Below are 70,580 nucleotides of genomic sequence, written 5' to 3'. Positions count from 1 at the left end.
TAGCTTTGAGGCCCCCTAAAAGGACTGGCCTTTTCAAGCAACCATTTAGTAGTGTAATTGTCACCTTCTTCTGTACTCTAGACCATAGTGAGTTCAACCTGTTTGCTCTTCCTTGGACCACAGCTTAGGGTTTTTTTTACACCTACACATACCTCTCCTGCACAGACAAATTGACCAAAGAGCTAATGACGCTTAGGCCTCAGGGCTCAGTCTGGCATAGGCCATTTCTAAGGCCTCCCACCAAATTTTGTGTCAGTTTTCTTAAGGAGGGTCCCCAAGATTTTATAAGGTTCAGGCCCCACAAAATTAGTACCTCCTCCAGCCCCTTTGTTGTTTTACCCAATGTGGACATCTACTCAGTCCAGAACCTTCTTGGGACTTGCACATATGCCTGTTCATTCTCTCCTTCTCTCTGAACTACATATTGTACTTGTGTGTATTGTCACTTTTAGGAGTTTGAGGATTTCCCCCTGCAATTGTGTTATCTCTCCCATTAGATGACATAATGATTCCACAGGAGGGACTGTCTCATTTTTATATTCTGTACAGAATCGAAGTCTTGGTTTCACATTTTAAGCATACCAAACAAACATTTTGACCAATTGCTTCTGAGGAAGTTTTAAACAGTTTGTTTGTAAGTATCTATATTAAAGATTATTAGAGGCGAAAACTGTAATTTCTCAATACCAAGGTATTTCTCAGGTCAAAATCAAAATAAGCAAACATTCATGGAGCATATTCACTGTTGTATCTTTAAACCCAGCATGGATAGGTAATAAATACTTCTTGAATTCATCATATGTAAGTCAGTACTGGAGGTAGAGGGTAGAGATTGTTACCCACTGACTTATATCACTAAAGAAACCAGGGCAATTTAACAGGCTTCTGGCATGGGGCTGGATCTAGAAATCACTCTTCCTCCATTGGTTCTACGTCTGTGTTGGATTCACTCCAAGCAGGTCTAATCCACACACTGACATGACTTTTAGTACCCCTAAGCATACATCCCCAGAGTGGGAGAGGAAAAAAAAAAGCTCCTTTTCCCCAAACTTTCCAACAAAAGTTGCAAAGTCAAGTCTCATTAGGCCAACTCGAGGCACAACTTGTCCCTCCTGACTTGTGCCTGGAAAAAGGACCAGAGCTGGCTGTGTGTCCTCTGGAGAGTGGGAAGGAGGTTAACCCCCATGGAAGCCACAGGGATTGGGAAAACAGTGGGAAGTAGCACCTAGCAGAAAATTGAGGAGGCCACTCCCACTTCTTTATAGAAAAATGTGAAGAATAATTAGAAAGCAAGAGAAGTCTCTTTTTTATTTCTTTTATCTTTTTAATTTTTCTTTTTATTTAAATCTAAGTTAGTTATGTAGAGTGTAATTATGATTTCACCCAGTGCTCATCCCAATAAGCATCGTCCTTAATGCCCCTTGCCTATTTAGCCCATCCGCCGACTCCAAATGCCCTCCAGCAACCTTAAGTTTGTTCTCTGTATTTAAGAGTCTCTTATGGTTTGTCTCCCTCTCTGTTTCTATCTTACTTTTGTTTCCCTTCCCGTGTTCATCTGCTGTTTCTTAAATTCCAAATAGAGTGAAATTATATGATATTTGTCTTTCTCTGACTGACTGATTTCCCTTAACATAATACACTCTAGTTCCATCCATGTTGTTGTAACTGGCAAGGTTTCATTCTTTTTGATCACCGAGTAATATTCCATTGTATATACAGACCACATCTTATTTATCCATTCATCAGTCGACGGACATTTGGGCTCTTTCCATACTTTGGCTATTGTCGATAGTGCTGCTATAAACATTGGGGTGCATGTGCCCCTTTGAATCAATATTTTTGTCCTTTGGATAAATACCTAGAAGTGCAATTGCTGGGTCATAGGGTAGTTCTGTGTTTCATTTTCTGAGGAACCTCCATACTGTTTTCCAGAGTGGCTGCACCAATTTGCATTCCCACTAGCAGTGTAAAAGTGTTCCTCTTTCTCCAAGTCCTCGCCAATGTCTGTCGTTGCCTGTGTTGTTAATTTTAGCCATTCTGACAGGTGTGAGGTAATATCTCATTGTGGTTTTGATTCGATTCTCTCTGATGATGAGTGATGTTGAGCATCTTTTCATGTGTCTGTTGGCCATCTGGATATCTTCTTTGGAAAAGTGTCTATTCATGTCTTTAAAGCAAGGGAAATCTTTATGATCTGCTGGTTGGAATATGATTTGGTAGAACCACTGTAAAAATAGTTTGGGGTCATGTTGTGAAATTAACATGTGTGTTGTCTGTGACCTGCAGTCTCACTGCTCAAGTGTGTCCCAGAAAACTGCTTTTAAAATAAAAAGTTTATTTATTTATTTTTGAGAGAGAGCAAGAGAGGGGGAGGGATCGAGGAAGGGGGTGAGAGAGAATCCCAAGGGTGCTCCATGCTGTCAGCACAGAGCCCAACTCAGTGCTCCATCACCTGGTTGGTGAGATCATGACTTGAGCCAAAATCAAGAGGTGGATGCTTAATTGACTGAGCCACCCAGGCTCCCCACAGAGAACTGCTTTCACACAGGCACAGTGACGTCCACGGCAGCATTGCACAGAGTTACCGATTTGGAGGTGGAAAATGGTGATCATCTATCATGCCAACTCTCTGTTTACGAGCTGGAATACGTGTATAAAGAGAAATCTTTCCTTATCTACTAATACAGTTCATATAGGGAAGACAGGGTAAATACTTTGTCACCTTTTTGCTTTATCAATTTTCAAAATCATGATTTAGCTTCCTTCAATGGCAATCAAGTTTTTGGTATTTCATGTGTTTAACCATGTTTGATGCATTTCAGTCCGTTGAGGTTAACAGTCTTCTTGATGCTCATGTCGGTCCATCTTTGGCCATGGAGAAGCTTTTCATGTTGGTTCTCAAGTCTGTTAGAAATCTTTGTTTTTCTCTTTCTGGTTCAACAAGATGCTCTGGCATCATCTTCTACATTCCCTGTGTCAAACCCAGGGCAGCAGATGCTCCAAGGAGTCCTAGTTCCTTTGAGTGAAACATGGCATACGGAGAAGGCCTGGAAGTGTTCATGGCTACTGGGCTCACCACCGGTTCTTGGTTTTTCCAATGGACAGCACTAGGAATGTATATATATTAAAGATACATGATATCAAGAGTTCATAGTGATATTTCTAATTTAAATTCAGGGCTACAGGGTTTTACTTAACCTCTTCTATACTACATTGTATCTCTCTTTTCCCATGTTGAGAATGCTACTTCTCAAAGCACTTAATACTTGATTTAAAAAAAAAAAAGCAACTTCTTTTGAATAGTTGATCATTTTTACTAATTGATCAACGTAATTGGCAATAATGTTTCAATTTTTCTTATGGTTCTAATTAAGCTCACTCAAAGAAAATTATCTCAAAGATATCATTTTTTTCCTAGAGAAAATTTTAAATTGAAGTATTTTACCTTTACATAGTTCCAACATTATTGGGGTATCCATTTCTCTTGTACTAATGCTAGTAAAATATGCAATATTGGCAATGTTAGTATTTTCCAGTTTTGGGTCTGAAGTCCACAAATTATGACTTTTGAGTAGTCCAATTTAGTCAGATAAGTGTTCTGTTCACAGGTAAGACATGAGCTGCTTTGTCCAAGTAAAACCCATGCTACTAAATCAGACCAGTGATTATGTAGTCTTGCACCAAAGAATGTCTATGAGAGAGCCTGGTGATGGCTTACAATGACATCAGCGTATAAAAAGATAGGCCCAAACTTTCAGGTCCTCATTAGCACAGTAAAGATGTTATCAACTCTACCAAGCAGGTTAGTGGAGAAGTAGGATAAAATGCCAGTCTAGGATTAAATGCCCAGAGGGTACCTTCCTTCTCCCTTGGGAAAAGTATAAGAATTTGAATACAACTTGTCCAAAGTTACATCATTAAGTGATACAGCTGGAGTGATCCTTGAACAAGAAGAGCCCAATATCCATACATGTTCTTTCCACCAAAATAAACTGTTGTGATTGTAAAATATGTGTACTAGGGGCGCCTGGGTGGCTCAGGTGGTTGAGCGTCTGACTCTTGATTTCGGCTCAGGTCATGATCTCACTGTTCATGGGATTGAGCCCCACGTCGGGCTCTGTGCTGAGTGCTGACTATGGAGCCTGTTTGGGATTCTCTCTCTCCCTCTCTTTTTGCCCCTCCCCCCAAAATAAATAAATACACTTTAAATAAATAAATAAAATATGTGACCTATACACATGCCTAGCTCTCTACATACTCATCCTTTACCATATTTGTATATATACTGTACATGTACACACCTGTGTGTATGGGCATAAACTCATATATACACACATATATGCATATGTACACACACACACACATACATTCGTATATAAATAAGATAAAAGAAAGTAGGTAGAGAGTTAGGCATGTTTATAATTCACAGATATATCCAATACATACATATGGCTGACATGGCTTCTTTGGGTGATGAGTCTTACATATTTATGACATGTTTTAACAACTTGCCTTTGAAGTATATGCCTAATACAGATCATAAGCCAAGGACCGAGTTTCCCTGCCATCTTGCACTTTATTTAATTCTCAGTTTGTACTCAAGAAATATTAACATCGTGACCATAACATTATAACAAACAAACAGAACAATTCAAAATCAGAAGTCACAAGAAGGGAGAAATTAAACTGGTCATTTATGGAAAACTAAGCCATAGTCATTCCGATCTCATCTCTTCTAACCAAGATAATACTCGGAAAAAAAGAACAAGTAGATTACACACTATAGGAAGTATACTTATGACTGTAATCCTTCTTTATATAGACATGTAATAGAGCAAAATCTCGCTTCTGTAGTATATGTTCCTGAGGCAGGGTTGGGCACCTTAATTTTAGCATTTCAACTGTAACTTTAAATTTCTTACAATTCAAGTATCTACTGAATTCACTTTTAGGCACACACCTATTAGCATTTAAAATAAGTTAGACCTCACATCTAGTAAGTATGAAGACTCATTTGTTGCAGTGTGGCTAAAGCAAATGCCAATAAATTTTGTATTTCTTGGTAGATGTGAGGAGAGTGAACGAAACTGTTCACTTTCAACACACCATCCCACAAATGTGGAATCCAATGGGTGAATTCAAAATAAAATGAAATGAGACATATCTGAAAAGTAGCTGCTGTACTTATGTGCTAATCACACCTCAAAGCATAACATTGCTTGTTGTTTTTTTTTTTAAATAGGAGCAATAAAATCCTATTATGGATTAATCTTGTGCCAAATTTTGTTTTTTAATCAAATCTATTTTGAGCTAAAGAAAATACAAAATGCAAATGAGGGGCCTGATCCTCCAGATCTTGTGAACATGTAAGGGCTGATACACTTCAAAGATTTGTTTAAAAACTCATCAATTAAAATCCACACACAACACAGCAAAACATGCTTATTTGTAAACCTTTTAATTTTATATTCCATGTAAAGTTCCAACCTAATAAAAGTCTTTGGGGGAGAAGGTTTTAAAATTCCTAAAACTAGACGTTCATAAATAAATACTGGCCCAATTTAATTTCTTACATATGTACCAGACTCTCAGGCTGCAAGTTAGAATTTCATGCTGTAAACAAAACCAAACAACAACAAGAAAACCATGTTGAAAAGAGTCGGTGCTCTCAAATATGCAGCCCATTCTCTCCAGTATACACACCACTTGAACACAAAGGGTGGGTGAGTTCATGGAAGGGTTGTTTGTGCGGCATTTCCCCTGTGTGCTTTCTCCATCTGGGATGAAATATTCATTAGCAGACCTAAACAAACTCTTCAGAACATTTTTATCTCAAAGTGAGAAAATGCTATTCAAACAGGCTGCTAATGAAGCCATCCACCATCTTGTTTGATGTTCTTGTAGTTAAAGAGTGCTCTGAAAGGCTTCAGGCAGTCCCTACTCTCAGTTGGCAACTGTTTCAACCGCTGTGGGGCCATTGTGTAGCTGCAACACAGACTCCTGTAAAATGCCAACCCACATGCTGTAAATGTAAAATACAACAATATTCATGGACATCAACTATATAACATTAGGTATCACATAAACTACATTTTACTACATGAGATCACACTCATAATAACATATCATTATAAGGATGCTGCTTCTGAGAATTCAAAGCGTAAGAAGGAATGTGTTTCAGTTTCTGTCCTGAAGCCAGAGAACACAGAAAATATTGGGACATAAATGTACACTGTTGATGAAATATGTAAAACAAGTAGTTTGTGCATATATATACTTCATAGGCATATCTCACACTACGTAAGAGGCAAATATGGGAAATGTATATTATTCCAAGGTATGTGTGGATATGTGTATATATGCAAAACTATAAGTAAAATTAAAGTCTGTAAAATGAAAACTTTATACTAGTATTGTGATGATTCAAAGAAATTAAAAAAATTTTTTTAAACATTTATTTACTTTTCAAGGAAGAGAGACTGAGCGTGGGAGGGACAGAGAGAGAGGGGGACACAGAATCCAACGTGGGCTCCAGGCTCTGAGCTGTCAGCACAGAGCCCGATGCGGAGCTTGAACTCGTGAGCCATGAGACCATGACCTGAGCCAAAGTTGGATGTTTAACCGACTAAGCCACCCAGGTGCCCCAAAGAAATTTTACGATGCTTTTATCATACAGGCTATTACCACTTTGGTTCAACTGGATGGGTACAGTTATTCAGAAGATGATTTTGCAGCATTTGTGCTGAAGTGGAATGTGTGCCAAAGCCCATAGGTACTGTGTAGAAAGTCACTAAATATAACAGTCTACACCCAGATGACACACAGGTATTTCAAATTCAATATGTTAAAAGCTAAACACAACATTTAATCTCAATAAAATTGTCCCTCTTCACATATTTTCTATTTCAATTCATGGCAACCTCTAGGCAAAATTCTAAGAGGTCTAATGGCAACACCCATCCATTGGTGTTGGGTGCTGGATAAGGCCTGTGAATCCAGTGGGATCATATTCATGGGGTCACTCCCGTGGTTATGGTACACTATGTGGCAAAGGTGAAGGGATTTTGCAGATGTAATTAAAGTCCCTAAATGGTTGACTTTGAGTTATCAAAAAGGAGATGAACCTCGGCAGGCCTGATATATTCAGGTGAGCCCTTTAAAAGAGGGTATAGAAGGTTGAGAGATTCTCCTTCTGGCTCTGAGGCAATAAACTACCATGTCCGGAAAGGACTGTCAGAGGGCCACATAGCAAGGAACTACAGATGGCCTGTAGGAGTTAATAGCAGTCCCCAGCTGACAGGTAGCAAGAGAACGGGACCTCAGTCTTACAAGTGCAAGGGACTGAAATCTGCCCACAACCCATGAGCTTGGAAGAAAACCTTGGGCTCCAGAAAGGAACATGGCTCAGCTGCCACCTTGATACAGCCTTATAAGACCTGGGCAGAAGACCAGCTAAGCCATGCCTGAACACTCGACCCATGGAAACTGACATAAGTGTGTGTGGTTTAAAGCTACTAAGTTTGTAGTAATTTGTTAAACAGCAATAGAAAACTAATAAATACATCAACCTCCCCAGTTTCCCAAGGCAAGGCAGAAATCTTGGGCGTCATCCTTACCATTCATTGATTATGACTGTTCACAATCGATCTTATTTCCAAAATACATTTTTTATTCCTCTTTGGTCAGGTCTGCAGTATTTCTCACCCTTGTATTCTTAGCCTGATAGTCAAAATGCTTCCTGATCGGGCTACTACCCCCATCGCTAGCCTCATCTTCTGGCACTCTCCAACTTAGACTTTGCTCTCTGGTCTTACCAAATGACTGTATTTCTCCATGCACTCTCATTCAAGCCTCTGCGCTTTGCACAGACCCATTCACTTTGCCTGAAACATCCTTCCTTTCATGGGCTACCTGGAAAACCTCCCCCAGTCTTCAAGATCCTGAAATCTTCCCCTTATCCTTCATTTCCTCAATGAAGCCCTCTCTACCCCCTATCCCTAGACCTGGAGTTGCTTTCCTCTACAGTCTTTCTATCAGATTTTGTGCATAATTACTTCACTTTTACCTTGGCATAACATCATTATTGGATTCCATGCCTACCCTTTTCTGTTGTTGTTTTTTATTTTATTTATTTTGGTTTTTGTTTTTTCATTGTTTTTTATTTTTTAAGTAATCTCTACTTTCAAACTCACAACCCTGAGATCAAGACTCGCATGTTTTTCCGACCGAGCCTGCCAGACACCCTTCCATGCCTATCCTTTATCTGTAAAATTTCTTGAGGACAGAGCCTCTGTCTCCTTTGCCATTGCTTCCTATCTCTACCTCTAACACACTGCTTGGTACACAACAGGCGGTAAGTAAAAATTCACAAATGCAAAAAGAGTAGAACCCACTATCATAATAAAATATTTTTTGTGAAACTTCCGCCTGCATTTGGCATTGTGCAATGTGCCATGTAAAGTTTAAAAGGTGCAATGAGTTAAGACCACTAATGAATATTGCTGTAAGACAAATCATAGAAACACTGCAGGCAGGAAGATAATAAAAGCAAACTAAAGACTGAAAAGCAGGAATATTGTTAAATTTGTGCTATGCATTGGAAAGGAAGACAATTAATTTGGGCATTAAAATACGCAGATCCGGATAAGAAGCATAGAACTTCACCCACAAATGGGAAAGACCATTATCATAGAAACTCATTCTCTCCCTCTTGTATGTCATCATGTAAACTGAGTGCCTGCCCTGTGCCAGACAGGGCGCTAATAAAACAGGTGCGACCCAGTATAGCAGAACATTTGGTGAAGATGCATTTTCTTTATTCCACATTCTCCGGAAAGGGCTGCTTGCCTTTACAAATCCTGAAGGAATAATTTAGCATTTTCATAACAATGGAAAACTGAAGAAAATCCAATTGTTTCAACCAAATGTCCAGAAATTGGCTAAATAAGTGGTGGCATGTTTATACAATGGAATAATGTTCAAGTATTGTAACTGATGCTAAAAATTAGTATATCCTAAACACGATGAAATAATATTATGGTAGTATCCCACTTTGTATGTGTGTGGTGTGGTATTTAGATTATGTTTGACAATAGAGGGGAAAATCTTTTGAGAATACATACAAATGTATTAACGGTGGTATGGACATAGAGTTTTATTTTGTGTTTGGAATATTCTTTTCTTGATTATACTTAACATTTTTCTTCCATTAAACTCATCTAATTTTCCTATGTATTTAGTTTTGAAATGGAATATATTAAAAGAGGAATTTCTGATTAAAAAAATAACATGGATCCTTTTCTCCATATGTGCACATGGCCAGTAGGAAGGAGGTCATTGTTCTTGCTGACAAACTTTAGATAAATGGTCATTACTCAACAGATACTTACTGAAAACCCACTCCCCTGGTTGGTCATATTCAACGGCAATCCAACATGATTTTGCTTGTATACCTTGTGTCTACTGACTTATGCCCCCATCTTATGTGAAATAACTTTGTTCGCTACCTTCATAGCTATGAATACAATGCAATCTTTTAAAAATACTCTTTAGGTGAAATTTACATACAGTAAAATGTGTGTACATTTAAGTGTGCAACTTGGTGAATTATGATAAATGTGTTTATCTATGTCACAACATCCCAGTCAAGATAAGATGATTTCTAGCAACCAGGAAGTTCTCTTATGTCCGCTTCTAATCAATTCTCGCTGACCATGTTTCCATGGCCATAGATCAGTTTTACCCATTCTAAAACTTGATATGAATGTGAGGATACTCCATGTATGGCTTCTTTTGCTTAACATAGTATTTTTGTGATTCATCTATGTTGCTATGTCTATCAATAGTTTGTTGCTTTTCATTGCTGAGTAATATTCCATTATATGAATATCCCACAATTTATTTATTCATTCCCCTATTCATGTTTTTCCCCCCAGCTTTTGGCTATTATGAATGAAGCTGCTATGAACATTCTTATTCAAGTCAAATGTCTTAATGACATATGGGCTTTTTCTCTAAGATAAAGGCCTACGAGTGGAATTGCTGGATCTCAGGATCAATGGTTTAACTGTATAAGACACTGCCAATGAACTTTCCAAAGTGGTTGGGTCAGTCTGCACTCCCCACAACAATGTATGTGAGTCGGAGCTGTGGCACGTTCTCTCCACCTGGGAGCTGTCAGTCTTACTAATTTCCGTCATTCTGCTGGATGTGAAGTGGTGTTTGGTGGGATTTGTATCTCCCTGAGAGCTAATGCTGTGGAGCATTTTCCCATGTGTTTATTCATCATTCATATAGCTTTTTGCTGTCACATCAGTTCAAGATTTGTGCCCACTTTTAGAAATCAGGTTGTGTTTTTTTATTTATTTGTAGGGCTCCTTGATTTACTCTGGAGAAAGTCCTTTTAGGGACAGATGTACTGTGAATATTTTCAGTCTGCGGCTTGCCATTTGTTTTCTTCATGGTGTCTTTTGGAAAGCGTAAGTTTTGATTTTGAGCCCATTTTATCAACTGTTTTTGACGCTTGGTGCTTTTTGTGTCTTAAGAAATGTTTTTGCCTACCCAAAGGTCACAAAGTTTTCTTGCAGAAGTTTTGTAGTTTTAGCTTTTCTATTTTGGGCCTATTATTCCTCTCAAATTAACTTTTTGGGTGTGGTATGAGATAGGAGTCAAGGTTCATTAGTTCATTGTTTTTTCACATATTTGTGCAGTTGTTTTAGTAGAATTTGTTGCAAAGATTTTTCTTTCCTCATTTAACTGCCTTGGTATTTTGTTATAAAGCAATTGACTACATAAGTGTGGGCCAATTTCTGGACTCTATCCGGCATCCAATGATCTATCTTTATATCAAAACCATATCATCTCGATTAAGGTGGCTTTCTAGAAGGTCTTAAAATCAAGTCCTCTGAGTCCAACTTTGTTCCTCTTTTTCAAGATTATTCTTTCTATATCTTTAAAGTTATATGCTGTTTAACACTAATAAATATAATTTTTTTAAAAAAGTCAATTTTATTAAGTGAACAATTCCAAAATAGTTCTTTTGGCCAACAAAACAATAACCAATGCAATCCTTATTTATCCTGAGGGTCTTGCCAAGTCTGTTTAAATAGATTAGCAGCCTTATATCCCACATTGACATTTGTACACAGAATCATTCAAGGATGTGTGTGAACAGAACAAACATTGACTCAAAGTTTAGAGTTTTTAATTTTTTTTTATTTTTAAGTTTATTTATTTATTTTTGAGAGAGAGAGAGAGAAAGGGAGATATCAGGGGAGAGGCCTTAGAGAGAAAAGAAAGAGAGAATCCCAAGCAGAACACACACCATGTGCACAGAGCCCGACGCAGAGCTTGAACCCATGAACTGTGAGACCATGACCCGAGCTGAAATCAAGAGTTGGGCGCTTACCAACTGAGCCACCCAGGTGCCCCAATTTTAGAATTTTTAGAATTAAAAGATACCAAAAAAAAAAAAAAAAAAAAAAGAAAGAAAGAAACTGTGATGAGAGAGCCACATGGCATTGTTAACATACTATTGCTAAAGGGAGCATTTTATAGCTCTGACACAGGACATCTTTATGGAATACAAGGCTATATATTTGTAAAGAGATTTTTAAAATGCTGAAAAGCTACACTTGTTAATAATGGGATGAATAAATATGAAACCTAAAAACACAATAACAAAAGGTAAGAAAAGAATCTAATTTTTTAAACGTATCTCAAGGAAAGGATAATATTTAATAAAAATGAATGATAATCTGGTTGATGAGAATAGTCAATGCTATGAATAAAAATCAGACATATAGTGACCTAGGAAAATTGAATGCCTTTTCCTCCCCTTCCCCACAAGCACAGTACAAAATCATCAGTGAAAGATCCCTCTCACCAAGTGTGTCCCCTCCTACTTCTCTCCCAAAGGGGCTTTGAAATTTTTGGCAAGTCTGTCGAACTATCTCTTGCAAACATGAGAGGCCCGGGATGTTTGTCTTCTTCTTCTTTTTAACGTTTATTCATTTTTGAGAGACAGAGAGAGACAGAGCACAAGCAGGGGAGGAGCAGAGAGAGGGAGACACAGATTCCAAAGCAGGCTCCAGGCTCTGAGCTGTCAGAACAGAGCCTGACACGGGGCTTGAACTCATGAACTGCGAGATCATGACCTGAGCTGAAGTAGGACACTTAACCGACTAAGCGCCCCAGGTGACCCAGGATGTTTGTCTTCTATGTAGTACAGAATACCTCACTTGAAGTTAGTTCTATTTTATTTTATTTTTAAAAAGATTTTACTTTTAAGTAATCTCTACACCCAACGTGGGGCTCAAATTCACAACCTTGAGATCAAGAGTTGCATGCCCCATTGACTGTACCAGCCAGGCGCCCCGAAGTTTTTTTAATCATAAGAAGGGAGTAGATTGTAGCAGCTAATAAGCTTTAGGGCCTGACACACTCTCAATTCTGTCACTTACCTGTGTAACACTGGGAAATTACTTAATCTATTTGAACTCATTTCCTCTCAAGGTTGTTGAGAGGATTACATTAAATAACATGGACTTGGTCTCTCCTTGGACTCTAAGTGGTGAATAAGTCGTCAATGCTAGTTTCTTTTCAGATTTTTCCCAAAGAAGGTGAGGCAAACATCCAAAAACACATAAGCCAAAATGACCACACAGTTTATAAATTCAGTCCTCTTAAAATTACTTAATAACTCTAATCTTCCTCATGTCCCTGAATGTCAGGAATATGAAATAGCAGAAAGGGCACGAGACTGGGATCCAGGGGTCTGGCTTCCATCTGGGCTCTGCTGCTCTGTGATCACGTGATCTGCAGCAAATTATCTACCCCCAGAGGCTCTCGGTTCCTTTTCCACAAACTGAAGGGATTGTTTTAAGAGAATCTCTATGACTCCTTTTCAAATATAGGATTTTCAGATGTGACTAAACAATATAATTGCCACTGTACTCAGTTCTAACAAATCAAGCATTCAGGATAAAATATCTCATATATCCTCCCTCCACTCGAGCATTTGGGGAAGGTGCCAGACCTATGGCAAAGTAGTTGCTGACATCATTTAACCAATCTCAGTGCTTTGGCAGAAGAACTCTTGCTGGCTACGTTACATTTAATATGACAAAAACAAATGTCTCCAAACAGGTAATTCGAATGTTACTCAGATTGGTAGGAAGACATGGCCTCTGATAAGTCACGTATAAAGTTCATCCCCCACCATAGTACTTTTATCAATTGGACTAAATTATCGTATAAAGCCTTTCTTCACTAATCTCAATTATAATATCTACAGCTTTACTATAGTGTGTAGAACAATCTGGGTATTAAATCCAAATCCTGCATGTATTGGACAAGAAAATTTCCTCCTCTTTCTGTATTCTCATTTAAAAGAATAACATCTGGGCGTCTGGGTGGCTCAGTGGGTTAAGGGTCTGACTCATGATTTCGGCTCAGGTCATGATCTCCCAGTTTGTGGGATCGAGCCCTGTGTCAGGCTCCACATTGCAGCATGAGCCTGCTTGGGATCCTCTCTCTCCCTCTCTTTCTTCCCCTTCCCTGTTTTGCTCTTTCTTCCTCTCTCAAAATAAATAAACTTTACAAAAAAAATAACACCTATATTTCATTGATACTAAGATGAATATATTTTTCAAGTTTTACGATCTTGAAATTGGACGCGTTAATAGTGTGTTTGAAAAACATTGTACCATAATGTGACTAGCCACACTTTTTCTTTCTTAGTTAAATTAATGGTGAGTCTTCAAAGCAATGGAATCTTAGATTCAGTTAAATACAGTAAAATCCTGCCAACCAAATACAGGAATTATTGTAAGGCTCTGATGAAATAAATGATCTTCAAAAAGTCTTGTCAATTATAAACAGGAACATGGACTGACCATTGTCTAAAGTTCTTAGTCTTTAATGTCTTTAGAAATCCAATATGAATTTACGATCTTATTACTAAAATGAATTCCCTATGCAAAGTAAGGACATGGGCTAACACAAGCTAAGATAAAACCATACTGGCTGTTATGATTCTCTCATTGACCAAAGCAATAAAAAACTGAAGTATATAGATTCTTTTTATCAATTTTCCCCAAACAGTATTTTATTCTCAGAGATAAGGCAAATAAAATATTTAATAAAGTCAGTTAAAATTCAAATCAGTATATGTATATAAAATAGATAAATATCTATCTATTTATAAAAACATAAGCGGCAAACTTAGCAAACCAGTGCGTATGTCTTCATCTAATAAGACACCTTTGCAAACGATAGACTTGCTCTAATGATTCTATCACATTTATAAGGATACTTTTCTATGCACTATTTAAAAAATAATGACTAAAAATTAAACTTTTTAAAAAAATTAAGGTTCCTTTGCAACTAATTTTTTTCTCATATTAAAGGATAATACATGCTTCTTATAGAGAATTTGGGAATTGCAGAAAAAGATAAATAAGAAAATTTAAGTCTCACACCTCTTAGATGATTACCATTGAGATGTGAATGTATTATTTAGTCTTTTACATAGTACTATATACATTAGTGTAAACTTGGAATCAGGGTATTGGCATGTGTGTGCTTCCAAAACATCTTTGAGCGGTGGATTGGAACAATTTGAGCAAACGGAACATTGGATGCATACATGACTCTTTACACAGCGATTCCTGACTCTGGTTGCACCTCACAAATCACATGCAGAAATTCTAAAACAATGCAATGGCCAGACTCTCTCCTCAGAGATTCTAAATGAGTTTTTCTGTAACGGGATCTAAGCGTGAGGTTTTTTTTTTTTCTTTTTCTCATGTAATTCTACGGCATAGCCATGGATGAGAACTATGGTTTTCCACCAAGATAAATTTCAAATAGATTCAAAAGTTGACTGTAAAAAACCTGTGGAATTAGTGAATAAAAATATAACTGTATATGTAATCTTAGGGTACTAAAGGGAGAAATATCAAAGGAAAATATTCACATATTTAGCTACATAAGAATCTTTAAATTTCTGAATGCCAAAAAAAAAAAACAAACCACAAAACCACAAACAAAACCAAGGCAAGCAAATCGCAAAGTAGGAAAAATACAGGTAGAGCTATTAGAAAGTATAAAGGAAAAGATAAAGAATAGAAAAGGTTAGGTATAGGTAAATCACTCACGAAAAAAAGTCACGACATATATATATATATATGTGTGTATATATATATATATGTGTGTGTGTGTATATATATATATATATATATATATATATATATATATATATGGAGATAAAAAGTATTTCCTTTTTAAATGGCAAGCTGATCACTTCAGAATATATTCCTCTCTTCCTGACTCTTCCCCTGCCGCTCATAACTCAGGGGCTATATAGTAGCATTTACATTTATACCCTGAAGCTTTACCTCATTAAAAAAAAAATCAAACTCTAAGCAAATATATTAAAACTAAAATATGAATACATAAAGAGGAAAGTCACACTGACACATAAAGGTCTCATAAAATCAGATGCAAAGGAACATAGCACCACTTTATTACTGCCTGAGTCCAACTCTGCACAGGCTCAACTTGCAATAAAAGGAAGTCTTTTCAATCTTCTGTAGTGACTTTACCCTTATTAGAATGCATACTCATTATTTTCTCATTACTCCTCTACATAAAACATACCATTTTGCACCTTGGTTCCCACACCCCTTGTACTGTATTCATATTTTATCTCTAAAGATTGTAATATATCACTTCAAACACAATAACCCATTTAAGAATGGATTTTACAGGCAAAAAGGCACACCTTTCGTGATGTGATTGCAATCATCAGCCGCTCCAATCCTCAAGCACATATTACATGGCGCGCACACAAACGATGCAGAAGCACAGAAGCTACTGCAGGCTGCACGAGCCAACGCAACCCAACGTACTTCCTGGTTTCGGGAGGTAACCATAGGAACCCTTTGAAATGTTTTGTTTTATTAATTTGGCTCCTCTCTATTTTTCGCGAGTGCCAACACTTTCAAGATCATGCGGTTTAGACATGTCACAGCTGTTGAAACTCACAGCAGAAGCTTGAGCTGACAGTGGTGTATCCTCAAGAACCAGAAACACCAAAACAACATTATGATAAAGAGCAGAAGTATGAAAACGAAGAAGAAGACAAAGGGCAGGAAATATTGCCTTACCGATTTAAAGCAGAGCCCTGGGGGGAAACATCTGGTTCAGAGCAAACTGTGGTTCTTTCAGCACAGCAAGGGGGTCCTACTGGAGAGAGTGAGGAGTGGCCACAGGTGAGACCCGGAGACCCGGAGGCTGAAGAGCAGGCGGCGGCAAAATGTTGTTCTCTGTAAGGGAATTTCACTATTTAAAGAGGTGAGAGATCTAGGACTTTGAAATCCAGATAGGAGCCATAATTTACGATTTTTTGCTACTGGGTTGAAAACCTGACCTATGACAGAAGCGCTTCCTCTCTTGAGTTCTCAGGTTAAGTGTACGAACCATTTTACACACTCTGAGGAACAAAGGTAGACTTTACAGGGGTTTAAAAGTATTGTTAGTTTGGAAATACTAAACTTGAACAAGTATCGAGTATCACTTATTTCTACAAAACCTGTTGTCCTTACAAGGGGAAAGAAAGAATCTTCCAGTTTACTAATTTGATGAGGAACTCCAGTCATAGCAATTGGTGTATCTGAGGAAAAAAGCCACTTTTCATTTCAAAAATTCACCCCCCCCCCCCTCCCAGTAAACCTTTTACAAACACTCTTAACTTCTAGGTGAGTCTTTAACATTTATCTTCTGAAAGATCTGTAAGGCTCACAGGCTAGGCAAAAGATTTAAAAGTTTATTTTGTGTGGGTGTAAGTTGGAATGTAGTCGTGTGTAAATTAGATAGAATCTTGAACGTATTCCAATCACGCCTACTTTCTGTTCTAACCACATATGTACGATTATTTAAAGCAAACACTTTCATCTCCTGGACATTTAAATATTATCTCCATGAATGAACAGATTAGGAAGAATCTCAGGTTCACTGAAAGTTTTGCACACAACTTTCAGGACTGTAAATAAAGAGCACTGTACTGAGTAAGCATGAGCGCCACACATAATCTTTACAATCCCGAGTTAGTAATATTAAAACCCATCTCTCACATCTGGCCACTTCTCATTCTAGTCGGAGGACCCCTTCTCCGTGCTAAAGGAATCACTGTTAGTTCCAAAACCAGGTAACGAATGAGAAAATCATTGAAAAATGGCAGAGTCTGGATGTGAAATCAGTCCGTCGCGCCAAAACGTCCCTGCTCTTTCCAGTAGATCATAATACCTCCTAGATATAAAAGAATTCAGCACCTTATTTATACCTAACCAGCTATACTCCAAAGCATCTAGTGGCAATAAACCTGAAATATAAGTGACACTTAAGGCAAACATTCACAATAATAATACAACTGACTTTAAATGCACTTTTCAGAACAAACACGAGTCTTGTCTTTCCAAGACAACCTCAAGAAATGAATCTGAATATTTTCATTTCCAAACTGCCTGAAGTTTCTATCCTATGAGATACCTCAGATTTTAAAAAATCTTATCAGACTGGGGTGGTAAAACTTCCAAAAATATATTGAATGATGATTCTACATAAGGAAATTTGTTAATACTATTCACTACGTTAATAGAAAAAAAGAAAAATGATATTATCATTTTTTTTTTTTCGGAAGTAAGCTCCACACCCAGCATGGAGCCCAACTCAGGGCCTGAACTCACAACCCTGAAATCAAGACCCAAGCTGAGATCAAGAGTTGGATGCCCAACCGACCCAGGCACCCATGTATTATCATATTCCTAGATGAGGAAAGGATTAGATAACATGCAACATCCGTTTTTAAAAATTTTTTATTCTTTAAATTATGACACAGAAAATTGTCTTTTTTTGGTGTACAGTTCTTTGAATTTTAATATGTGTATAGATTCAATGAAGCCACAACCACACTCAGTATACAGAAAAGTTCCATTACCCTCAAAACCTCCTTGGTGTTACCCCTTTGTAGTCAAACCTTCCTCCCACTGGTAACTCTGGACAATGACTGATTATTTTTTCTATCACTACAGTTTTCTCAATTTGAAAATTTCACTTAAATGGAATCATACAATAAATGACCTTTTAAGATTGGCTTTTTTTTTTTTTTTTAGTTTATTTATTTTGAGACAGAGAGAGAGAGAGAGAGAGAGAGAGAGAGAGAGAGAGAGAACAAACTGGGGAGAGGCAAAGAGAGAGGGAGAGAGAGAATCCCAAGCAGGCTCTGCACTGTCAGTGTGGAGCCCTGTGCCGGGCTGAAACTTACAAACGATGAGATCATGGACCTGAGCTGAAACCGAGAGTCAGACTCAACCAACTGAGCCACCCAGGTGCCCCAAGACTGGCTTTTTAAATTCATCATGTCTTTGAGACTCATTGAAGTTGTGTGAACCAATAGTTTGTTTCTATTACTGACAGTATTTTTTGTATGGATATATTATATTCTGTCAATTTAGGACATTTGGATTTCCAGTTTTTCATGATTGTGTATAGAGGTGCTATAAACATTAGCATACAGACATTTGTGTGAATATACTTTTTTACTTCTCGAGGGTTAATACACAGAAGTGGGGTTTCTGGGTCATATGGTAATTTATTTAACTTATAGGCAACTACAGGACTGTCTTCCAGAATGGCTATACCATTTTGCATTCCCACCAGCAATGTAGGAGAGTTCTAGTTGCTACACATCCTTGGCAAGACTTGGCATTTTCAGTATTTTTATTTTAGCCATTCTAATAGGTGCATAGTGGGTATCTCGCTATGATTCTAATTTATAGTTCCCTAATGGATTTTACTTCTGTTGAACACCTTTTCATGTGCCAATCTGTCATCTGTATATTCTCTTTGGTAAAGTGCCTGGTGAAGACTTTGGTCCATCTTTTTTTTTTTTTTTAAACTGGGTTATCTGCTCACTAAAGGGTTTTAAGAGTTCTCTATATATTCTTTATGTGGACTTCTTTATTGGGCATGTATTTCCCAAATATTTTCTCCTAGACTGTAGCTTGTCTATTCATCTTCTTAGCATTATCTTTTGTGAGCAAAAGTTTTAAATTCTAATGAAGTCAAATTTATCAATATTTTCTCCTTGGGTTTATGTTTATGTATTTTTTTAAATGTTTACTTATTTTTGGGAGACACAGACAGCATGAGCAGGGGAGAGGCAGAGACAGAAGAGAGGATCCAAAACAGGCTCTGTGCTGACAGCAGAAAGGGAAATGCAAGGTTTGAACTCACGAACCATGAGATCATGACCTGACCCAAAGTCGGACACTTAACTGACTGAGCCACCCAGGCATGCCGTGGGGTTTGTGCTTTTGGTGTCTAAGAACTCTTTGACTAAGCTTTCATCCTAAGTGTCCTGAAAGTTTTATGGTTTTATGCTTTACATTTAAATCTGATTTATTTTGAGTTAATTTTTGTGTAAGATGTGAGGTTTCAGTTGAGGTTCATTTATTTTGCAAATGGATGCCCAACAGTTCCAACGCTGTTTGTGGAAAAGACATTCACTTTTCCACTGAATTGGCTTTACATTTTCTCTCCCTTCTATTTTTCTGGAAGAGATTATGTAGAATTGGTGCTATTTCTTCTTTAAATGTTTCATAGAATTCACCAGTGAAACCATCTGGGCCTGGAGATTTTCATTTCTGAAGGCTTTGAAACAAGAATTCCTTAGTTGTTACAGGACTATTTGGGATATTTAGTTCATCTTGAGTGGGTTTTGGTAGTTTGGTGTTTGTGGCAGTATGCTATGGGCCCTATGCATCCCTGCATACCTTGCTGGTTATGCCAAGAATGTAAAGCTCTAACGACTCTTCATTTCGACCCTTTCTCAGGACTGTGAGCAGAATGAAGTAACATTTTCCTCTCAACCCAGCACCAGTTATAAAAGAGATAAATTTCTCAACTTCGGTGTTTCTTGGGGGCTACATGAATCCCACTGCCATGGACTACATCTATTGCCACGATGGACTATATCTATTGCCTCCATGGATGTAGGAATTATGTGTAACCCATGCAAACCAACAGGAAGCTCGTGATATTTGCCAAGCTATGAGTAACAAAGTCCTTCATCTCTGACCTAGGAGTCTCATGTGCTCTGCAGCCTTTATGAAAGAGTAACAGGTTAATAGTTAGCTTCTTAATAAAATCTCACACTCTTCATAGTTCTTGACATACACTTTCCAGAGTTGATTATTTAACCTAAATTGTCCTATTTATGTAGATTTTTGCAGTATTTCCTATTGTCCTATTAATATTTGCCAAGTCTAATACCTCTTCTTTCATGACTGCTAATTCATATTACCCCTTTTCTTCCTTTGTCAATTTTACTAGAGGCTTATTAATTTTACTGATCTTTTCCAAGAACCAGTTTTGGTTTCATTAATTTTCTCCATGGTTTTCTGTGATCAAGTTAATTGAATGCTACTCTTTATTATTTTCTTTCTCCTACTGCTTTGAGGTTATTTTTTATTTATTTTTTATTTTCTTAAGTTAAAAGTTTTGGATTATTGATTCAAGACTTCCCTTCTTTATAAGCATTGTTTTTTTGTTTCTTAAAGATTTTATTTTCAAGTAATCTGTGTATTCAACGTGGGGCTCAAACTTACAAGCCTGAGATCAAGAGTTGCATGCTCTACCAACTAAGTCAACCAGGCACTCCTCTGTATAATAGGTATTGAATGCTATAAATTTATTCCTAAGAAATATTTTAGCTTCCTCTCATGCATTTTGATATGCTGTATTTTCATTTTGTCAGTTCAAATTATTTTTACTAAGCCACGGTTAATTTGTTTGTTTTTCAAGTATTTGTAGATTTTCCAGTTATCTTTGTGTTACTGATTAGGCTCAGAGAGACTATTTGATAACTTCAATTTTTTTTTTTTTAGATTTGTTATAATTTATGACCCAGGTTATAGTCTATCTTGATGAATGGTGCATGCATACCTGAAAAGACTATATTCTGCTGCTCTTGGGTTGAGTGTTCTACAAATGTCATGTAGATCCCATTGACAGTGTTGTTCAGTTCTATATTCTATTCAGTTCTATATATGATGACTGAAAAAGGAGTGTTGAAGTCTCCAACTACAATTAAAGGTTTGTCTATTTCTCTTTTCAGTTCTGTTAGTTTTTGCTGTATGTAGTTTGAAGATCTGCTGTTTGGTGTATATATTTAAGACTGAGGTGTTCTTGATGAATCAACTCTTATCTTTTTATCCTTTGTTTATCCCTGGTAATTTTCATTACTCTGAAGTGTATCTTGACATTAATATAGTCATACTGTTTGCATGGGTATATCTTTCCTGTCATTTTAACTTACCTATATCACTATATTTAAGTGAATTTTTGTATACAGCATAGTTGGGATACAAAAAAAAAATATTCTGACAATCTCTCAATTGGTATATGTAGAACATTTACATTTAGTGTGATTATTGATAAGTCTGGATTTGGGTCTATCAGTTTGTTATTTGTTTTCTGCTTATTTTTCTGTTTTTAATTCCCATTTCCCTTTTCCTCTCTTCTTTTGGGTTATTTGAACACTATTTTAGCATTCCATTTAAACTTTCATATTTTAATTTTGCCAAAATATTTGGGTGTAGGGGTGGTGGTGGTGGTGGTGGTGGTGGTGGTGGTGGTGGTGTGTGTATTTTAGTTATTGCTCTAGGGATCACAATAATATGTACTTAACTTTCCAAAGTCTGCTTGGAATTATGTCATGGGGATGTAGAAATCTTACTGCCATGTTACCAAAACCAATTAACCCTGTTTTGAAGATACTAGCAATAAGGGGGTAAAAATGAGAGGTAAAAAAGGGAAAGGAGAGAAAAAATATGATCATTATATGCAAATGACACAACTGTTTGCCTAGAAAATACAAGAGAACCAACTAGAAAATTATTACAATTATTATAATTCAGTTAGAATTGGGAGCAAAATTAAAATACAGAAATTAACACACTTCATGTGTAAAACAACAGCCATTTGCAAGACAGAATGAAAGAAAACACTCAAGTATCCAAGGGGTATAATGAAATGTACAAGATCTATATAAAGAAGTCCTTTAAAAGTGATTGGCAAACACATGTTCACATTAAACAAATAGAAAAGTATTTCATACCACTTTCTTGGATCACTATGAGAGCAATCACAGGTTCACACAGTTAATGAAATGCTTGGCTAAGGAGCCAAAAAGATGAGCAACCATCTGTGGGATTAATATCCAACATGTTAATAAAGTCGTTTCTCCCTAATTTGATATAGGAATTTAGTTCATCCCACTAGAAATAGTAAACAAGATTTTTCTTTTAAAAATCAGAAAAATTGATTCTAAAGTTCATTATGAAAGAAGTGGTAGGTATAATCATAAAAATTATAACAAAGAAGAGCACTAACAGGTAAATCTCCCCACCAGACAATATGGCATATTTTAAAGCTACAATAATTAAAATAGTGCAGTTTTAGATCACGCATCAAACAGTTCACTGAAATAGCCTTAAGCCCAGAAATAGACTAGCAACAAATCAGTAAAGAGAAGGTAGATTACACAATATATGATGTTGTAAAAGAGGGCAACCATCTGAAAAAAATTAAGTTGGATCCCTAGCTTATATTCTATAGCAAAATAAATTCTAGGTGAATCAAAACTTTAAATAGATAAAAATGTAAATCTACTAGAAAATATGGACAACTGAAACATAATTTCAAAGAGGTAATGCTTTCCTATCTGTGACATAAGAAGAACACAGAAGCCATAAAAAAATTGAGAATTCCACTGTATTAAACAAAATAAAAACCAAAAAAGCTCACCTGAGCTTGGTGTCGGGTTTTTGTTGGGCTTTATTACATAGGCATAGCCAACTGAATCATTGGCCACAAGGCTGAATTTAATCTCCAGTCCTTCCCACCCCAGGGGTCAGGCTGTTATCACTGTGCCCCAAAGCCCCAACTCTCTAATCACATGGTTGGTATTTTGGGTGTGGCTACCCTTCATCCTGAGTCATCTCATTAGCATGAACTATCAGGTTCCACCATGAATAACAAAGACACTTCATTCACTCTGGAACTTCCAAGGATTTAGATCCTGGAAAGGGGAGGGGGGCTGTAGTGCTGGGAAGAGGGGAAGAGGCATATTTTTTATCCATTTTATTTTATTCCAAGTGTTTAGAAGCTACTTGTAATAGCAAAAGAGTGGAAACTAACACTGTCCAGTGGCAGAGGACTGATTTAAAAAAATTAAAATATACCCATATAATGGGGTTCTATGCAACGAATGAAGAAAATGGGGCAATTCTGTAGGTAAGGACACAGAATAAACTGCTGAATATGCAAAACATTGTGTACGGTATACTATAGTACCATTTGTGTTTCATATATGTGTGCGTGTTTATATACACATGAGGCCATCCACAAAAATAAACAAGAAACTGATAGCAGAGTGTGGATCAATGGAAGGGAAATGGCTGACTTAATTTTTTACCCTTTCAACCTTCTGATTTTTGCACAATTATGCACATAATACCTACTTAACAAGAATAAAACATCACCATGTATTTGCACATTTCTCTGAGGATACTGAACATTACATGTAATTTAATCTTTGATTACTAAGAGCCATTGTCGGAAGTTATACTGAACAACAAAGCCCTAAGGGTCTATTCAGGCCACAGGGCTGTTTTCACCCACACTGCATGACCCCAGGCTTCTGTGATTTGAGTTAGTGCCATTTTTAGTTTTTCCGATTTCTCCCAGCTACTTCTCACTGCCATCAACCTTATTCCTCTAGTTGACTCAAACTTCTTTTAAATTGGTGCTTTTAGTTGTAGTGGTCTGAGAAACAAGGCACAGAGTTCCAATACTATATAAAATAGAGAGAAACTGCCTCTTTGACAACTTGAGGAAGCCTCTCATAACTGATGAGTTTTAGAGATTAAACTTCAGAACAACTACTTGGCTATGCAAGATTTGTACACATTCTTGGTTCCATGTAATTAAATGAGGAACAGGCAAGGAAGGCATTAAGTCATTATGGGAGGTTCTATGATTTAATTCATGCCATACTGCTAAGTGCATGTCTGAAACTTTTTCAAAATTGCTTTCATTAATTCAAGAAACATTTTTGAGCATCTCGTGTGCACCAGGGAATGCTCTAGGTGCTAGGGATACAGCAGTGAACAATCCAGACGATGGCCAAACTCCCTTAGAATTTACATTCTAATTGGGGTGAGAGGCAACAGGCAAAGATAAAGTGGGAAGTTTAACAAGAAAAGGGGAAATGTGACAGAGCAATCCGGATGGGGTAGCATCTGTTCGGATGACCTCTCAGTTAGCATCTGATCAGAGAAGAACCACTAGGGTATCACTCACACACCATTTTTAATATATAAAAGAAAGGATTTGGAATAGGGATTATAGGAGGCTGTTCTTTTGTGACAGGGAGGCCCCAAAAAGGGAAGGGGGGATGGATGTGAAGCGGGGGAAGCGAGAACATACTGGGACCTGCCAGGAGAGGACAGCAGAACCCACGGGGACTCAGTGGAACCCATGCCAGTCTCCCAATGCCTCCAAGCCTCCAACCTCAATGACAGGGTTGTGCTGCAGAACCTGGCACCCTCTGTCACAGAATGAAACACACACCTGGCCGAGGAGTCAGAGAAAGTAAAGGAGGTGATCCAGCAGGAGCTGGCGTTTCTGCATGCCTGGTTGTTGGCCCACAGACCAAAAAGATAAGCCAGCAGATACGCAATAATGTGGGTAAGCCACAACAATGCGTGCCCTGCTTGGACCTTTCAATTATAGAAATCTGGATCTGGCTACTTAACTTCTGCCTTCTGAATCTCACACCACACATCTCTTGTGACCCACACGATCCTAAAATTATGCAGGGAGAATTAAGAGGAACATATCTCCAGCTTAGCTATACTGGCACCACATAAAGCCACTACCGATGGTCAGAGGTCTCTGAAAGATATTTGAGCTGAGAACCTGGAGGGCAAGGAGGATTCAGCCACACAGCCAATGCCAAGATTTGGAAGAGAGTATTCCAGGCAGAAATAGTTACTGCAAAGGCCCTGAGGCAGCGATACAAACACGGTATTTTTTGATGAAGGGGTTGGAGTATGGTGAGAGGGAGAGTGGTATGAAATGAGGTCAGAGAGGCAGGGATCAGGTCACATGGGTCCTTGTAGAATACGGTAATGAGCATGGATCACTTTTTTCTAAGTGCAAAGGAAAGCAAATGGAGAGTTTTTGACAAGGCAGTAGTAGTTTGGTCTGATTTATCATTTTAAACTCTGTTTTAAAATAATTTCGAACTTAAAAAAAGGCCTAAGATTAGCACAAAGAATTCTATCATCCAACTGATTTCCCTTCACTGTGCAGAGAATGGGCTTTGGCGGGCAGGGCCACTTCTCTCTAGGACTCCTCCAGATCTCCTGGTTTTCTATGTAAGCCACACTCCTAGAGGACGCTGTGCACGATGCCCTGGGGAGACGTGCAGAAAGGCTGCCGGAGTGTGGAAGCAGCAATATTCCTTCAAGAACTATTCAAGAGTTCAGGCCAGTGTGCTTCCACACTGCTTTTCAGATTTCACAGGAAAACCAATTTTGTCATTTTAGTCTCAACTCAAGAATTCATGTTGGTACCAAAAATGGTATTACCTTTTTAGATCTGGTCTCAAATTGACTGGTTATATTACTTCTCAAAACAAACAAAAATCTTGAAGATCTGACACCACTGAAGCTATTTAAATAGAATGTTACACAAATAATTCTGGATTTCGTAAGAATTTCCCAAGAATCGGCACTGCCTCCTCAGGGAAACGTGCTGAAGGGGCCAGGGCTCATGTTGATGCATGTGTTCTAGTCTCACTACATCACAGCTGGCCTTGGACTTGCCAATCTTCTAGTTTCAGTAGACTTAGCCTACAAGTTGAGACCACAGACAGCCTTCCTAAAACAAACTCTTTTGCCTCTAGCTGAAAGCCAAGGTTCAAATACTGAAGTGTGCTCAGTGCACACTTACACGTGAAACCTCACTTCTGACCTCAGTACAATTTCAGGTTTAATGTTAAAATCAACAGCCAAAATTAACTATGGATAGCCACGCATTCTCACTGAAAACATACACACCTAATAGGTGCTCATTAAATCATGAGGATGAAGTAGAAAAATGAAAGAGAAGTCAGGTGCCTTTAGAGAACTCATTTATTCTCTCTCACACGCAGTTGAAGGGGAGCTCTGCCAGCACGGTAGGGCTCAGTGACGAAGATAAGGGGCTTGACGCACAGCAGAATTCAGTTAAGTAGGAGCTAGTATTGTTACACGTGTCAACAGAAGTAAATATTTTCTTTACCCTCCTAAAGGAAGAAATAAAATGGAAAAAAAAAAGGAAAAAAAAAAGCTCTGGACATACTCATCTTCTTTAAGAAAAAAATGTAAACACAGATTTAGGAAAGCATGATCTGTCAGAAAGAAAAGTAGAGCAGTTTTGATCTTAAGGAGAGTTTGCAGTCTATCCTTCCATGCTCGGCGCTGACAGGTCTCCTGCAAACATCCAGCAAGAGAAGAGCGATGCTGTGCCACGACTTACGGACTATAAATTCTGAGCTCTGATTACTAGATTTATTAACAGTGTCTTAGGTGTTATATGTTAATTATTAACAACTGTTTTCCTTCATTTAACAATGGCTCCTGAATAACAAAATAAATTATCAACAATTCAACCATAAATTAAAAGATAATTAAAGTAAAAAAAGACCTGTTAAAGTTTCATATATGCAAGCACAACAACATATTTCATATATTCGGATTACAGTTTCTGTGATCTTTGCGTAAGCAACAGAAAAGTTACTCCCTTTCCACTGTTGCAAGTTCACAACACTTAGGAAAAGACTTTACCTTTTTGTCCTGCTTAATTAACTGCACCTCAGTTGAACGCGACAGACAGAAACCGGGGTTATGAGAGAGACGGGCTAAAAGAAAAGGCTGTGACCCCACAGCAGATCACGTAAACCTAAAATATACTTCGGACTTTCTAGTGGTAACCTGCAGCCCTCGTTTATTAGATAATTTACAGAGAACTGTTAGGAAAATGATTTAATGAGCAGGCTGACCTCTGCCATTCTGCCAGTTTGCTGCTCAAGAACCTATGCATCTTGCCTTTAAAATGAAACAGAATACTGTTCATTTCCAATGAGACTAGGTGTCAGGTAAAAACAAAGACGAAGCCATAGATATATTAAAGTTACGCTACGTTAACTACTTAATTAAAAACTTTAATTACCAGATCAGTGCACCATTTCTTGCTTAAAAATGTAATACCTTTGACAGTTGATAAAGAATATTTTTTTTAAAGCCAGATGTGAAAATGAAAAGGTCTGAATGACATGACACACAGAAACAGAATCCTTTCCAATCAGTGACTACTAATGGGAATACTCATTTTATACAGCAGGTATTGACAACCATTTAGCAATTCTTTAAACAGGCACTTGATAGAGTGTTTTGCAGCTAGCATACTCAATACTGGGGCATCACATACACAAAAAAAATATGGCTTTATTACAAAGGATTCAAGATGGCAACTACTTAGAATCCAGTGCCAACACGGATTATAACAAATCCAGTGAGTATTTTGTTTTTCAATTATTCATAGAAAATTTAATCCTGATTAAGTATCCTTGGGCAGGAATTCATGGGTAGTTGATGACTGAAACCAACATTTATGTGAAATGCTTCTGTTAATTTAATCTGTGTATACGGCTTAATTATGATTGGGGATTCAATGTAAGAGAAATGAATTATATCAGGATTAAAATTTTAGTACCTATCACATAGTACTTTTTCCTTCTTTCTTTTTAAACATAGAACCCTGTTTGTCTCTTCACCTAAGTGCTTACATTTGAGAACTCTTTGTAACGAATAACCTATGTAATGTATCTAAGTGTTATTTTTCATAAATTATCTGTCAGAAACCCTTTGCTAATCAAGCTAGAACCTGAACGAGAGCCTGAAGTGATAGAAGAAAATGGAGAAGAACCCCACACACAAATAAACAAAAGCTTATTCATTTAGCTATAAATATACTTTATATTCACATTCTGAAGTAATTTCATTTTCAATTCCTTTAAACTCCAATACGAAATGCATTTTCCTCAAAGCATAAAAAGAAGCAGTTTTAAATCAGTGTATTACACTGACTTTGTAACTGGAGTTAGATATGTATAAGCAAGTAATCATTTAACTGATTACTTTTCACAAGACTATCAAACCTGAGTTAACTATTGATATGAGACGAGGCATTGTAAGTGGTGAATCTCTTACCAAAATATCATATAATTCTTTTTCATCTTAATTTCCACAGAGAAATTGCATAAATCACCTTATAACAACACTCTTTCTTCAAAGTTTATTAAGCATATTTCAAAACATTTATTACCTTTTTTCAGTTTGATACTGCTTCAATGCAGTTGTATAAATAACATGCTCGGCCTTCTTTGTTCAATTTTCCATACCACAAGTATGAAAGAAAAGTCACTGCATTTGGATCCTTATTGCACTCTCAAATCAATTCACTTTTCCTTTAAAGAAAATCAAGTATCAGAAGTGAGGCCGACTTTTGTGCCCAGATGATATGGTCAGTGGTAGTGTTACTGAAGAAAGTGAAGAGACTTCCCAGTATAGACTGTGGGACAGAAAGAGTCTGTAGAGAATAACCATGGAAACGGACTGGCAAAGGATAACACCTATTGTAATAACCTGAAAAGAAAAGAAAGGGAATGCATTTACTGCATGCAGCAACAGACAAATTATATTCAAGTTATCATGAACCCATGTACTTTATATTTACATACATCCATATATATATACACACACATAAACTACTCCTCCATCTTTAACATGGGTACATTTTATCAAAGAAATTTTCAGTAGGAAAATATGACCAATGTTCAGAACTGTAACTGTTCAAGGCAAAACTTATTTAACAGTTTATAAACACACTCAATTTGCTAACCCATTCTCTCCTCAGGGTGCACACACCACAGGAAGAGATCCGAAAAATCAGCTTCCTGGATAATCTAGTAATGAGAATAAAGCATGATTCAGGTAGGGACCTGAATCTTGAAGAGTACTCTAAAAGCCCTTTCAGAAATTCTCAAGTTGCTTCTTTATTTTTGTAGACTACCTTCCTATCTATTTACCCCTTGTAAACACCTCAGGTTTAAGAAACATCCATGTGTTCAAGCACAGACTGCATTGCTTGTAAAAGGTACCCGGCAGAACACTTTGAAATGATGGAGTCGTTTACCTTCTAAGAAGGTGGGTTTCAGCACAATGAAAATGGTGGCACACTTGAGCGTGGCATTGCAGTCTGCAGTCTGTTAAAGCAACTAGACTGATTTTTTAAATCTATTTTGATTTTTCCACTATGCTGTAAAACATCTTAATCAATTTTTCCTAACAACGACGGATTATGAATCGCCTCATTTATAAAATAGTATTATGAAATAGATTAAAATTAACAAAAGCTATTTTTATCACTTTTTATTAACTAAATTAAACATTTTTCTTTTACACTTAAAGTTCTAATTTATATACTCGCCAGTTCAATATTTTGTTTCAAAGCTTTATTTTAAAGAGCTCAATGTGGCGCCTGGGTGGCTCAGTGGGTTAAGCGTCCAACTTCGGCTCCGGTCATGAGCTTGTGGTTCATGGGTTTGAGCCCCACACGGGACTCTGTGCTGAGAGTCCCATCCGGCTCAGAGCCTGGAACCTGCTTTGGATTCTGTGTCTCCCTCTCTCTCTGCCTCTCCCCTGCTTGCACTCTGTCTCTCTCAAAAATAAAATAGAGCTTAAAAAAATTAAAAATAAAATAAAATACATAAAAAGCTCAAAAAAACCTCTAAATGGAAAAAAATAGGCCTTTTCACCTTTAATAATTTCCCAATAAACACTATAAAAAACCACTGTGATCATGTGTTTTACTTACCTTATCTCTTTGGTAGTCACTAAAAACGACAGAAATACATGCGAGACCTGGATGGCATAAAAACCACAAGATACAGCCCTGAAACAAATGAGAAGTAAGTCAAATGCAGGCAGCTGTATCTTTATTTTCAGAGTAACATTACTAGCATATTTAGGAGATCCTGATTGACCTCAATTGATCTTCAGAGTAGAGCTTGCTACTCTAAATATAAAAAATAAATTTGATGCTGCTAGGATAACATTTTGTTTCTAATCACGTGGGTATTTAAAATTTTGTATTTGTACATCTCTTATATGTACACATTTTAATATACTTAATAGTGTACACTATGTTATATATTTAACCATGAAAATTCATGAATATAAGCAACATCAAGCATTGAGAAAAGCAAAGTACAAACGTGTACTATTTCTGGAAAAGGAAAAAAGTAAGACCATGCATTCGTATTCACATGTAGATACAGGAAGAGATTCTGTAAGAATGCCAAAGCACTGACAGTGCTTGCCCATTTGTGAGCTAGTACGCAGGACAGCGGAACTGGGCAAGGAAGGATGGGAAACTTTTTAACATTATACTTTTCAAGCATCTTTTTCTATCTTCCCTAGAACCACGGCAATGTATTCTATCTTCCAAAATTAAATGTTAAGTGAAATAATAAGTTAATAATAGGAGCTGTTGAGACACCTGGTATACTGAAGAGAAGGGAAAAAACAAGATGTAAAAAAAGGTGTTTAGTATACTACTGTTTGTGTAAATACGAAGGGAAATACACAGGAATACATACATGTTTAAAGTTCTCTAGGAGGGTAAGTCAGGAATTGATAGCAGTGATTATAGGAGGAGATAATAACTGGATAGACAGACGAGAGGTAAAAAAAAAAACTGCTCTTTAAACACTTTCAGATGTTTGAACCCATTCAAAAAGTTAAATTAAAACATATAAAATATTTTTAAGAAAAAGTTTGTCACTATCTTCAATATAGAATGAAAGAGGAAATTTAGTTTTAAACCCCCTTAAACATATATTAACTTTTCAAACAATACGCAAACCCATCCATCCCTGTGACAAATTCAAAAGCAAAGTGACGTGTTTTTTTGCCCGTTTGGCACTCAGAAAGCTGACGTGGGTTCCTGCGGCTGCAACAGCAGCTTTAAGATGCTGAACACTGGGAATGAGGAATTTGGCCCTACTTCCACAGCCACCTCGGAATGGACGCTGAGCCCTGTGGACTCGGGCGGGCAGACTAAATGGCTTATCCGAATACGTTCTGGGTTGCCAAGAGGAAGGTGTATGGATTCTGTCAATCTGACCGAAAAACAGAACTCTCTAGGAGGTAGACTCCTACAGCATTGCTGCCCCAACTTCTCTCATCTTTTCCTTTGTTAAACGGGTAGAGAAAAAAAAAATCAAATTTGCTTTTAGATCCCACGAGGGTAAGGCACACAGAAGAAGTAATAAAGTAAACATGACCTCCTTGGGAGGCAGTGAAATGGCTGAAACATACTATGTCCCCAGGCTCCTGCTTCATCTGCTTTTGCTGAGAGCTCCTTACGGCTTGTTAGAAAAGACTGCATAACTCTGCATGTGAACAGTTCATAATAACTGTTTTTTGAGAAATGTAAGCTGTATTCTAATGTAATTTTTAAAAAACTCTGATACGGAAAAAGAGTGTAGAATTCCTATTGACAAAGAAATTATGACATAGGCAAACTGACCTAAGATTACATGGAAACTACTATCGCAAGGATTCTGTAAAATGGGATAATACCTACATCTCACAGGTTGTGAAGATTAGATGAGCTGGGGCACATAAAGGGCGTATCTCAGTGCTTTGGCACAGAATACAAGCTTAACCAATATTAACATGGGGTTGCTTAACTTCCCCCAAAAAGTAGAACAAAGCTGATAATCACAAGAAGCCATTTTCTACCCAAACCCATACCTTGGCAAATGTGATGTAAAACTCCCTTTTCAGCGTGCTTCTCTCCACTGTGATGATCTGGTAGAGTCCACAGCCTAATGACAATGCTAGGCAAATTCTTAAAATGATTAGCAAGATCCCTGCTAAGTTGTGATGTGAATGGTAGCTGTGAGGACTGGTATCTTCAAACTGTTCCCAAAGTAGCAAAATACTCTGCAAAATACAATATTACATTTAGAGAGAGAAAAAAAATCATGTCTACTTATAAGTAGAGTACTTGCTTTTTAAACACCTCCTTAAAGCATATATAAATATTCCTAAGAGGTTCTAAGACTTATCACACCATAAAGGTTGTTAATAAAACACAGACACCCAGCACAGACTTTACCCCCCTGATACCCTACCCTACAGCAGAGAAAAGGGATTTTTATTGAATGAGACCAACATACAGAAAATAAAAAATGTGAATGTTACCCCAATACAAGATATCTTTAAGGATGAAAATAAGTTGAGAAGGTTAAGAGTAGAAATCTGAACTTTCTTCTAAATCTTTCTTCCTTCCACACTATATGAAGAATCAAACTGCCCTGTATTCAAGCGCCATTGTATCAGGGTGACTTTGAAACATGTCAGTATCTTCTGTAATCCAGAAGTGAATGAGTCGGAGCTGTTGATTTCAGATGTAACCTCTCAGGGTAAAGGAGGGTACATTTTTTATATTCACTAGAAGCAGCCAGGCTATACTCAGATGACCAGCATCGTTACTTATCCATTTGTTTGTTGACTTTTTTCCTCCCGTATGGTTACTGTTACAGTAAAAAAAAGCTCACCAAGTTCCTCATTAGCTGTTCTGTGTTTTGCTCTTTTGTAGAAATCACTTTCCCTCCATCTTTTCTAAACACTGATCACAAGCTATTATAATATTTTTGCCATCACACATGTCAGGGGTCCCCCGTGTTTCTTTGATTTGCCAGCTCGGCCCTTAGAGTGGTCTTCAGTGGCTTGCAAAGAATTTAGATCAAAATTCAGTTATTAAATCCAATTCTTAGACTTTATGGGGTTTGTCAGAAACCCCTTCCTCTTCTCATTCTGAAATATTCCTGCTTCCACGCTTGACAGCTGAATTTCTCTGTCATCCCCCACACCTACATTTCCTTCTTAGGGTGAAGATGTGCTCTCCATGACTGAAGTGTTATTTCTTCACTCCACCAAATTACTATACCCATATGATTCCCTAACCTGCATTTCTAAACTTAACTTGTACAAAAAGAAGTCCTATTGTAAACTACTATCTCCTGGTATCTATGTGAGGTGATGGATATGTTAACTAGCCTGATTTTGGTGATCATTTCAAAATGCATACATATATCAAAACATCAAGTTGTATGTCTTAAAAATGTACAATTTCTATTTGTTAATTAACCCCAAAGAAAACCAACAAAAAAGAACTATTATTTCCCATGATTCACATTTTTACATCCTCAAACCCCACAGTTTCAGATATGTATACTAGCGTGTGACTTGTGGAATATACATGTGTATTTGTACTTATGTAGTCTCATTCACCTTCCTTGTCTGGCTGGTTGAGGACCAGGGTCATGTGTCATGTATTCATCATAAACGCTGACATAAACTCTAGAGAAGTGTCATAATCTCAGTTCTCAATTCCTATTTGTCTATGATAATGGATTAACATTATAAGGAAATCATGAAAATTCAGTTTTTAAAAAAGCTATTTATTGAGAAATGAGAATTTAGCCTGATATGAACACTAGTCTCCATAAGCGCTAGATCAACAACATTAACTTGGTAGAATCTTGCCCTTATACTTATCATTTCTAATTCAGTTGTCATTAGCCTTTCCATCTAATGCCTGAGAAAGGCATTATTTCCTTTATAAATATTACCACCTGTCATATGGTCTCTTTCTAAATCAATCATGAAATTCAATACACGTATTTCACTCAACACCTATACTAAAAAAATACTATGAGTATAAAGATGAATAAAGCACAGGTCTTATCCTTCATTAATGAAATTTTCAATTTATTTAATGCATTAAAACTTAGACTATAATGTCCTCTGCAGAGCCCAGGTGTAAATTTCATTTTCATCTATAGCTAGTGGTGGTCACGAACTCAGTATAAATTTTTGTTTATACCTTTCTTTGTAATTTTTATAAACTCCATTGCATATAAGCATATTGAGATCTGAGAATAAGAGAAAACAAACAAAAAAAGGGCTAAGAGGACTGTATTTGTTTTTGCATTTGTTCTCAAAAACTAGATCCCATTCTTTCTCATTCTGTAAATTGCTTTTTCATTAATCTCAGATATTCACTTGAATTGTTTCATGTATAAAGTAGCAGAACTGGACCTAAAGATCCATGCCTATGGATGAATCTCAGATTCATTGATTCACTCATTTAAAATGTTGAATACTTACTATGTGTGTTAGAAAATATAAAAGAAAGCTATTAAGTAGGAAATGAGAATCTAACCTAATAGTAAGCATTCTGCACTTGAATAAGCTGAGAGAAATCTCAAATTCAGATAAATTACAATTACATTCTGCAATCTATACTAGCACTCAGAAGATGAAAAGACTTTAAAGTGACAAATTGCTCATGGGTCCCAAGTTTTACCTTTGAAATGAGACATATTCACGTTTGCATTTCTGCATATTGCAAAGGACAAACACTGAGGATCAATCCTCACCTGTGTTATGACAATGAATACAGCAATGCCAGTGGATGCAGGAGTAGAATCCCACTGGAGAGGTCTGCTTTGAGACTTCTTCATCCTCACTATTGTCCAACCCATACACAAACTCAGAAGCAGGTATAACATTTGAATTTGGGAAGCAATGTCAAAAACTAAATGAGAAATGAAAACCAAAGTCAACCAAGTTTTCATAACACGAAGGATCTGGTCTTTTTTGTATTGAGAATATAAAGCAATTATTTTTTAAACACAAAAAGATAGGCATTTTCAAAGAGAAGTTGATAAAATTCAATAATTAGAGATATCCACGTCGAACTCTTAACAATTAAAATTTTGCCCTTAAGTTCTTATTAACGGCAATATTCTTTCTCTTTCTCTATACATCTCTATTAAGACTAACTTTGGGATGAGCACCGGGTGTTGTACGGAAACCAATTTGACAATAAATTTCTTTTTTTAAAAAAATAAATTTCATATTAAAAAAAAAGACTAACTTTAAATCTTTGTGTTTCCCGTTTTTCTTAATTTTTCTAACTACATAATACTGTTCTCTGTAACTTACTGCTTATTAAAATAAACACATTTTAAATGTAATTTCTGCAATGTGGGGCATACTAGTGTCTTCAGTTCCAGGTTGTTAATTTTTTTTTTTGATGGCTGAACTACATAGTGTGAGCTTATTTTCTCAAACTGTTAGCAAGAAATAGCCATGACAACAAAATGCACGGCTGCTGTAGCATCCGGTGATGTTGAGTCCGGAATACAAACGAAACGAAATGATCCGTGCCCTGGTGTGATGTGCCACCAGGCGGCCACCATGTACACTGCAGGGAAAGGCTGCTACTTTAAACAAGTAGCAAGGAGACCACCCACATCCGGTTCCAGCTTCAAGAAAACAACAATCTCCAAATACTCCAAGTTCCATGCATTTTTACTTTGGAAGCTGGTATTTATTGATTTAAAAAAAAAAAAAGATGATCACTTTCTCACCATAGTATATTTTGATACCGACTTTGGCACAAACGTGATCAGAATTGAACAAAGTGAAACTTTCTTCAAATTGTCATCCATACCTTGGATGTTTACAGCTTTTATTTCTTTCATATAAAGATTTTCTTGTAGAAATGGATAAAACTAGCTGTGGTATAACATATTAGCAACTTATAAGCTGAAAACCTATTCATGATACACCTCTTCAGATATATAATGACCACTGTTCTGCCCTCTAAATTAAAACTGAAGACTCTACATTTATGCTCATATACTTGTAATAGCGAGTTCTGATAATGAACTATCATGACATTTGAATGGTACAAAATGCCATGACCTTTCAGATCAAGCAGTTTTCTTTCACCACAGATTTCAAGTGACAGTGATGCCAAATACTTTTATTAAACATCTCACAAATACATATTCAGTTACTTAAAGAAGCCAGCCAAAGAAATATTCCTGCATAAATTGCTAATTAGCAAAAACAAATACCTGGGGGGGGGGGAACCCTGACGTTCCGGCTCATTTCTCTGTATACTAAGTAATACACATATTGATAGAATACCATAACTGTAAGCATAGGTAGAACACTGCTTATCTGTTTCTGAAAAATAACTATAAATAAAAAAAGCAGATCACACAAAAATCCCATTCTGTGTGATTTTATTAAAAATCTTGACATTTAATCATTAAACCAAATTTGTTGTCAGAACACCAAAATTTAGCAATGCTGATTTACTGTAATTAAAAACACACACACAAAAAAAACCTTTTGCTTTTAAACCTACAGTGAAGATGCCAGACAGCCAAAAAAAAAAAAAAAAAAAAAAGTGTTTTGTATATAGCAGACACTCACAAAAATCCAAAAGTCTTTGATTTTGGTAATAGCTTGCCCGTGATGGGCTTTTGTGTGTTTTACCTCTCTAAAATGCATAAGCTAAATTATTTCTAAGGGTCTGTTCAGATTTAAAATTCTACGGTTCTGTTAAACATCCTAAGTCACCTAAGAGACAAGAGCAAGAGAAACCAGAGTTCTCAATAACGTTCAAAAAGAAGCAACTCTTTTTCGTGGCCAGGAGGTGACCAGCACACATTCTCTTCACTAGGAAAACAGGTTCTAGAAGGTTTAGAATCTTAAGACAGGCAGCAAGATGAGGATAAATGGGTCTTCAAATGATTACAGAGATTACCATAAGCTACCCTATTAAAGAGAGAGGAGACCAGAACTATGGAAATATTTAAAAAAGTAAATCCTAGAATGGTTTCATATTCAGAATCTGCTTTTTTAGAGCAAATCTTGACTATTTTTCCCATCATGCTTAACTGAAAAATTACTTCATGAAAGTTCCTCATACAAATAAAAGAACGAGATGTGAGGTCAGTTCACTTATAGGTGTACTCTATGGCTCTGGGTCAGAAATAGAAAAAGAGTCAAAAAAGGGTTGAAAATCGGACTACAAATGTCAGCTCTGGGATCAGAAAACTTGGGTCTGACTTTTGTCTTTACCGCTCAAAAGCTGCTGACATTTGGAAATGTACTTCCTGTCAACGAGCCCAGATTCTTTATGTGCAAAATAAGGCTAATTGTATCTACTTCAGTGAGTTTTTACTTAAAGTGAGAGAATGTATATAAATATGCTCCAAAAACAATGAAGAACGACGCACATGACTGATAATTAAAAAGAAGTTAAACAGGACACATGGGAACTGAATCTGTAACCCTGTTTTCAGTTGAGCTGAATTCTAACCAACCTTGGATAGAAAAATTGTACTATGACAAAAAACAATGTACAAAAAAGGAAAACAAACAATAAACAGATAGCAAGTTTATGTTTTAAAAAATGAATCTCAGAAAGATACTCACATTCTGCCAAACTTCCCATAAAAGGTATCCCTAGTCCATCTTTGGAGTAACTGAGGAATTGAAGAGAAGAGTATTAGTGTAAATTACAAATGTGAAAAGATTATTTGTAATCAAAGCAGGCATAATTTTGGTGAACTAATTAGGATTAATTAGACATAATGATGAACACAGTTTTAGTGGTTTGGAGTTACCTGGAAAAATGAATGTAATTAGCTAAAGCCGAAGCAGCTTGTAACAGCAATGCAGTTGTCAGGACCTTTAAAATCATGTGCATGGGTCCTCCTTTCTTAATAGCCTGCCACAATGACTGAGCATAAATGCAGGCAATCACAAAGTACACAAGGACTAGGAGGAAGAAGAACTCATGTAGCCCTGTGGAGAGAAGAAAGGAGCTTGCTTCAGTCAAACAAAGCCACTTACAGTGCAGGGTTGCTTTCAAATCTTCCTGCCAATATATTTCTAAAACTTGTTTTTTCACTGGAGTCATAGCATTCACTTTTGTAAGGGAAAAAAAAAGGGAAATTATTGAAACTTGAAACAACTTTTTTACTGTGGGATAAAGATTTAAACATAAGAAGGCAGATTAAACTAAAAGCAGGTAAAGTCAATATATAAAAAAGCATAGCGGCCGGGGGATAAGCCCGAAGACTAACTGTAAGATCACAGTTTTGTTAGGAAACAGTAAAAACAAGGATTTCAGCATTGTGAGACATACTTTTTACCCCCAAAGTGGATTACTTCCATATGAAAGTTAGGAACAGATTCAGTCAACAACACTTTAATATACCCTGACAATGGCTCTCAAAGTGTGATCCCTGGGCCAGCAGCAGCAGTAGGGAACTTGTTAGAAATGCACATGCTTGGGCCTCATCCCAGATCTGCTGTATCAGAAATTGTGGGAGAGGGGACCAGCAAGCTGTGTTTTAATAAGCCCATCAGGTGATTCTGATGCAGAAACACAACTCTGAAATGTACCATTACCTTACATTTTCAGTTGGAGAGTTTCAAAATACCTGTTACGACCAGAGTCCCCTTCTGAAGTCAACTGTCTTCAGCTCTTGTCAAAAAGGAAATCCTATGGAGACCATAAGCCTCCAGTCTACAGTTGACTTAAAACTGTTTAACACCTGACCAAATGGCCAGCAATCCAAAGACGAGCCACTGGCCACCAGTCTAATTTGGTTCTCCAAGGTAAGTTAGGCTAATCATATTCTCTCAGGAAATCAAACCACAAAACATGGAAAGAATCAGGCAATAGAAACTGGAGTTGAAAGGAGCTGATGTTGGGACAGACCAAAGAAGTCAAATGAGGTCACAGTGAAAGAAATATTTTGAGTAAGCAGAAATTTCCAAAGAGCAAAGGGAGCTGCTTGGTAACGACAAGAACCAAGTAAGTGAACAGACTTTATATTAAAAACGGTGCCAGTCATTAAGCAGGCTCTAGTTCCTACTAGCAGCTTGCCAGTACAGTCTTTGTGCAGCCACAAGAGAAATACCCCTTTTTCTGCAGTACCTGGAATCTTTGAGCTGTGTTATTTTTCAGAAAATTTGGAAAAAATTTATCATAAACCAGAGGGCTAGCTAGTCTATAATACTACGATTTTATATTATATTCTATCTAAACAACACTGGCGCTTAATGACGGTGGCTGTGAGCAGAGCTGCCTCTCCTGAGCCTGGGGACGAACAGTCTAAACTGCAATCACCTCTATCGATCATGAACACCGACTCTGCTTTAGCTTCCCCTTTGAGGTAAACTCCAATCAACAGGCAGAGAAAGGAGTATTCTTTTTGAAAAAGCAATCCAGAAGATGCAAATAGTAGGAAAAACAGTCAATAAACAGTTCGATCTCAATCATGTTTTTGGCATGGTCAGGGGGAAAAAAAAGGTAAGTATTTCAGCCACTGGGTGTCTCTCCTGCTCTACATATATAAACGTCGCTAGTTCATTTCTTTCCTCCAGGTGAAAAAGCATGTTTAGACTTCAGGAAGAGAAGATCAAATAACTGAAGAGGCATAATTTCTTTTTAAACTCCTTACATAGAAAAGTATTCCAGCTTTAGAAATAATGGAACAATAAGCCCAGAATTGTTATAGTAATGGAACAAGACAGAAAATACGCTAAACATATTATCACTGGGTCAGTAAAATTCTTTATGCTAGTCTACCTTTCAAATCTTCGTTATTTCTCCTCCTTAGTATGAAGACTTAATTATGGCATTCTTTCGTTCTATTTATTTATAATGCTTTACAGAATATCCATTACAAGATAAAGTTTCAGACTCCATTAGGTTACAAATCTACCATGAAAAGAAAATCCTCAGACTATGTACTGAGTAAACAGAATAATATCGGAGGAGGATACTTTTGAAAGCATGTCAGTAGCAAAAAAATGTTTTAGGATTATTCAAGATTAAGTGTACCTTCCAGAAAAGCTAACATTGTAACTAGTAAATTATTTCATTCAGATAATATATTAAATAACTTGAACTAGCTCAGGACACCTGTGCCCTGTACTTTGTTCATTGTTTTGCATAAATTATTCTTACCTTGACCCTGTCCACAAGACAGTCTAAAGATAAAATGCTGACTCTGCACTCACTGTTCTTTTAAATAAAGTTGCTCTCGAAAAAAAAAAGTGGTTTTTTTTCTCTTCAGTGATCAATTTTTATTTTGCCACCATCCATCACAAGAAAGCAGTCTCTATCTGTTCACCGTGAGATTAGATTCTAATCCTAAAACAGGCACTAACTCTCACCTAGATACGGAAGAAGAAAAGTGCCATCAAATGAGTATGCAGCAGGTGGCAAACACATGCGTTATGAGAAAACGTGTGGGTTTTAAGGCAAGCTGCACGGCAAGAAGCGCTGGCCAAATTCAGCAGGAAGAAAACTTACAGCACAGCTTCAAAAAACCCAGCTCCAGCTGAAGGACGGGAGATGAGAGGAAGAGGGTAAGACAAGGGGAGAGTCACCGGCCATGGCCACGGCACTGGCCCACTCCCGCCTGCCCGCTCCGCTTGCAGCCTCAGAGCCCCGGTGTCCACACCACCCTGAAGTGTTTCAAGATGGATCTGGATCAGTCTCAACTGATCACAGAAATTCCAACACTCCTGCCAGTAAGAGGGAAGCCTAACCCTTTACTCTGACACGTCGGTCTACCCTCTTTGACACCTTCACTTACATTTCTCTTAGGATGCTGTAGAGCAAAGGCATGTGACCCCGTTCTGCCCAGTGAAGTGCGACGAGGGAGCCTCTGAGGAAGGTGTCCTTGCTCTCAAAAGAGATACTGAATTTTGCCGTTATCTAGATGCGATGCCCACACAGTGAACCGCAGTTAACTCTGAACACGAGGGAGCTAGCCTACGGACAACGCGGACAGTCAGAAGACAGGAGGACACAGACACGCTGACTAAACCACCATGAGGAAGCCTCACAAATTCTTGTTATGGAAGATAATTAATTTCTGCCTGATCATTCATTCATTGTCTGTACCACCTGCATTTGAGTTTTCTGTTACTTTCAACCAAAAGCATGCCAACATGTTACCAGAGCTAGTATCTGGAATCTTGAAAAAACAGTGAGATGGCAGACGTAACAGAGAATAATATTATAATATTATTGTGATGAAAACCAGTCTACTTCAGATGATAATGCTTTAACTCTCAGGAGTCTACTTCTGTTTGTCTCTAACAAGAACACAGATACAGTGCTGATTTTTTAACAAAAATTCTAATTTTTTTAAGAAGCAGTTCTACTTTATTCTACCTTAAAGCATAATATTCTTATGTAGTGTTTTGTCAAGTGGCATCATACTTGTCTTAATGGTTTTTTTTTTTTTTAACCTAGACCAATCTGTGAAATAGGAGCTTAACTGAAGTTTGATAGACACAAAACACGTAATTGGTTTGAAAGAAAACAAATGATAAAATCTAACCAGAATAATGCGTAGCATTGATTGCAGCTATCCGCACCAGGTTATGTAATTCAAACCCCTCAGACATACAGCTTAGTAGTCAATTCTCAGTAAAAACCATAGCAAATCAATTTTCCCTACTCGGGAAAGAAAGACAAATGAGAAGAAGTTTCTAAGATGAACTAACTGGGGATTACTCCCTGGAAATAAATTCCATACCTTGAGGCTTCCTATACTGTAGGAAGAATCCCTCTCAAGACTGTACTGTAAAACCAATACAATACCAAAACAATGTGGAATACGGACTTTTAGGTCACTGGTTCTGTACATTAGAGTCAACTTGAAGCTCTGACAAACTATAGTTGCCTGGCTTCCACTCCAAAAGCCAATCTATTGGAGTCTCAGAGGGTGGACATTTATATATTTTCTAAAGCTCTCCAGATGCACAGTGATGGGTTGAGAACCACTGATTTAGACTTCGATGTAAACCATCACATCTCATGGCAATGTGGAATTAATCATATTTTAAGGCTCCTAGGCATTTTAATCAATAAAATGATGTGATCCCTAGGAATGAAGCCAGCTATATAACAAATCTGAATACTTCTGAGTATTTCTGGCACTTGTTAATAATCAATCCCCACAGATTAGCCTTGCACAGAATCCCATGCTTAATGAAAATACATAATATAGTGACATTTTGCCCGTTGTTTAAATGTAACTTTCCCCATTCTAGTATAAGACAGATTTTAGACATAAGTATAAGCATCAAATCAAAATCAGTCATAGGAGAAGGTAGGTCAGAAGGAGTCAGGACTAAGAGCTGAATCGGAATAGTTTGTATGAACACTAAAGACAAAGCTAGCCATAATTCAGGATGCTGGGAAAAACAATGGAAGATGTAGGCAGGGTTCAGGGTGAGCCAGGGCAAGTATGACTGATGTTCAGTGGCACAGGCCACAAACGTGATCATTCTATGGCCTATAGTCAATGTTCAGAAGTCTAATTAGGAATGAGAAAGAGACCAAAAATGGGAGTCTGGGTAAGGAAGCCAAAAAAAAAAAGCATATCAGGATGTAGCAGAGTCTCATGGATCCACACAATAAATAAAACCACCTCTTGAATTGAAGCCATATTGCTGGAAGGGCAGGAGGGGAAAGGGCTATTAGATTTGAACTCCGCTTCAGGCTGTAGGGTTTGCACATCCAGGGACCACAGGAGAGCATTACTTCCCTCTGAGCCTTTACCAGGCCTAAAAATTAGTGTCATAGGAAATAGTGAAGACTTATGGTTAAAAGGGACCATACAAGCAATTTAATCCAACTGTCCATCCAATGCTATCAGCAGACCTGGATTTCATCAATGCGTTTCCCAATACAGAAAATGTTATAAAGATAAAAGAAACAGTAGGACTAAATTAACTTCCAATAATGATCCATACTGCTCCAAAGCACTATTAAGTAAAATTTAACTTTTAAGTTCATCTTCATTCAAAAACAACTTGAGTGGCTTACCCTTATGTCATTTCCTTCACAGAAAGAACTTTTTAACTATTTAAAAATGTTTGGCACTCTGTCACTATGTAAACATTGTTTTTAGACTAAAAGATAGTTTAAAAAATTCATCTTTCCACATGTTAAGTTACTGGTGACCTACTGCCCATAACACATGCTCCTCGAGTTACATTTCTAGCTGTGACAATTTACACTTTGAACTAAACAACCGGTTTAATCTAATGTAGCCTCAATTCCTGTTCTTCCTATACCCACTCACCATGATGGTCAATGAGATTTAATGGGATTGAAATTTTTCTCTAAGCAGACTGATTCTTCCAAATGGGTAATGAACTCAGTAAGAAGTAAACTCCTAATCCTTTTCTTTGATAGACAGTCTACAGATCTTAGTTTTCATTCTGACACGCTGATTTACAAGTCTGCTGGAATACTTTACAGCATGTCTATCATTAATCGCAAGAAGTCATTCATTTCTGTTTGGGCTAGGAATCTTACTTCCATAGAGCAATACACAACCAAAAATTAAAAAAAAAAATTTTTTTAACCTTTTAAATTTCTTTTTGAGAGACAGAGAGAGACAGAGCATGAATGGGGACGAAGCAGAGAGAGGGAGACACAGAATCCGAAGCAGGCTCCAGGCTCTGAGCTGTCAGCACAGAGCCCAACGCGGGGCTTGAACCCACAAACCGTGAGATCATGACCTAAGCCGAAGTCGGACACTTAACTGACTGAGCCACCCAGGCGCCCCACGACCTAAAATTTTGATGGCATATTTTATGGGAGTAATTCTGATTTTGGAAAACATTATAAACTTCGATCACTCTTAAAATGGTTGCAAGCTCCTATGAAGATAATCCCTAATCTGTTTAAACAAGTTGGGAAAAGTAGGTCAGTTTCTATCTCACTTAAAAATTGGTTTTCCAATTTAGATTGCTCAATTTATTAACATTTTTCTGTTTATAAAAATAATGCTACGTTATCATAAAAACAAAAAAAGGTTTAGAATGTATAGAGAAGACCAAAAATCATCCATAATACTACCACCCAAAATATAGAAACATTCTGTTAATATTTCTGTACTTCTCTCTGCTTAATTCTGTGCATTCTGTAACATACTTGAAATTGTAAAATATAAAATTTAGCGTTCTGCTTCTTTAACTTAATAGTATAGCTATTAAAATGCTATTAAAGGATTCATTTACCATCTGCCTACTACTACACACTTAAGTTGCTTTTAAGTTTTAATATTCTAAAAACACAACATGAAGATATTTGTGCATCAATCTTTTTCTATACTTAGAACATACATTTGAGTATATATTCTTACCAGATTCTCCAGCACTAAAATGATCAAATGGATTCCCTTCGGCATCCGGGTTTAGTAACATCATTTCAAATGGGATATCTTCTGCCAGAGAATTCTCATTGTCATCTTTGCACGTATACTTGTCTGCATAAAACACGTGCCACGTTTGTGGATATGGAATCTGGGACACAGTCAGATTATGTTCAGTCTGATTCATGGCCACTTTAAAGAGAAAGAAAATAGCACTTTCAAAGCAAAGTTCGCAAATGTATTCGTTGTTTTAGTCATATAATCAATTCGCAGTTTTGTTTAATTCTTATTACCTTGAAAATCAAACCCCTGGTATAGTTTTGGAATAAGGTCTGTAAATCCTAAGGTAGATAAAAATAATGTTATCTTAACCAAAGGAGTCATTATAAAAGTCCTGTGAAGCATCACAAATGAGTAGAATGGTTTCAATGAAATTCTGAATTTGAATTTTAAGTATGTCAAGATTTTCATGTGGATTAGCAACACTAAAAATATTTTCTTTTTTATTGTGGTAAAACATGCCTAACACATGACCGTTTTAACCATTTTGAAGTATACAGTTCTGTGGCATTAAGTACATTCACAAAGCTGTGTAACCGCTGCAGAGACATTTTTGAAAATTATATTTGCGTTAAATTTAAAATGGAGCATTCAAGTCAGGGAATCACTGTATCTAAAAACTATGACCAACATATACCTTCAAACGATTTTCCAAAATCTTTTTCTCGTTGATTATTCATTAAAAAGATACTCAAAGTGGAAAAATAGAAATGATGGGAACGTAAGAGTTGTCATACTGGGCCCGGTCTATATCGTGGGGGAACAGGGAGATTCATGAAAGTTGGCATCACACAGATCTGTGTTTGAATCCTGGCTTCCAATACTTACCTACCATGTAAACTTGGGCAAGATGTACAAGCAATGACATTTACTCTCTTCATCTGTAAAATGGAGATAATACTTGGAGCAAGGAGCGGAAGAAAGCACTGAGGTATAGGAGTCACGTATGATGGTACCTGTCATACAGTAGGTGCTGAATAAAGGATAATTCTCCTTTTCCTTTCTTTAAAACAGGTAGTTATACCAATAAATGGTTCTCTATGCAGGGTAATCCTGCTCCCCTCCAGGGCATTTGCAAATGTGCAGGGACAGTTTTGTTGTCACAATAGTGGACAAGGTCCTTGGAGGGAGGCTGTGCCAAACCGCAAGTAATCCAAGGTAAAATTTCATACAATAAAGACCTGTTCCACCGAAAATGTCAACAGCACCCCTTCTGAGAAACACTTAATGATGTCTAATATGCATTCCAAATCTGAAACTATGATTCTGACTTACGAGGTACTCTCACGTAGGAGGGTTATGTCTCAAAACACACTACAGAATAAAAAAAGTAGCAGAGTTGGTGCTATTACTTAATAACTTCATGACTCAGCAAATAAATTGCTTAACCTCTCGAAATGTGCTTCTTCAGTAGTAAAATTAAGGTACCCGACCTGTCTGGCTCACAGTTCTTGTCAGGAGCAAATGAGACAGTATATAAAAATCCTACCTAAAGAGTCTGATTCTATACAAAGTATTCTTAAAATGTAAAATAGTGATGGGCCCAATCTCCAACTCTAGATTGCCCCCACAGCAGGCCAGCTAGTCCTGATCTTTTTCTCAATTGAAGAAAAAATACTTTTTAATAAATAAAAGACACTTGTTGAGATAAACTTGATGATCTGCATGTGGAAGAGATTTTAGAGGATATTACAAACTTATTCCTTTTCTTAGGCATCATAATGGTAATGCTAACGGAAGAATTTCCTCACTCTTATAAAATACATGCTGGGGCAAACTGCTCATGACATCCACAGCTTATTTTCTTATGCTGTGATTTAAAACAAAAATCACACACGTACGAATAAGAAGCAAATGTAACAAAATATTAACAATTATTGAATCTAAGCCAGGATATACAGATGTTAGTTGTACTACACTTTCAACATATCTATATGAATGGAAATGTTCCTAACAAAATGTTTAAAAAATACTACTTATGGATGGTCCTTAAAATGAGATACAGATTTATCTAGTCAGGATTCAAATTTTGAGGACTTAAAACTTTACAATTGGGAATTTCATTAACAGCAGTTGAAGCGGACAAGCTGATTTTATTAATAATGCCACAGCATTGTTTTTTGGGGGCTATCTTAAATTGGCTGGCATTTATACTGCGTTTTTTTTTTTTGCTTACTTATTTATTTTTACTGTATAGCTTCTTGAAATGCGTAGCAAAGACTCTAGTTTCTGATAAATATTTGAAGACCTTTAACAAGAATTCAATATATGATCACCAGTGGTTCAGAAATTAGGCATGTGAACTGTGCAGCTCACAATGACATAATTTGGACCTCATAATATAACAGTTCTGCTACTTTGCTATTTCATCACTTGTGATTTTTTTCTTAGATAAGATGACATAAAAAATAAAAATTAACTATTATATTTTTCACCAATATACTCTTTAATGTTTCATTTTCAATTGTGCAGATTTACATCAAATAAAAACAAAAGTGTGCTTCAAAAAGTGATACTGGCCTTCAGTTTTTGTCTTGTGGCCTTTTTTAGCAGGCCTGGGAAACAAACCTCTTCACAAAACTGTATGTTCATTGTTTTTGAGACAAAAGACTACCACAGCATGCATGTTCTATGCTGATGTAATTAGGATCTCAAATATTAACAAAACTTGAATTGCAGACAATAACGTTAAATGGCTAGTTGCCGAATCATGTTATTAAAGAAAATGAATACTGTTAACAAAAATACACAAAATAATAAAATGCTAATATCTTTAAATGATTTATAAAACACATCAATTGTACAAAGGGAAATCTTATGCATATGATGTAAAAAGATAATAAGAAAATGTTTTATATGCAAAATATTTAGCTCTTGTAACATGACGGCAAATTACCCCAAACCTCCTTGTTAAATATTTTTTACATACAGTTGTAATTTTCAGTGCTTTTAAATGTCTCCTTCGCTTGCTTTAAAAACCTACAAAATAGTTTTTACCATTGTTTTAAAATTTGATGTTTTATAACATTACTGAAAGAGGAAAAAGGAAGACAGAAAAATAATTTCTCAAACATTAATTTGGGGGAATATATATACTCACAAGCAACATCTGACACTACAGGATTTTTCAAATCTGCTAGTCTTTTCATAGTTCACAGTCACAAGGTTTTTCAAAGGAGTTAGAAACAGTTAAGGAACACATTACCAAGTAGGTAAAAGGCTATTCAATCCTCAAAGTCTCATTAATGGCCAGGAAATGAGAATATTTCTACAAGAAATTACTTAAAAATATGTGGTACTACTACACTGTCATGCATTTAAGGATATGTTTTGTGTTTCAATGCACCAAAGCCTCTAAATAATAACATACTATAAATATGACCACTAATATGTAAAAGGTAGAGAATATAGATTTTCTTAAGACTTGGCTTTTGGTATTGGGAAAAGAATTGATTAGATTTGTAAAAAGCGATATATATATATTACCAGTACTTAATTTATTTCAGGTCCCCAAATTTAACAAAACAATCATCATTCCCCACAAATTCTTATTACCTGAGATCTTCCATTCCAATAATACCCTTGCACTCAACAGAAGAACAGAAAAGGAGGAAAAATAGTCTAAGAAACATCTGCTAGAGATTTTACATAAGTTATAGCCCTATATAGATTCAACTCCATCCTGAAGAGTTATATTTAGAATTACATCAGGTTAGGACTTTTGGGAACCTTAGCAAAAACTAACCCAACTTTCCTGATGTACAGATAGGTAAAGTGAGGCTCAAAGAAAACAAGCCATAGTTCTCAGTTTAGCAGCCTTTCCATCACACCGTACTGTCTCCTTGTACCCATAAGTTCTGGGATTGAAGGTATATGACTGATATAAAAATTATGTTTTTGCAAATGTATACAGGGTATGGTATAATATTAACAAGGTAATATAAAAAAACAAATCAATTCCTAGAAGTCAAAGCTTTAAATGGCCTCATAAGTTTTTACTGGAGAGAGAAAAAGACTTTGAGGTACCAAATACAAAGCAATCAGCCTACCAACCAGAAAAAAACCCTCAATATCTTCAACAAATGGTGTTGGGAAACCGGGACAGCTACATACAAAAGAATGAAACTGGACCACTTTCTTACACCAGACAGAAAAATAAAAGTCAAAATGGATTAAAGACCTAAATGTGGGTCCTGAAGACCTGAAACCATAAAAATTTTGAGAACACAGGTAGTAATTTTTCTGACACTGGCCGAAGCAACATTTTTCTAGATATGTCTTCTGAGGCAAGGGAAATAAAAGAAAAAATAAACTATTGGGACTACATCAAAATAAGAAGCTTCTGCACAGCAAAAGAAACAATCAACAAAACACAAAGACAACCTACTAAATAGAAGATATTTGCAAATGACATATCTGATGGAGGATTAGTATCCAAAATACATAAAGAACTTAAAATACATAATACAACTCAATACCAAAAAACCACAATCCAATTTAGAAATAGGCAGAAGACACAAATAAATATTTCTCCAAGGAAGACATCCAGATGGCCAACAGACACATGAAAAGATGCTCAACATCACTCATCATCAGGGGAATACAAATCAAAACCACAATGAGATATCATCTCACACCTCCCTGAATGGTTTTAAAAAAATGTAAGAAATAGCAAGTGTTGGCGAGGATGTGGAGAAAAAGGAACCCTCATGCACTGTTGTTGGAAATGGAAACTGGTGTAGTCACTATATGCAGAATGGAGGTTCCTCAAAAAATTAAAAACAGAACTGCCATATGATACAGTAATTGCACTACTGGGTATTTACTCAAAGAATATGAAAACATTACTTTGAAAAGATATACACACCCCTACGTTTACTGCAGCATTATTTACAATAGCCAAATTATGGAAGCAGCCCAACTGTCCATTGATGATGAATGGATGAGGAAGATGCGGTATAGACATACAATGAAATAATACTCAACCATGAAAAAAATAAAATCTTGCCATTTGCAACAATATGGATGGATCTAGAGAGTTACTGCTAAGTGAAATAAGTCAGTCAGGAGAAAGATAAATACCATCTGATTTTTCTCATATGTGGAATTTAAGAAACAAAACAAACTAACAAAGAGACAAAAAAAGAAAAAAAGACTCTCATCTACAGAGAACAAACAGGGGAGGAAAGTGGGGGGACGGGTGAAATAGGTAAAAGGGATTAAGAGAACATTTATTATGATCAGTACTGAGTAGTGTATAGAATTGTTGATTCACTATATTATACACCTGAAACTAATATAACACTATGTTAACTACACTGAATTAAAATAAAAACAAAAAATGGGGGGCCTGGGGGCCTCAGGTGGTTAAGCATCTGACCCTTGATACTGGCTCAGGTCATGATCTCACAGTGGTGAGATCAAGCCCCATGTCAGGGTGGAGCCTGTTTGGGATTCTCTCTCTCCCTCTTTGTCCCTTTCTCACGCACCCTCTCTCTCAAAAATAAATAAATGTTAAAAAAAAAAATTTTTTTTAAGTTTATTTATTTTGACAGAGCATGAGTGGGGAGGAGCAAAGAAAGGGAAACACAGAATCTGAAGCAGGCTCCAGGTCTGAGCTGTCAGGACAGAACCCGATGTGGGGCCCGAACCTACAAACTGTAAGATCATGACCTGAGCCGAAGTCGGATACCCAAAAGACTGAGCCACCCAGATGCCCTTAAATAAATAAACTTTAAAACAAACCAAAAAACCAAAAACCAAAAGCCCTCAAGCCCTAAGCTCTATGATGATTCATCCTACAAATACTTAGTAAAAGCTACAAAGACATATTATAAGTTTTCATTCTCCTAACACCATGTGACTAGCATCCATAGTACTTACCACAATTGCAATTTCATATTTATTCACATTGATCAGATTCATTCCTGTGACCCCCACTAGCCATAAAGACAAAGAGAGTGTATTTTAGTCCCTGATTTATCCTAAGTGCCTTGCCTAGTACATGAAGCATGAAAGTGCCCAGTGTATGCATGAGTGAATGGGTAGACCAGAAGAGCTTTGCTTCTCTCACTGATTTTATAACAAATAAATAAAATGAAAAGCGGTAACTATAATATGTGCTGTGGAGGAAAACAAGCTGGAAGAGCTTTGCTTCTCTCACTGATTTTATAACAAATAAATAAAATGAAAAGCGGTAACTATAATATGTGCTGTGGAGGAAAACAAGCTATAAAAACTCACATGTTAACTTAGTGTAGGAAGGAGCCAAAAAGGGAAGGAAGAACAAGAGAGGAAAAGCCTGTGCAAAGGCCCAGAGTAGCACTGAAATAGAACAAGCCCACAGATAAAATGAGGCAGGAGGGGACAATGCTGTGAGACGGAACTGGGGGGCAAACACTGGCCAGACTATGATGGCTTTGCTAATCAGGTTAAGGAGGCATGTCTTTGTCCTAAGAGCAGTAGAAAAAGACAGATTTATGAGTGTGGTAAGAAGTGAATGTGACGTGATCTCTGTTCAGAAAGATCACTCTGGTTCCGGGGGGTACCAGCACGGCAGCAGTGGCCACATGGGAGACTACTGCAATGGGCAAGAAATTATGGCAGACTGGAATAACGTGGTGGAGGCAGAGATGAAGAAAAGTAGATGAATTCAAGAGAGATTTAGAGGTCACTCACTGATAGACTGGAAGGAGATGGAGAGGTCAAAGATGGAGTGTTGGAAGACTCCTTGATTTCTAGCTTGCTTACTGGATAGATGGTGGTGTTGGTTCCTGAAACAGGGAACACTGGAAGACGGTGAGGTCTAGATGGGCAAGAGGATGAATTGGTTTGGGACATTATAAGAAGTAGGAATGGAAGGCCAGAACTTTTTATACATATGTGGAACATTCAGATGACCAAATTGGTATAGAAAGGAAAAGATAACTGATAATGAGCATTTGCACAAATTTCCCAGGTTAGTTCTAAAATTCAAGGGAGAGGTAAATAAGTTTATATAACTGTCTCTTTGATATCTGAATCCAGTCATTTGAGACTTCTTCAACATACTGTTAATGCCATCTCATAAATCTAAATAAGAGATCCCTACACGAGGTGGCAAGGACTGGGGTCTTCTACTCTTAATCCTACTGTAGCTAGCTACCTTATGAGGGACCTAAGAGAGCTGCTAAGACTATGAAGGCTGAAAGTTTAGAAATGGCAATGTTTTACTTGACTAATTAAAAGAAGATTCAGAGACTCACTGATATGCAGAAGACAGCAGGGGAAACAGAGGGATAATTCTGTTTCCCTACAGAAGGGAGAGGGGAGAGAGGAGAGGGATAATTCCTATTTCTTCTAATGGAAGTTTCACATTTCTCATGTCTTCTACAACCAATTAACTTCCAGCGGGTAACACGGGTAGCATGGTATATGCCCTTCATTTATACAGAATAATTAAAAAGAGTTGCACTAATTCTGGATAGTGCACCCTAATACATGGGATAGTCTTGATGAGAATGGAAGGGCTCCAGGATACAGGCAACTAGGATAATAAAAGCAGAGCTTCTCTAGAGGCAAATCTAGAAGTTTACAAATGATGTGGTGCTTGTACATCCCAAGATGACATACTGTGTCACCACATGATTAGGTCCCATGTTCTAGTAACATGTTGCAAAACAGCATCACTTGGGCTAAATTATACAATTAACTGAGATAATACATGTTTAGTGCTTTGCTCAGTGCTAGCAGATAATAAGCATTCAACAAATGCTATCATTCATTCCATGCTGCCACTGGGTCAAAATATATTTGCCATACTGGTGTGAATTATGTGACTTGTAAGAAGTCCAAATGAATGAAAGTATGCCTTTATAAATTAGCTAGATATTTTTAAAAAAATTTTAATGATAAAGGGAGGGAAAAGACATTCTACCCCTTGATCAAGGAAAAAGTCGGTTTCCTTAAACTTCAGCTTAAAATGTACTAGACAAAATGTCATCAAAGCATGATGTGTCATGAAACATCTTGGTATATAAACAACAGACTTCAACATTCAGGAGTCAAAAAACAGATCCAATGATCAAAAGAAAAAGGAGATACTCACTTGTCAACTGAGCTTTGGACAATTTTTCATTGCAACTATAACCATGACTGCTTTCCTGGAGCTTTAACCATTCCTGGGCTTGGAACAGGTAGAGTTTAGCTTCTTTCCCAACAGCTCCTGCTATGTTGTTGATTCTGACACACAGAAGAGCATGGTCACCTTGACATTAAAACAAAAATTATCAACGAGTTTGGTCTTGTATGGAACTGAAATGACAAGACAATTCAACATCTGTATTTATCAAAACAGGAATTTAAAGAGTTTTTCTTAAATCTCACTTAACTAGGTAGATCACATGAGAATGAACAGCCCATTCAGAGGCAAGTCAAGAGACTATTCATATTAATTATCCAAACTTAACCTGTGGTGTCTCCATCTACTTCTGAGGAAAACTGATGACATTTCACTATATCTGGACATTCACTGTCACAGAATTTTTGCCTCATTTTTAGAACCACTCCACATCTTTGTTTATAAACCATCTACAGCAATTTCCCACCAAAGTTGCTCTTGTTTTCTAAAGTAACATGTATGTTAATATTTAGCTATACTTTTAATGTAAAAAATAAGCATAGCTAATAGCAAGAAAGTTTAAATAAATTAGTTTGGGGGTAGACATTTTAGACCATGTAAAAAATGTGACATCTGTGACTTTTACAAAAGAACTTTCAGAACAATAGATACTGTAAGACACTACAGAATAAGCCTGGTTGCACACACTAACTACATTTAAGGCCCTAACAGAAATGGTAAAAAGTAGTTGCCTCTAGGTGAGAAGAAAAGCTGGAGACTTATTTCATTCTAAGATATATTCTTCTGTTGCTGTCATCACTTTATTATAATTTTACTCTAATTAAACATTTTAAATAAATTTAAACGTACAGTATGTATCAAAGAATGTCCAAGTCTCCTACATAAATTGATCACATTACAAATTATCAAAAATTTTATTTTATTTTTGATTTTTTTTAAGTTTATTTATTTTGAGGGAGGGAGAGAGTGAGATCAGGGGAGGGCAGAGAGAGAGGGCAAGAGAGAGAGAATCCCAAGCAGGCTCTGCACTGTCAGCGCAGAGCCCAAAGCAAGGCTCGAACCCTCAAACTGTGAGATCATGACCTGAGCCAAAACCAAGAGTCAGACACTTAACCGACTGAGCCACCCAGGTTCCCCCAAATTATCAATAATTTTAAGAGTGACTCAAAGGCTTACCATCTTAAATTGCACTGAGTTAGAGTTTATTATTTCAGTGTAATTTAGTAATATTATTCTACTGAATTCAAATTCACTGAAAATTGGTAATAAATACACACAATGAGAGTGTGTGTGTGAATATACTTGAACACTCAATTCCTCAATCTTCCTTAAAACACCTGGATTCCCAACGTATGTTTCTCCTCCATGTTTATGGAATATCATGATGATATTCATGAAATATCATCATGAAATATCCAGGTTGTTTAAGTCCTCTGCTCGTCTTGAGTGATAATCCAGGTTGTAGCTTCCATATAGCCTAGATTTTCCAGCACTGTCCAGGTTGTGCCATTTATTGTAATGTCTTTACTATCACTGTCAATATTCAAAGTACAGTTACAGCCAGTTGACTAAAAAAACTAAAAATGTGACCTAAAATATAATAACAAAACCGTTTCTAGAGTTTCTTCTTCACTCAAGATCTGTGCCACACTGGATTTTGGAAAACTGGGTTGCTTTTCTTTTCTCAGTTGTTTTAAACACTTTGAGTATAAAAAAAAAAAAAAAATTCAGGTTCCTCTTCCTTTACATCACCAATTCTGTACCTTCCCAATACTTTAAACTCCCTACACCAAAATAGCTTCTTGCTCCTATTATCTTCTCCTAAGAATCCTCTCTAGGACCACAGTCTGACATTGCGTCTTTTCATGCTAAAAGCTACATTAATCAAGGATCCCAACCTCATCAAGGCAAATAATTATTTGCAATATAGTACTAGTCAAATAGAGTAGCAAGAGTACATACCAAGAAAATCACTTAAATTTCGAGAGTGCAAATAAAGCAAAAATTAGAATGAACTGCAAATTCATTCATTCAAGAATTATTGATTTTTGAGGGAGACCAGAAAGTACGAATCAAATGCACTTCTCATTTCAGAAGGTCCAGACAGGATACAAATTATGAAGCTCCCAGGACCCACTTACAAGCATTTCTGTCAAGTTAATTCCGGGCCTCCTGGTCCAGAGTCAATCTCCTACTTTAGGCGATTTGACCTAGCAATTGTGACCACCAGATTGGCGGGTGTTTTATTTGGTTTCCCACACTTCTCTGCTTCAAGGAGGTTAGAGCAAATTGATCTTAAAAACAAAAACTAAACCCAGTAAATCTAAGTTCTGGGGCTTCGATGAACGCGTAAGTACAGTGCCTTAGTGTCTACAACCAGTTTGAGTCAGGGGTGAGCAAACCCTGCTACCTTGAGGGAAAGATCTCGAAAGATGCATTAGAGTCTCCGTACTTTCGTGCGTGTGGGGAGGGTTGGAATCGGTGTTCCAAGCGCAGAACACAATCACTCCTGGGGGAGGGTGCAGACTAGGGAGTGGGGAGCAGCAACACCAGAGCTGGCATTCGAGCAGCCCAAGATTCCTGCAGCTGCGGTCGGGGGAGGGCTGCCAGCGACGCTGGGAATCCGGGTGGGCTGGGAGAGGGGGGAGGTCCCCGCGTCGCCGCCGCCGGCTCCAGGCCTCCCGAAGCGAGGTGGGGAGGCGCGGCCCGCGAGATGGGCCCACGCGCCTGCATCCCGCTCCCCGCCCCCGCACCTACCGTGGAACTCGAAGTGGCCGATGCTCTGGCCCTGAGCGTCTCGGGCCGCGGCGCTGCTGAAGCTGCCCCGCAGGGTCTTACCCTGGCCGCCTGGCGGCCACCAGCAGCAGGTGAGGGCCACCGCCAGCAGCCGCAGGCCTCCCATCCCCCCTCCCGCTCGGGACCCACGCCCCGGCCCCTAACAGCCTGCGGCCGCCTTCCCCACGTCGGCAGCCGGGGGTGGGGGAGGAGGGAGCAGGACCGGCGTCTCGGACCCGCCCCCGGGAGACTGACAGCCTATGTGGCAGGTCCCTCCACCGCGAACCAAGTACATCCACCAATCAGAGGCTGAAATGGGCGGGACGTGCGGAGGTGCGCGTCCCATCACTCCTCAGCCTGTTGGCTAGTTCCCGCCTTTTTTATGGAGACTCAGAAGGATGTTGCTTCAGGTTACGGAAAAAGTATCCCCCTCCGTCTCTGTGCGTGGTGCCACGGCGCATGCGTGGGATCGCCTCCGCGGCTCCCGAGGGCTCTCTGGAGTGGAGGGTGTGGAAATTGGAAAGAACTGAGAATCGCACGATGGCACCATTTCTGGCGAAGAAAGGAAAGCCCCGGCAGAGCTCTAGGTGTCTATGCAACCTGCTGGACGTTTCCGCTTTAATGTCTCAAAGACACGTAACTGTACTCGTCCAAGTTTAACGCATGAATTCTCTTGGCACCTCTAACCGATTTTAACCTCCTAGGTTCCCTATCTTCTTGAGTTATGTCATCAGACACCTGGGAAGTATAGCTTACACCCCTACATCCAATCATCTCAATGAAACACATGCCTATTTAGCGCCTCTTCTGGGCGGCGATGGTAGGCAGCGCTGCCATTTCTATCCAGGCCATCACGGATACATCATCTTACTTGGCCTGTGGCAAGTGATCTGGCACCAGCCTTAATTTTCTCCAGTTGGTTACACACAGCCCATCTCTACCCTGGAGTCACAGAAAGCTGTGGGAAACGCAATCTGACTGCATCACTTTCCTTCAAACGCCTTTGATCGCCTGTAGTACACAAGTCAGACTCTAGAATATAGCTTTCAAGGCTCTCAAGTTTCCATCTCTCAACTTTTTGTCTCCATCCTTACGGAGCCACTGTCAGTTTCCAGAACACTCCAAGTTGTCCTCTCTGAGCCTGGAGCACTTGCAGATCCCTATGGCTGGAAGGCTTCGCTTAGTCTACCACTCAACCTCTCCATCACCTTCCATTTTCTACTTTAACTCTTCTTTCCCAATTGGCTTAAACAAACAAACAAACAAACAAAACTTTTCTTGGGGCGCCTGGGTGGCTCAGTCGGTTAAGTGCCCAACTTCGGCTCAGGTCATGATCTCCCGGTCCAGGAGTTGGAGCCCCACGTAGGGCTGTGTGCTGACAGCTCCCAGCCTGCAGCCTGTTTTGGATTCTGTGTCTCCCTTTCTCTCTGCCCCTCCCCAACTCATGCTCTGTCTCTCTCACTCTCAAAAATGAATAAATGTTAAAAAAAATTTTTTTTAAATTTCCTAAACCTCTAAGGCTGTGTTAGATACCCTGGGAACCAGAATCCCTTACTTTCCTACACTGTGTTGTAAATGTCTCTAGATGTCTCTAATCCTCCATTATATAAGAAGCTTCATCTGGTCAGAGACTGTATCTGTCTTGATGAGAGCAGAAGCTCAAAAATTTCATGAATAAATGTATATAAATTATTTTCATTTCACAACATGCTTTCGTTACATATAAGCAACTTCTCACAACAGACCTCACTATTTAGAAAAGAAAAAAAAAAACTTGATGAAATGCTTTCTATAGTATACCCAACATTTTCTATATTGCTGGTCAACCAGGAATAAACTAAAGGTATTAATATGAGATTTTTAAAAATTGCACTCTTTTTTTATTATAAAAGTAATTCATGTAACTTAGAAAAAAAATTTCACAGCCAAAAGTGTATGAAGTAAAAATGGAAGTCCTCATTTTTTCCTTGCCCTGCCTGATATGGTAACAAGGTAACCCCTGTTAATAGTTTAGGGTAGATCTTTTTAGACATGTAGTTACAAATGTACATGGTATTTGCACACCAAGGACAGGAATAAAATTGGTCCTGGAAAAAAAATCAGAACATAGGCCATGAATGCTGTGAGGCCCTTTCTGTCTCTTCTCTTCATGATCAACTCTGTTTTTCTTTCACTGAAGACAGATTTTTTTTTAAATTTTTTTTTCAACGTTTTTATTTATTTTTGGGACAGAGAGAGACAGAGCATGAACGGGGGAGGGGCAGAGAGAGAGGGAGACACAGAATCGGAAACAGGCTCCAAGCCATCAGCCCAGAGCCTGATGCGGGGCTCGAACTCACAGACCGCGAGATCATGACCTGGCTGAAGTCGGACGCCCAACCGACTGCGCCACCCAGGCGCCCCCAGATTTTTTTTTTTGATTCCTCACTTCATTTGAATGAAAATGGCCACCAACTAGTCCCAGATTTGTAGGTCCTCAAGAGTTCAAGAAGAGCAACCAGATTATACTAGAACCTTAGTCCAATTCCAAATCCCAGGAAGATGCTTCAGTTGGCCTAGTGTGAGTTCGATGCTCCTGTGACCTTCCTGAGGTGGGGGAGTGGTCAATTTAGGGTGATTATAAAGGGTAGGAGAGTCTGGTCAGATAAAACCATAAGTATCCACTACAATATATTTTGGTCCTCATTCCATGTGCGTACATTCTTTTGAAAGTGTTTATTTCAGCCCATGGTATTTAAAAGGTGAGACTGGATCTAAAATATCATTAGATTGTATCCAGTTTTTCACTACTACATATAAGCAATATAGCAATGAACATATCTGTGTTTATTTGCAATTATCTATATTATACATCATGGAATTTGGGGATCATAGGGTATGTACATTTGAACTTTTCATATATGTTACCACTTTGCCCCTGAAAAAAGTTGTAACAAATGGCATTTCCACATATACTGCGTATTCTCATTCTTTTTAGACTTTGCCAACACATTACATGAAAAAAGAAAAAAAACAACAACCAACATATCTATTCATCTATTCAACAACATTAACTGGTCATTTATTCTGTCCCAGGCCTTGTCCCATGGCCTGGGCATTAGGCAAAAAACAAAACGGAGCCCCTGACCTCATGGAGCAGTATCAATGAGCAGTTAATTGACAGCAATGACCACTATGTAGAAAATGAAAGAAGGATAAAGTGGTTCTGCAGGGCTGGGGTAGAGCTTGCTATCTTAATCGGGGTGGTCAAAGAAGGACTCTCTAGAAGGGTGACATTCAGGCGGAGAACTGACGAAGTATCGGTAAAAACTAGGCAGATATCTGGGGAGAGGCCCAGGAGAAGTAGCAGACCTGACAAATTCAAGGAAGAGCGAGAAGGGCAGGCAGGCTGGAGCATAGGGATAAAGAGGGAGTGTAAGGGCAGAATCTAGGAAATATCTTTACCACTGCGGTCAGCAGCCTGCGTTGTCGGTAAAAATATTAACAAAGTAAAAGGCATTTTGCAATTCTAACCTCCTATTTCCACACTTTGCGAGAACGCCTGTTCTCAGCTCAACTGGTGGTAAACAGTTGGTGGAGATCGTTGCAGTACAAGAATGAAAAGAAGGTAATCATTCATAACTCCGACATCTGCGTATCTAAGTAAAAAGCCGATCCATACTGGTGTCACTTGTCACGAACCGTACCTGACCTCATCTTCCCAGCCACCCCAATTGCGCTTAACCCGGTGGGCTTGAACGGAGAAGGGCTGCGCCTGCGCAGTAGCGCTGCGCCGCCCGCTCCCCCGCGGGCCCCGCCCAGCCCGCAGTGGGCGGGGATAAGTCGGCCCAGCTCCGGAAGCTGCTGCTGCCCACCCCACTGACGTGTCGGGGCAGCGAGACGTGTCGCGAAGAGTCGCGGTGGAACTTACCTACGGTGTACAGATCTGGCGCTTTACGCTGCTAGGCACTGCTGAGCTGGGAGATGTCGGCTGCGGGCAGGGCGGAGCCCTTGGGTCCTCCCGGCAGTTTTGCGAAGCGGCTCCTGGTGACCGGGGGTGCTGGTTTCATGTAGGTAACGGCGTCGCTGGCCGAGTAGTGGCTCCCCAGAAACCCCAACCTTTTTCTGCACCTCTACTTGCTCTTGGCAACTTGGGACCAGCTTAGGGGGTCTGAAATGGGAAGGGTCTTAACGCATGACTAGGATCAGCCTACCTTCTGCCATCACCCCCCCCCCGCCCCCCGTCCCCGCCTCCGCCAGAAAAGTCTTGGTTCCTTTGAAACTCCGACTTCTTTAAGATGCTTCCCAACCAAAACCAAAGTGCTGTGGTACCGTCTGTCCTCTTACCTGGCCTGGGATGCACCTGTCACTCTTCTGAGTGCACCCACGTTGCAGTAAGCTTCCTCGACTGCCCCAGCCTCCAGCCCACCCCTTCCGTACACAGGCCTTCTACATATAGGCGCCAAGCAACCATTTTTGGGTTACAGTAGCACATTCATTTAGTTAGCGGGCTTTAACAAACACCCCTCTGTTAGTGCTTTGACCTGGACTAGATGTGTGATGGCTCTTTACCTCTCACACCCATATTCAATCAGTGAGTCCTCTATCACTACTTTCAAAGCAAACACTTCTCACACCGCCACCCCACCCCCCGCCCCGCCCTCCTACCCTAGTCCACGTTACTGTCTTCTTCTGCCTAGATTACTACTGTTACTTCCCAATTGGTCATACTGCTTCCACTCTTGTTCCCCTAAAGTCTGTTCTTCCCACAGAAGTCAGTGTTTATTGAGTAAATAAGTGCATAGAGTTTTACCCTAGTGGTTCCTGTCAAACTTAGAATAAAATCCAAACTCTTTAACATATCTACAAGACTCAAGTGTCCACGCCCTACTTTTCCAAACTGATCTGCCATTCTACCTCTTGGCTTTTCTGTGCCTGCCACACTTACTCTTTTGGAGTTCCTGTAAACACCTGAGGCCCGTTCCTCCTGTCTTGAGGCCTTTGCACTTGCTTCCTCTTTGCTTAGGCCGCTTGCATCACTCAATTCGGATGGCTACTTAGACATCACCTCCTGGGAGAGGTGTTACCTGGCCATCTTACCTAAAATAGCCCCTTTCTCAACTAACGCAGTAATCACTACCTGAAATTATATTGCGTATTAGTGTTTACTTGCTTATTGTCTGCATCCCCACTCTAGAATGTAAACCGATGAGGGCAGAGATTATTGTTTTCAACCAGTGTTTATAAGAATGCCTGGCTTATTTTACAAAGATCTTCAAAAGTTGTTGAACGGATGAATGCACAGGTACCAATAGGAAACTCCCAGTGTCTAGTGGAAGAAGAGAAACATGGGAATAACCTCCCCCATTAGCACCTTAAATAAGCTCTTCTAATCTGACTGTGATTTGGAGGAGGGGACCAGACAGGCAGGGGTTACTTAATGAGAAGAGGAGCATAAAAGGGTGGAACTTGTGTGAGAGTGCTGGTCCTGGAAGGGCAAGTCCTAGAAAATGCTGTGAAAGGGCCGTCAGGTACAAAAGTCTGAGTTCATAATTTGGTCAAGGGCTGCCCTTGTTCCTGGGGGCCCAGTGTTTTAGTGTGTATGAGAAAACCTGGTGAATCATCTCACTGAGATGCCTCCGGTTCCACTTCGAGGTCCTCTGAAGCCAGGAGCCACTATGGCTATCCAATTCAGGACGGCCTCAGCCATTATTAGCCTTGGAAACCCATGTTATTCTGAGGATGCTGGTTTACACCACTAAATTCTTATACCAAGAGATAGAAATTGTAGTAGGGGTGCTGTGAACATAGACAATTCCTGTGCTCATACTAACTTAATTTTTGCATAGTTGTACCTAACCTAAAGTCCCTTAAAAGGTACGTGATAGTTTCAGTCTATCTGTACTGACCACCACCCATTGTATTTATCACCCTGCTTTACTCCCACACGCAAAGCACAAATGGACAAAATCATTTGGTCAAACTAATTTTTTCTTATACCCAGAACCAGTAAATTCTCTTTTCCCCACAGTGCAAAGGCATATCCAAATATCGATGTTGATTATTGATGATACTGTTGAGAAAGTTAGTGAAAAGTGGAGGGGAGTATGTATTCAGTATCGCTATGTTATTTCTGTTATTTTGCAGAAACTGAAAAGGTATCTTTGAATAGTTTTCTAATACTCAACAGCTTAGGGTAATGGTTAGGAAATGTTTAGTTTAGGGAAAAGGTTAAGTTTTCTAACAAAATATACTTTTTTCTTACAGCGCATCACATGTGATTGTCTCTTTAGTACAAGATTATCCGAACTATATGATCATAAATCTAGACAAGGTGAGTTTTATAAAATGAGTTTCATGCACTGACATTGATGTACTTTTTTAAATATTAAAATCTTATGCTGATATTTTAGTTTTTTATTTAGTCATTTGAGCAACTTAGGGGGCCTACATAGTCATGTGATCACGCTGTATTTAATCTTAGTCCATTTAAACTATAAACTAAAGGTTTTAAGTGCAGTATTTTTACCAAAAGAAAATCTTCAACCCTAAATTTAATATGTAGTGTAATCTTGTGATTATTAACTTTTTTTGGAGTTGGGATACTCTGTTTATTTGATTTTATCATTGTTTTATTTGATTTTGTAACTGCCACCTCCTGGAAAATTACATATTTATTTCTTAAAGTTAATTCAGTTTTGAGAAGTTTTCAGTAATAATTGAAGTCTCCTTGGAGAGTCCAAAAGCCATGATTGGTAATCACTGGAATTTTTATTTTAAACACAAGATGCAGATAGTTACCTTAATGTCATAAAGCATAATACTAATAGTCCATAAACAAAGAATAATATGTGGGGCTTATCAATTTTTGCCTACCTTACTATCATGGACAGTAATTTTTTCCCCATCTGTACACTGATTTACCAACAGTTAACTCAGGAAACAGTGTGATCAGTCATAATACGCATAACACAGGTGTCTTTGTTTTCAATTACTAATTCCTTTGCAGTAAGAAATGGTAAGCTTTTCTGATGGTTGGAGGCACATGTGGGCAGGAAAATTTTTTAAAGGAGGGGTTTCTACAATAATTTTTTTTGAATTTTAAAAAGGTAGCAGAATTACACTTTTTAAAATACTTTTTTAACATATCAGAGACTTCCAAAAACACAAAGAGCAAACACTTTAAGAAGACATGTTCTTGTATTACAAGCAGAACATCTATAGTCTTTAAAATAAATTGATGTTTTATAGGAAAAGCTATTATCATTTTTTCTGTTGTTTCTCTCCCATTCCTCACTTACTTATTTTAAGCTGGATTACTGTGCAAGCTTGAAGAATCTTGAAACCATTTCTAACAAACAAAACTACAAATTTATACAGGTATGAGAGTTTTCTTATAATTATATAATTATTATACTGTGCCTCTTTAGCCATTCAGACGTTCTGTCTTTCTACTTTGCAAACTTGTGTAATGTAGGCATGGAAAGTATGCTTCTTAAAGACCTTTTAATTTCTAGAAGTACAACATGCTACAGAGAATACCACTTTTAAATCGATACCACATATAAAGCAGCATGTGACATTGGGCACGTCGGCAGATCTATGGGTAGCTGATTGAACTTAAATGGTTTGTTATTTTTTAGGTCCTTACCAGCCTTCTTGATAAGGCCTTGCTGGGATTTAAAGAGATTGGTGTAAAGGGGAATGTTACTCAGGCCAGGCAATAGTCAAAAAGCCCACCATGTAGACCCTGGGATAGTCTTCTCTTATGAAGGTGGATTAACTGGCTCTGGAAGGCTGATTCTTACTGGCCACCCTTAGACAAGTCCAAAGTATAAACCAGAGAGTCAGGTCATTGATTTGCAAAGGGAAATTTTAATGTCAGATGAAACTATTTAACTCATGATTTGTGTGTGTGTGGGAGGGGGGGGTTGTTTTTTTTTTTTTTTTTTTAGAGATATTCTATAAATTCTTTTAAAAAATTTTTATTTAAAAATTTTTGGGGGGACACCTGGGTGGCTCAGTTGGTTAATCATCTGACTTCGGTTCAGGTCATGATCTCAAGGTTTGTGAGTTCAAGTCCCGTGTCAGGCTCTGCTGACAGCTTGGAGCCCGGAGCCTGCTTCAGATTCTGTGTCTCCCTTTCTCTCTGCCCCTCCCCCACTTACACTCTGTCTCTCTCTCTCTCAAAAGTAAATTAAAAAAAAAAAGTTTAAAAATTAAAAAAATTTTTTCTTCATTTTTATTTATTTGAGAGAGAGAGAGAAAGAACATGTGTGAGCAGGGGAGAGGGGAAGGGGGGTAGAGAGAGTCCTAAGCAGAATCCATGCTCAGTGTGGAGCCCAGGGCAGGGCTTGAACCTGTGACCCTAGGACTATGACCTGAGCCAAAATCAAAAGTTGGATGCTCAACCAACTGAGCCACCCAGGCGCCCCTACAAAGTCTCTTTTTAACCACAAATCGTAAAGAATATACTGAGCAAACATTTTATAATTCTTTTCTTCTATATGAAAGTATTTCAGTCATTAAAGAATTGTTGAGAATATGTATTTTTAGAAGAATTAAATATACACACAACATCAAAAGTACTCATAATGAGGCACCTGGGTGGCTCAGTTGGTGAAGCATCCGACTCTTGGTTTCAGCTCAGGTCATGATCTCATTTTTGTGAGTTTGAACCCTGGGTCGGGCTCTTCACTGACAGCTCAGAGCCTGGAGACTGCTTGAGATTCTCTGTCTCCCTCTCTCTCTGCCCCTCCCCCAGACAGAGACTCTGTCTCTGTCTCTCTCGAAATAAATAAATAAACTTAAAAAAAATATTCACAGTTCACTTAGTTGTGGTAAAATACATTTTTCAAAATGTCATCTGGTTGTCATACTTTAAACATATTTCAATAATGGTTACCTCAAACTTAAAAAAAATATGTTTAAAAAGTTTCCTGTTAACATAATGACCTGAGGTTGGCAGGAATGTTACGGGAAAAAGCCAGCACAGTTTTTAGTAGTAGTTGGTGCTCAATAAAATATTGTTTTAGAAACTTATTTACAAGAAAGCATCTTGAACTGAATATCTTATATCCTAGGATGCTGGAGAAATACATCATTACTATACTTACTTGAGCCTTTGGTTGAATTTTCAAGATATTCTCTATTCTCTCTATTCTCTATTTTCTTATCATTGTTTTGGTTCATGTAGTAAAATGGTTATTACGAATGACAGTGCTCAATGAAACTTAGTTTTTTCATGTTTGCTTTTTATATAGGGTGACATATGTAATTCTCACTTTGTGAAACTGCTTTTTGAAACAGAGAAAATAGATATAGTGCTACATTTTGCTGCGCAAACACATGTAGGTAAGCATTGTTTTATGTTACAATTATGATGGGAAGATTTTTTTCCCAGTGACTAGTCCAAATCAAAGTCCACCATTGAGGTTGAATAAGTAGGTACTTAATATATATGTCTTTGAAAAAGCACATACCATGCTCCCCCAGGAGAAAAGGACAATTTTAATAATGTAGGTTGAAGTATAACCTTGAATGCTATCTTAAAACTTCGAGTTTAACCAAATTCAATATAGTGATTACTTCTGGGGAGATGGGCCTTCAACTGCATTTTTTATGTTGTTTCTTAAAAGCTGGGTGGTAGATACACAGTTGAACATATTATCATTATCTATACTGTTATGTGCATCTGAGATCTCTTCTAATTGTCTAACATCTCATAATTTGAAACATACCATACATTCAGAAGAATTTAGAATTAAGTGAAATAAATAATGATAACATGAATACCCATGTAGCCATCACCTAAACAAAAGATAGAATGTTGTTAAATTCTCATTAGTAGTAGTACTCTGCCTTATTACCTGATTTTAAAATTATCATTTCCCTTGGTTTTCTCTACAGTATACCTAGGAGATTATTCTAAACAGGATATAGAGATATTCCTCATTCCTTTTTATTTTCATACACTCCATCGCATATATGTACCCCAGTTGGGTTTATTTCCTACACATTGCTATTTAAATGGCACTGCAATGGATGGCTTTGTGCCTGTGTCCTTGGGTAGTGTCCTTTTGTATGTTTGTCAATTGATGTTGGGTAGAGATTCCTAGAAGCAAGAATTGAGAGTGGATTAGTTTGCTAGGGCCCCCATGACACAATACCACAGGCTGGGGGGCTTGAACATCAGAATTCTATTCCTCACAGTTCTGGAGGCTGAAGTCCAAGGTTAAGGTGCCAGCAGGGTTGGTTTCTTCTCAGGCTTCTGTCCTTGGCTTGCGGATGGCCACATTCTCACTGTGTCCTCACCTGGTTTTCCCTAGTGTTTTTTTGTGTGTCAGAATTTCTTCTTTTAAGGACACCAGTCATGTTGGACTAGGGCTTACCTGAATGGTGTTGTGTTTAATTACCTCTTTAAAGGCCCTGTCTCCAAATATAGTCACACCATGAGGTACTTGAGGTTAGGGCTCCAACATGAATTTGGGGGGAACACAGTTGAGCCTACTAACCAGGATTGAGGGGGTAAAATCATATGTAGTTTGCCTAGATATTGGGAAGTTTCCTTCCTTAGGGGTTGAAAACACTTTGCATTCTTATTCCTAATGCATGAAGTATCTTTCCCCTATAGCTTCACCAACAGAAGTTATTGTCAAACTTAAATTTTTGCCAATCTGGTAGGTAAGAAGTGGTACCTATCAGTTTTCATTTTGGATTTTCATTATTATAATTGAGGGTGAGCATCTTAAGCTTAACGACCTCTGTATTTCTTATCTAAACTATTTGTTCATGTCTCCTATCCATTTACAATAGGGTTATTCCTTTTTATTGTCTTATAACTTCTTTATAAATTGAATATACTAGCCCTTTGTTTCTGAAAAGTTTAAGTATTTTCCCCAGTTTGTCATTTATTTGTATTTTTACTTTATAGATTTCTGGTTGTTTTTTTCTGTGTAAGAGCTTTTATGTAGTCACAGTTAGCAGTTTTTTTTTCCTTTTACGTCTGGATTGTGAGCCATATTTAGTAAAGTTCCCCTCATTCCCAGGTTATAGAGAATCTAGTCTTCAAAGTAAATTTATTTTCAAAAATAATTTATCTAGCATTTATTGTTCTTTCAGCAATAGCAGGTTGATCTGAAAAGCCTAGCCCTCTATTAGTAGAAACTAGATGTTTCAAGTTTCAAATTTAAGAACAATTTTAAATTTAGATGTCTTTTTTTTTTTTAGAATAGAAGTGCTTCCTGGGGCACCTGGGTGGCTCAATCGGTTAAGCTTTCTGCTTGCTTTCAGCTCAGATCATGATCTCATGGTTTGTGAGATTGAGCCCCACATCAGACTCTGTGCTGACAGTGCTGACCTGCTTGGGATTCTCTCTCCCTCTCTCTCTGTTCCTCCCCCACACATTCTCTCATGCGAGTGCGCATGTGCACGCTCTTGAGAAAGACAGAATAAACAAACATAAAAAGTAATAGAATGAAACAGTGTTTCCTGCAAATTTAGCACTGATAGTTTTCTAGGTTCTAAGAATTCACATGTACTTTATAATTTCGGCTTAAAGCAATAATAAGTAGCAATGTGTTTTTGTTATTTTTTTAAACTATTACAGTTGTAGTGAATGAAGAGAAGTGAGTAGAACTTTCCTTATACCTGAGTCTACTGTTTGGTGTTTGTTTTGTCCCCTGGGTGGCATTGTTCTAGCTTTCTCTCTCTCTTTTTTAGATCTTTCATTTGTACGTGCCTTTGAGTTTACATATGTTAATGTCTATGGCACTCATGTTTTGGTAAGTGCTGCTCATGAAGCCAGAGTGGAGAAATTTATTTACGTTAGCACAGATGAAGTGTATGGAGGCAGTCTTGATAAGGTAAGCTTAGAAAAGTATATGTTTCACCCACTTACCATGAACCATGAAACAAATGTGTCTTATTAAAACTTACTCTGGGGGCGCCTGGCTTGTCGAGTCTGTGAAGTGTGCGACTCCTGATTTTGAGGTGGTGAGTTTGAGCCCTGTGTTGGGTGAAACAATTACTTAAAAGTAAAATAAAATTAAAATTAAAAATTAAAATAAAAGAAGTAAAACCTACCCTGGGCTTTTTCATCCTCTCATTATGCACACTTATAGGACTCTCCAAACTATCAGTTCTTTGTGTCCTCTCTTCAAATCAAATAATACCAGCCCAAATGGCAACAACCATCTAGTCTCGGTACATATTTATATGTAATTTGACTGACAGTATTTTTACCAGAGAACAGCACGTCCCGCCTTTCTGTCCCAGTCCAAACGTGATGAATGTCATTCCCACGGGCCAAGCAGAGCATACCGCCCACTCCCCTTCTCTTCCATTCAGGATAGCGCATCGGAATGTCAAGGGGTGCATGTGAAATTATTGTAGCAGCTGGAATCTGTTCTCCTTTTTAAATCACTTGTACATATTATGCTTCCTATGCAAAAGATGGCTCCATTCTCATCTATATTTTTCACAGTCAGTGTTTGCAGTGACCTCATTCTGTGTTACGTTTTTATGAAAACACATAAGTGAAAAAAAATCAAGCGGTTTGGAAAAAACTTGCAATAAAAAAGCAGACCCTGACCACTTCTCCTCAATATCCAGTCCCACCCGTGAGAAGCATTTTCAATTCTCTTTGCAATCTTTATGAAGGAACCCTTTTTCCTTCTTGTGCCCTGTTATCCTACATCAGGTCTGACACAGGAGCCAGAACAATTTTTAGAATATAAGTCAGATGATGGGATTACTCTGCTCAAAACCTGTTCACGTTGCTTCAGTGACCTTCAGGGTTCCACAGGTTCTGGCCTCCCTCTAGCTCTCTGGCCTCAACTCCCATTTCTCTTCCCTCACACTAACCTCCTTGTGGTACCTTTGGACGCACTCTGTCTCAGGGCCTTTGCACTTGTTGTTCTCTCTGCCTGCCTTATAGGGTTAGTGTGAATGCTACCATATAAAAAACGCTTAGGAAAAATGCCAGGCAAGTAGTTGGGGTCTAGTAAATGTTTTTTAAAATGTAGTAATTAATATTTAAGGTTTGTGATATGTTTTCTGATTTTTCTACTTAGAAACTATGCATAATACATATTTATTAAATGCATCTTTTTAAAATTAGGAATTTGACGAATCTTCACCCAAACAACCTACAAATCCATATGCATCATCTAAAGCAGCTGCTGAGTGTTTTGTACAGTCTTACTGGGAACGATATAAAGTAAGAACTGATTTCAGAAACTCTTGAATAATTTTTCTTTGGACTTAGGTGTTAAAACTCCAAGTTAGATTAGCAACATTCCATTTTTAGAGTTAAAGACCTAGATTGAGCAGTTTATACACTAAGGAGTTTAAAATACTTATTTCCTATATTGTGTGGACAAAGTAGGACCTACTTCTTGTTCAGTTCATCATTTAAAGGAATAATTTGTGGGTGGCTCAGTCAGTTAAACATCTAACTCTTGGTTTCAGCTCAGGTCATGATCTCACGGTCATGGGATCGAGCCCTGTGTTCGGCTACCTGCTGAGTGTGGAGCCTGCTTGGGATTCTCTCTTCTCTCTCTCCCTCTGCCCCTCTCCTGCACTCTCTCTCTAAAATAAACAAAAATTTAAAAAATAATAAAACAATAATTTGTATACATTTTTTCCTACTTCAGTGATACATAGAGAATTAGAGCTGTAGGGAAAACCTGGTTGGAATATCCTGATTTCAGAATCCTCCGGGTGAAAGAAGACAGAGGGAGGGCAGGTTCCATGACCTACCGCATGCTCCTCTCTGCATGATTCACCTCTCTTGGCTCCTCGCGAATGGAAGTTGACATTCCCTTGCCTTTTGTGTTCCATAACTTTGGCCCTTTTCCCATTTGTGGTCGCTCCTTTTATTTGTAAGGGTTGGTGCCTCAGAGAAAGACAACTTGCAGTTTCACATCCTAACTAAACCTGAGGTCCAAGATAGAGTCTCTGAAATCATCAGGTAGAAATTTCTGTAATTTTTCTGCTGTCAAACCTAACAAACCTGGCCCTATCTCTATCTCTCTTCGTCCTGCACTTGTCCAAGTAGATATTCCTCTTCTTCCTTTTGGGAACCTCTGCCTTTCTCTGACTCCCATCCTCTCCTGTCTTTTCAAGAACCTTACATTAGAAAACTGTCCCTTCACTTCTGTCCTTAAGATGTGTGGGGTTACTTAAGATGTGTGGGGTTACTGCCCAAATTTTAGAACTGTTTGTCTTTAGATAATTATTACAGTTGGACCTCTTATTGCATTAATGTCGACAACTCTTTAAGTTTCCAGCTGTCATCACACGAAGCAGTAATGTTTACGGACCACATCAATATCCAGAAAAGGTATATTTTATTCCTGAATCCATAGTGTGCTTTAGTGATCGTAGCTTCTCATCATTTAAAATAATCTCTCTTCAGTATTTGTCCAGAATAATTTCTGCTGTAATTGTACATAATTATAAATGCTGTATAGGCCAAAGGCAAATCTCATCAGGTTTAGAGTCTGGAGACCTGAGTTCAAGTCTCAACCTGACAGCAGCTGGTGTGACCTTAGGCCCTTGGAGCGTGGTTTTTAAATTGAGGGATAATGAAAATGCTCAGAAGGGACTTTGAAGGATCCAGAGAGATGATCTTCTGAAAATGCCTTGTACTTGGCAGGATTCGGAAGCACCATAGAGTACTACCATTGCTCCTGTCCTGGCTGCTGAAGACTCCTTCCTGGTTTGCAGTCTAGAAATTTCAGAGCTAGTCAGAACATAATGTGGGAAGCTGGTACAGAAATTTGTCTCTCCATCAGCTGGCTAATCGTTCCCCAGATCCTCTTTATTGTTGGCTGGCCTGAACGTCTTCCAGAAAGTAGTACAAGTACTGAATAAAGAAATGTAGTTAAGAGGCTGAAGACACCAGTGCAGTTGGTTCTGTATCATTAAGCCCAATTTTAAGTAACCATTGCTTTCTTCTGCTTAAATTTGGAGATAGGGTTTTCCACTTTCCAGCTGGTTGCATTAATCTCTTAGCCCAAAGGAAGGGGCCGGCCGTGTCATGATCTACTGGTCTTAATATCTACTTTGCTTAATTTGGGGAGTATCTTTCAGAGGTGCATTGTTAATTTAATAATATAGCTCGCCCCGTTTAACATAAATTTTCTTTGAATTCAGTGTCACTGGGATTTACTTTTTATTAATTTCACAAGCACTGAGTGTAGGTGCTGTATGCAAAGCAATGAGTAAGATCAGATTCCTGCCCTTAATGAAATCCGAGGTGAACTTTTGTGGTGACAGCTGACTGTTCATGAAGACTTCTGAATTTTTACACTATGTGTCATTTTGTCTTTA

General features: G+C 37.9%; 2 protein-coding genes across 4 annotated transcripts in view; one reads left to right on the top strand and one right to left on the bottom strand.

Annotated features, from left to right (window-relative positions):
• Nucleotides 1-18,191: 18,191 nt before the first annotated feature.
• GPR180 (G protein-coupled receptor 180) lies at nucleotides 18,192-55,497 on the bottom strand. Its single transcript, XM_027065095.2, has 9 exons — nucleotides 55,248-55,497; nucleotides 52,458-52,616; nucleotides 44,303-44,503; nucleotides 37,739-37,919; nucleotides 37,548-37,597; nucleotides 34,688-34,845; nucleotides 31,992-32,183; nucleotides 30,049-30,126; nucleotides 18,192-28,817 (listed from the first exon to the last, which is right to left on the bottom strand). The coding sequence occupies exons 1-9, from the start codon at nucleotides 55,390-55,392 to the stop codon at nucleotides 28,659-28,661; spliced, it is 1,323 nt and encodes a 440-aa protein (XP_026920896.1). The 5' UTR covers nucleotides 55,393-55,497; the 3' UTR covers nucleotides 18,192-28,658.
• A 3,574-nt stretch (nucleotides 55,498-59,071) lies between these two features.
• The window catches only part of TGDS (TDP-glucose 4,6-dehydratase), a 22,242-nt gene continuing 10,733 nt past the window's right edge, over nucleotides 59,072-70,580 (top strand). The window contains exons 1-7 of one of the 3 annotated variants that reach the window (XM_015082432.3): nucleotides 59,072-59,314; nucleotides 61,512-61,578; nucleotides 62,556-62,624; nucleotides 64,508-64,598; nucleotides 66,966-67,108; nucleotides 68,365-68,463; nucleotides 69,529-69,588. In XM_015082432.3, the coding sequence (XP_014937918.1) occupies nucleotides 59,229-59,314; nucleotides 61,512-61,578; nucleotides 62,556-62,624; nucleotides 64,508-64,598; nucleotides 66,966-67,108; nucleotides 68,365-68,463; nucleotides 69,529-69,588 (615 nt within the window). In that variant the 5' untranslated portion in view covers nucleotides 59,072-59,228. The remainder of the gene's footprint in view (nucleotides 59,315-61,511; nucleotides 61,579-62,555; nucleotides 62,625-64,507; nucleotides 64,599-66,965; nucleotides 67,109-68,364; nucleotides 68,464-69,528; nucleotides 69,589-70,580) is intronic. The other 2 variants (XM_027065092.2, XM_015082431.3) reach the window with 2 other exon arrangements.

The sequence above is a fragment of the Acinonyx jubatus genome, chromosome A1, assembly GCF_027475565.1.
Source record: "Acinonyx jubatus isolate Ajub_Pintada_27869175 chromosome A1, VMU_Ajub_asm_v1.0, whole genome shotgun sequence".
NCBI lineage: Eukaryota > Metazoa > Chordata > Mammalia > Carnivora > Felidae > Acinonyx > Acinonyx jubatus.
Note: the sequence above shows the minus strand (reverse complement) of the source record. Positions and strands in the feature narration are given on the sequence as shown.

Coding starts and splice junctions, on each gene's coding strand:
- GPR180 (XM_027065095.2), bottom strand. CDS start 55,392: ATGGGAGGCCTGCGGCTGCTGGCGGTGGCCCTCACCTGCTGCTGGTGG. Junction 52,617..55,247: donor CGGCCACTTCGAGTTCCACG/GTAGGTGCGGGG, acceptor TTTAATGTCAAG/GTGACCATGCTCTTCTGTGT. Junction 37,920..44,302: donor TTTTAGTGCTGGAGAATCTG/GTAAGAATATAT, acceptor TTCTCTCCACAG/GGCTACATGAGTTCTTCTTC.